This window comes from Paramacrobiotus metropolitanus, unplaced genomic scaffold, assembly GCF_019649055.1.
Source record: "Paramacrobiotus metropolitanus isolate TYO unplaced genomic scaffold, Prichtersi_v1.0 Parri_scaffold0000032, whole genome shotgun sequence".
Classification (NCBI taxonomy): domain Eukaryota; kingdom Metazoa; phylum Tardigrada; class Eutardigrada; order Parachela; family Macrobiotidae; genus Paramacrobiotus; species Paramacrobiotus metropolitanus.
The window spans coordinates 71,287-129,770 of NW_026570252.1; the positions used below are offsets into that span (position 1 = coordinate 71,287).

General features: G+C 42.4%; 3 protein-coding genes and 1 long non-coding RNA gene across 17 annotated transcripts; 3 read left to right on the top strand and 1 right to left on the bottom strand.

Moving 5' to 3' along the window:
- Nucleotides 1-468: 468 nt before the first annotated feature.
- On the bottom strand, nt 469-14,519 carry LOC129588866 (uncharacterized). 3 transcript variants are annotated; one of them, XM_055483270.1, is made up of 3 exons: nt 14,199-14,519; nt 1,351-1,577; nt 469-1,120 (listed from the first exon to the last, which is right to left on the bottom strand). In XM_055483270.1, exons 2-3 carry the CDS (start codon nt 1,545-1,547, stop codon nt 721-723), a joined length of 597 nt encoding a protein of 198 aa, XP_055339245.1. In that variant the 5' UTR covers nt 1,548-1,577; nt 14,199-14,519; the 3' UTR covers nt 469-720. The 3 variants fall into 3 exon arrangements, 2 of the variants coding, with proteins under 2 accessions (XP_055339245.1, XP_055339244.1); XM_055483269.1 differs by having other exon boundaries at nt 1,351-1,584; XR_008690544.1 differs by lacking the exons at nt 469-1,120; nt 1,351-1,577 and adding exons at nt 7,916-9,266; nt 9,506-9,744.
- A 1,064-nt stretch (nt 14,520-15,583) lies between these two features.
- Nucleotides 15,584-40,139, top strand: LOC129588865 (mucin-5AC-like). 11 transcript variants are annotated; one of them, XR_008690542.1, is made up of 11 exons: nt 15,584-15,844; nt 15,910-16,071; nt 16,201-16,322; nt 16,529-16,846; nt 17,592-17,702; nt 17,813-17,917; nt 18,057-18,172; nt 18,249-18,275; nt 18,357-19,546; nt 19,662-19,757; nt 19,843-20,182. XR_008690542.1 is itself a non-coding variant. In XM_055483268.1 (7 exons), exons 1-7 carry the CDS (start codon nt 16,480-16,482, stop codon nt 19,915-19,917), a joined length of 897 nt encoding a protein of 298 aa, XP_055339243.1. In that variant the 5' UTR covers nt 16,342-16,479; the 3' UTR covers nt 19,918-20,177. The 11 variants fall into 11 exon arrangements, 1 of the variants encoding a protein (XP_055339243.1); XR_008690539.1 differs by having other exon boundaries at nt 18,357-18,515; nt 18,907-19,757; nt 19,843-20,180; XR_008690543.1 differs by having other exon boundaries at nt 18,084-18,172; nt 18,357-19,757.
- A 60-nt stretch (nt 40,140-40,199) lies between these two features.
- Nucleotides 40,200-42,051, top strand: LOC129588867 (uncharacterized). 2 transcript variants are annotated; one of them, XR_008690545.1, is made up of 5 exons: nt 40,200-40,278; nt 40,405-40,519; nt 41,084-41,110; nt 41,314-41,414; nt 41,498-42,051. It is a non-coding gene; the product is annotated as an uncharacterized LOC129588867 (long non-coding RNA). The 2 variants fall into 2 exon arrangements; XR_008690546.1 differs by having other exon boundaries at nt 41,515-42,051.
- Nucleotides 42,052-43,471: 1,420 nt separating this feature from the next.
- LOC129588886 (uncharacterized) lies at nt 43,472-48,813 on the top strand. The gene is made up of 6 exons (XM_055483302.1): nt 43,472-43,742; nt 45,221-45,280; nt 45,392-45,562; nt 47,863-48,104; nt 48,385-48,552; nt 48,793-48,813. Exons 1-6 carry the CDS (start codon nt 43,610-43,612, stop codon nt 48,811-48,813), a joined length of 795 nt encoding a protein of 264 aa, XP_055339277.1. The 5' UTR covers nt 43,472-43,609.
- The last annotated feature ends 9,671 nt before the right edge of the window (nt 48,814-58,484 follow it).

The window sequence follows — 58,484 nt, forward strand, 5'->3', positions numbered from 1 at the left end:
TGAAAAAGTCCGTCTATCAGATAATTCCGTCCCAGTTGGCTCCACACCATATGGATGTTCTTCCAACGCCGTTATTTGCCTCGTTCTACCTGCAACACAATCAGAAGCAGAAGATTTCTCGCGAAATTTGAAAAACCTGCTTCCATAAGGAAGCAGACCAAATAACAGTTTGTACATCAGTACCAATGATTTTCGTATTCGGCAGAGCAACAGAGATTTATACCCGGCTTTCTTAAGCGTATCTGGGTATTCAAAAGTACACGGCCCGAGTCGAATGGTTTTCAAAAATCTGTATTGACAATCTTCTATCGCGTCTACCAACAACTTTTGCTGGTAAAATGTAACAGTGCTGCCATATTCGGCTATCGGTCTCACAACTGAATCGTACAGTCTCCTTCGTGCAGCACTATTCTGAAACGGGAAAAGCGCATTTAGATACCGTATCCGTTTTTTCATACGACTGGCTAAATTATAGCAATGACACTGCCAACTGAGATGGCGATCTATGTGGAGTCCTAAATATTTGGCTTCCTCTGCTACCGGTATACTTTCGTTGTGCAGAATATACAAACTGTTTAAGGTCAAACTGAATGGCGCTATCAACGAGAAATCTTTTATAGCTCTTTATTAGTTATTTTCGTGTTCCTTCCTAAGGCTTCCTTTACCTTATTCTACTGTGTACATCATAAAAAAAGCACAACACTGATTGCGACTCAAAAGTCAAAACTCCTCCTTGACAATCCGTTGAACGCGCAGCCCGGGGACTATCCAAGCAGAAATCAGAGCGCCGACGATGCACATTCCGAAAAGCATCATAAAACCGATGTAAATATGCTGCTGATCGTTGTTGTAATTGGGCCACAGCACAAAACGGAACAGCAACAGTACCACGACAATGGCGACCACAGCAGCTAAAGAAGCATTTGACATGTCCAGAATCCGCCCGATATTCCATGTGCTCGGCTTTTTCAGTTCATGGTCTGCCATGTCGGTGGCACGCGAAGACCCCTGTTTCATAACCATGAGGAAACGCTCTTCCAGGTGATTGGTGCGCTCTTCCATATGAATGACAAGCTGTTTGAGCTGGTGGAAATCCCTAATGTACGTTTCGAAAGTTTCCCTGCAAACTTTCACAAAGTTAACACGAGCTGAAATTCTGGATGAAAAGGAAAAATAATAATTACGCAAAAAAATTCGCTGCAGTACTTTCTGAGAATTACGCATGTATTCGGTTCTTTAGAGGAATGAAATAGAATGGGAATAAATTAAACGGTCGAAAAGGAGAAGTCATGATGGCATTGGAAACTAGTTGTCGTTAAACGTGGAATAACATAAGCTTTCCGACCGTACCGTAAAAGAGGGAAGCACTGCAGCACAGCCTGTATCTTCTCCACATCGGTCCACGTAGCCGCTTCGGCAAATTTGCCTTGCAGACACAACAATTCTTCCAGTGTTCGCGTGGCAGTTTTTTGGTCTTCTGCATGCAGCTGTCTGGCCACAAATGCTGCAAGCAGGAAGGCTCCGAACAGATACCATGTCACCGGCATTTTGCGTCCCACGGCGCTTCAATCACGGACCTGTATACTGGACAAGCATAAATTAGGAAAGTCTATTTGGGTGTTATTTTAAAACGTATTCCAAGGATTGGCGAATCACCGAAAAAACAGTGATGATGATTTTATGCTGTCTTAGACAAAACCCCGGTAATTGCAGGCCGTTTCGTGTAGAACTGGATCAATATTGCGCAGCTTCTATTGAAATATCACGCGCTGCCTCCTTTTGCCTGTTGTAAAATTGCGTGGTTATTAAGTAATTACTGTGTGCCGAGTATAATCCTTGACTTTACTTCGACGTTCCTCGGCTTTTGCTGCTACCGTATTAGATGCAAGCTAACACAAGCGATCGATTACAAGCTGACGGTATATTAATTTTTCACAGTTAATCACCCCGATAGTGCTGCCGCAATGGCACTATGACTATATGGCCTGCTTATTAAATATGCAGTAGAAAACGTTGCAGAATGTTTGAAATCTTTTTTATCGGTTTTGTCCATAAACGTAACTGTGAACGATCGATCTGAGGTGAGGGATCACTCGTTCTTACAGGAAAAATTCTGCAGGTGCATTGCTGTACTACATAACAAGACCGCTAGTTTTTGTCTGATTTACTCTATTCGTATTTTATTTGTATTCCACAATCCACCGTCACTCAGGATCACATGTAAATACCACCTACAATTACTCTGCGCAGCAATTTTTTGGCAGTCTTAAATATCTTTTTATTACTTAGAGCTACCGGCGATCACCTTCCCGCACTTCCGGCAACATCCACCGAAAAATATGGACAACCGCGACGCTGATCAGCAGAAGCATGCCGACGCTGAGCAGAGAATGCTGCCCGCTAAAGCGGCTACACATCAGAACGGCGAAGACCAGAAGACAGCAACCGGCGACACCGATACCAGTCAGTAGGCCGGTGTGCTGTGTCTGCTGATTATCTTTTTTGTCCTGCGTCCCATCCAGCGCTGGTTCCTCAAGGTCGACGGCATCGCCCACAATATCATCAGGATTAGGTATGACGCCTTCTGCTGTTTTTCTGTGGCCCGGCGGTTGTCGCTCGGCAAGATTGCGTTCCATTTGGGCGGCTGGTGCCGTAGAATCTGGTAAGGCGGCATACAGTTGTGCCGGCACGACTAGTATCACGGTCAGTAATGCTGCCAGAAACGTTACAAAGTCGTGCCGCGATGAAGCCATTCCGGAGAGGAAAACGTCCTTCAACATGCCTATCGCTGTAATACAAGTACTTTCATCAGGATCAGAGATAGGACGTCAACATGCTTTGTGTCTAAATGTGCAGCATCCGATTTAGATTGTGGCCAAACACAGCGCACGTTTATTACCAAGTTCTTATTCACAAATCATAATTTGACACAGCACGCTTCGGAACTGCAAGTAATCAGCCTGCTCAATGGCAACACTGAGAGAAGGAGCTATAAAATGGTTAAAATTGCGTGCAGTAACAGGTAACTGTATAAAGAAACCAATAGAGTAACAGACTTAATCACAGCAGACAGAGCGATGCGCCTCATTCGGTCGAATAAACATGTACTGCGTAAACAGCCATACAGCGCTGTGGCAGAACAACAACCGTTTCCCGGTAGAACTGCCGGTTCATCTCGTTGTGTGACATAGCTTGCAAGTATAGTCCATGAAAACAGGCGCCGTGTATTATCAGCGAGGTTTCCTGTCTAATTAGGGGATTCAATAGCGCCGCAAGGCAGAGTAGACCTGGTGTCTCCCTCGCTTGTTTTGCCGCTGCGTTGGCGTGTTAAGGTTTCCCAGAAACTACTTCGGAGTTGTTGTATTATGTGATTACGAGATGGAGTACCGGTCGTAATCGATATCGACCGGCTTGACTCTGAATGCGCTCACACAATTTTAAAGTACAATCATGTTGTTTTAATTTCCTGTCGTGGCAACCACAGCAATACGCTACACGGGTGGTGTTTCAGTTATCAAATCAGTCGTGATGGGGCGGCGAGCGAGCCGATTTGCTATAAACAGCCTTTCTGTCAGGAAACAAATTATGTTTTATGGGTTAATCAGATAATATGTGGAATTTTGACAACTGCGCTGAAAACTAATAACTCTATAGAAATAGTGAACTAACAAACAGCAGAAATGAGCGGTCTATTCTAATGGCTTTGCACCCTGTCTATCAAAATCTGCTGGAGAAAGCGTATAACAATACGGTTCAGCTCAAAGTTGATACTATTATTACGGCACAAGAGCAGACAACCCCAAAGGGACTTCAAGTCTGGTCGAACAAAAACATTGACCTGCGCACCAGCATAAACAGAGAACACTTAACATGTGCATATATAAGATAGAAAGCGAATATTCTCATCACAAGGAAATTCGTATCGTTGGACCCTGCAAACTATCGCACGGCTAAAATCAAATATAACAGTGCCTCTACCAGCTGTTGCACGGGGCACAAAATTCCAACTCGTTGTGTGTTATCCTTTAATACCGGAAGCCGATTCTGTGGATAGCGGCACACGTTTCCTGCCTAATTAGTTGAGAGGATAATGCCGCTAGGCAGAACAAAGACCGGTGACTCTCTCGCCAGCTATGCCGCTGGGTTTGGGGTTTAAGGTTTTAATAACCTCAGTCTTCAGACATGTTATGTCATACGATTAGGAGATAAAGTACTGTACTGACACCCTGAACTCGGAGAAAGTTTTAGCTGTGCAGCCACGCGTACGTTGTACGACTGCGTTCACTGCTCACATACACGGCTTGCAACTGCATGCAGACTGCTGGCTATTGGCTGAACGCAGTCGGCTTTAATTGACCTTTAAATCCACCTGTCTACAGTACCGTGCTGCTCATTTTGTACAAAATTTCTCCAAGTGCAGGGTGTCAGTACAGTACCGGTAGCAATCGATATGGACCGGCTGACTGGGACGTCTTTACACAATTACGACATTTTTTTTTTCTTTTTAATTATACGTTAATAAATTTCTATAAAATTTTTGTGTATCTGATTTTCTGTGGACTACATTCCTGTGTATTCTTTTGGGCTTTATTTCTGTGCCCCTGAATGGCAAATTTCCCGCCATTCAGTATGGAGGGTGGCCGCGGGACCATAGTCTGGTAGCAAGTCTCCAGAAGCTGTGTGGTGGCAGCTGTCCCGCGGACATCCAGCGACCACCAGCCATGCACTAGTAAGTTCCTTTGTACTTTACCCCTCAATCATTGTGCTGCCTCCTATCCTTTCTTTTATGGCTGCTGCTACTACATCGAATCTGCATTACAAGAAAGATGGCACGTTGGATTTGCGGTTTAAAACATCCAGGGCTGCACGGGGAGCCCAACAAGGTCCGCCAATGCCAACGGGTTCCTCCGCTGCGCCAGTCTTCCTTTCCCAATTGCAGACGCACCCGCCTATGCCTTCACGTCTTCCGAAGAATGCTCGGTTTGTCTGCGCACAAGCCTTTGGCCACGCCTTAAGAAAGTGCTGTTCGCAGAATGTGTTTGAGTCATGGAGAGAGCTCCTCCTGTTCCCTAAGAAAGCATTCGTCCTACCTGCTACACGCCAGCTGCGAAAAGAATCCCTTACGACAGTGATTAAGCGCAACGTTAGCAGCTTATCTGCTACCACCCCCCTCATGGCTCAACAGCAAAGACGAGGCAGTAGAAGCACATCACAGTTCGACGCGGAAAGAATGTGGAGACAAGTAGCTAGTGCTTTTCAGTGTGAAAATACAAAAGGGGCTATTCGGGCTGTCATCTCCCAAGACTCTGTAGCGCCACTAAACCAAGCCACCATTACTGCCCTACAAGAAAAGCACCCTCCTCGACCAGCAGCAGCTCAGCTACCTTTACCGCCCCATGCAGAAACCCCATTTCCCGTTTCGCCCAAAGAAGTAATGAACAGCGTTTACAGTTTCCCGGCAGGTTCAGCAGGAGGATACTCTGATCTGCGTCCCCAACATGTGAAGGATATGCTAGGCAGACGGGATGATGTGGAGAGTGATCTCTGCAGTACACTGATGCAGTTCATGGACTTGATTCTAAGCGGCGGTGTCCCCGATGACGTTTGTCCTTATTTTTACGGAGCGAAACTGATCGCACTCAGTAAGCCTGACGGTGGTATTCGTCCTATCGCAGTTGGGGACACACTGCGTCGGATGGCATCAAAAATTGTGGCGGCGAGATGTCAGGATGAAATTGGCCGTTTACTGAAACCTATTCAGCTCGGTTTTGGAACGAAAGGAGGAGCAGAAGCAATCGTACACGCGACCAGCCGCTTTTTGCAGTTTAATCACGGCGGAGTGCGGATACTGGTCAAACTTGATTTCCGCAATGCCTTTAATATGATCGGCAGAGATGTAGTATTACGCGCAGTAAGCAAGTACATCCCTGCATATTTTAACTACTTTATGAAGTCATATGGAGAATGGTCACATTTACTATGCGGAGATGAATTATTGATGTCACAGTGGGGAGTGCAGCAAGGAGATCCAGTTGGTCCACTGGCTTTTTGTCTCGCAGTTTTGGAGCTCCTGAGGAAGCTGAAAAGCATTTTGAAAGCTGCTTACCTGGATGATGTCACGTTAGGAGGCACTGAAGAACAAATCATAGAAGATATCGAAACGGTTATTCAAGAAGGTGCTGAGCTGGGACTGGTTTTGAATTTTTCGAAATGCGAAGTCTTTATTTTTGGTGGTGACGAGAACGAAAGATCGCAAGCAAAAGAAAATCTGCTTCGCAAGTGGCCGCAACTCATCATTCTGGAACAGGACAATTTCTCAGTTTTAGGAGCAGCTTTGAACGAAGTTTCGGTGCCCGTTTATTTGAAGACCAAAATCCAAGATTTGAAAGTTATGGTGGAACGTTTACAGTTTTTGCCATCACATCACGCACTTTATTTGTTGAGAAATTGTTTCGCGATTCCGAAGTTAATTTACCTGCTACGTACAAGTCCATGTTACGAATGTCCGGACATGTTACGAAGTTTTGATGAAATCCTACGTGGCGCAGTGCAAAGGATTACCAACGCAGACATATCTGATATTTTATGGCTACAGATGAATTTGCCAGTTGGACGGGCGGGTCTCGGAATTCGAAGCGCAGATATGCTAGCTCTTCCCGCTTTCATAGCGTCGGCATATTCTGTGCAAACCTTGGCTTCCGGGATTTTTCCAGCCTATGATGGTGATTTTATTGATGCTGTAGTTCAGAAGTGGGTTGATCGCTACGCGTGCACGCCACCGGACGAATTGGCTCGTAAGCATCAGTCGGCATGGGATGAACCTGGTATCGAACTGATGTATTCTTTTGCGCGTTTACATGCATACAGTGATAATGTGAAGCGAGCAGTTTTCCTGGCTGCATCTGAGCCGGAATCTGGCGCATGGTTAAACGCCTTACCCGTCCCATCACTCGGTAATTTTCTCAATGATGAGCAGCTGCGAATAGCTGTTGGCCTCCGATTTGGCATGGACATTGTTCGGGAGCATCAGTGTGTGAGCTGCGGAACCAGAGTGCAGCCAAATGGACATCATGGTCTTTCTTGCTTGTACAGTAAAGGAAGATGGAGTCGGCATTGTGAAATGAACAGGATTGTGGAAAAATCGTTCTCGGCAGCGGGTGTTCCGTGCCAATTGGAACCTCCGGGGATGTGCGGACTGAACGGCAAACGTCCGGATGGTGTTACTCTAGTTCCTGTGCGGGACGGCCAGTATGTGGTGTGGGATGCTACGTGCTCCTGTACGGTTGCGTCTTCTTATGTGGACCGTTCTGCAAGGCAGGCGGGTTCAGCGGCACGAGTAGCTGAATCTCATAAACGGAACCACTACCGCTTCTTACAGCCGCCGTATTCCTTTTATCCTGTTGTATGCGAAACCTTTGGAGTGCAGAGCGAGTCGACGAAGGAACTTTTTAAGTTTTTAGGTTGTAGAATTTTTGAAAAAACGGGTGAAGCGCGTTCGAGTTCGTTTTTGAAACAGCGCTTCAGCATTGCCGTTGTTCGTGGTAATGCGGCGGCAGTTTTGGGCACTTTGCCGCGTGTTAAACAGTTCAATAACGCTAATGATGGTATTGGATGTTTTGGTAGTACCTAATTTTGTAGCAGTAGTGTCTGGTTAATACTGTCATAATTATAAAAAGGTATTATATTTAAAAAAAAAAATTACGACGTACATGTTTTAATTTCCAGTCTTTACAAGAGCGATGAGTGAAGCGAGCAGGGCCTCCATAGCCATTGCCGCGCATAAACTTTTGCAGATGGCTCTAGGGACTTACTTGCACCTCTGTTCACTATTGGCGCCACCTCGTTTTTTAAAGGCACAACTTTTCGATAATTCAGTGAACGCACCCCGGAGTATGAAAAGCTGGATTCACCCGTTTTAGAAAGAGAAAAAACTATCTCGTTACTGTGGTATACCTCCATTTTTTCTCTTTCGAAAAATTTTTAGGATATTCCGATATTATGTACAAGCTTTGAGATTCATTTGCACTGTATTAAGGTAATGTAATGTGACTAATGTCTGTTGCCAAGTATCACCTGTAACTCTCCACCAAGTACTGCGTTCAAAGATAGATAACGCTCACTCTTTTGCGTGTGCGACTCTCTAGTAATCAGTCCGAACAGTATTCAACAGCACAAATATACAAAAAGACCACGAAATAAACAGGAGGCAAGGAGAACGGATCCGTAATCTTTCGAAAAATATGGCAAAGAGAACGGATCCGCGCGACGTCAAGGAAAACCGATTGATAGTAAGGTGGAAAACGTAATACACTAGGTTTCGAAAGTCAGAGTTAACAAAAACAGTTGTTCAGAAAATCTGCCTAAAATATCATAATGTATTAAAAATATTAATAAAAAATATTATTAAAATAAGTTATGTCGCAAGAAAGAGTTTGCGAGAAATCGATGTTGTGGTGAAAAACAAAAGGAAAACAAAAGTTGGCGCCTGTAGATACAACATGGTGCAAAAGGGCTGCCAGTAGTAAACAAGTGCCCATAATATCAACCCAATGTTTTGTGGAACGCGCCTATCGTTTTAGCGCAGTGATTTGACGCGAATAAGACGCGCATAGACTTATATATAAGCTATGTGATCATTGATCCATATTACATAAGACTGAAAAGAATGAGCGTTGATGTTCAATTTATTAATCACGTGACTTCAGCGGCACCGGTCGCCTGACTTTCAGGTTTCAAAACGTTAAAGGCTCACCTGAAAAAAATCATTTAGCTATTTCTTTCTTACCTTAATATTTTCTTCATTTTACCTTACCCTTTTCTGTACATTACAAGCAAAACAACGATGAAAGCAATTGCGGCTCAAACGTCAAAACTCCTCTTTAACAATTCGTTGAACGCACATCCCGGGGACTATCCAAGCCGAAACCAGAGCTCCGACGATGCACACTCCGAAAAGCATCATGAAACCGATGTAAATTCACTGATGACCGTTGTTGTAGTTGGGCCAGAACACGTAACGTAATAGCAACAGTACCATGACAATGGCGATCACAGTAGCAACAGAAGCATCTGACATGTCCAGAATCCGCCCGATATTCCATGTGTTCGAGTTTTTCAGTCCATGTTCTGCCATGTCTGTGGAACGCGAAGATTCCTGTTTCATATTCTTGAGAAAACTTTCTTCGAGGAGACTGGTGCGCTCTTCCATATAAATAACATGATGTTTTAGCAGTCGGAAATCCTTTTTGTACGTTTCAAATGTGCCCCTGCTAAAACGCAAACTCTTACAGAGTGAAATCTTCGCTGAACTTGTACGAGAAAAAAATGAAAAGTAATCAAGCAAAAAGAATCGCCGTTGTACTTTCTTAGAGACACGCTGGTATTTTCCTATTTTGAAAATTCAAATATATGTAGAATACGAGCAAATTAAACGGTCGAAAAGCAAAAGTCAGGATGAACAAATATTTGCCTTTAAGCGTGAATAACATAAGCATTGCGATAGTACCTTAAAAGAGCCAGACACTGCAGCACAGCCTGCATCTTTTCCTCATCGGTCCATGTCGCCGCCAGGACGAATTTATCCTGCAGACACAACAACTCTTTTTGTGTTGTTGTGGGAGTTTTTGCGTCTTCTTCATGCAATCCTCCTGCCACGAATGCTGCAGGCAAGAAGGTCCCGAACAAATGCAATGACACCGGCGTTTTGAGTAGCGCTGCGCTTAAATCGAAGATTTGTATTCTGGGCTAGAATAAATAAATCCAGTTAAGCTTATTTCCGGTAATCTGAAAATTTAATTTAAAGACTGGAGAATCGCCACAAGAGTAAATTAAACATTTTTTTGCTATCTGAGATGAGCAACGGTAATTGCGACCGTTTAATAAATAATTCTAATACAGCTTATTTCGGGTTATCTGAAAATTTAATCGAAAGGCTGACGAATCGCCAAAAGATTGAAGGAAACATTTTGTTCTATGCGAGATAAACTCTGTTAATTGCCGCCGATTTATGAAGAACTGGATCAATATTGCGAGGCATCTAAGGAACTATCACGTGCTTCCTCCCTTTGCCTGTGGTAAATTGACCAATTCACATATCAAACCACGTGGCAAGCTAGTCACGTGGTTTCCGTCTCGCATTTTCAGCAGGTGTAGATCGCTGTGTACAACATGCAGTTGCAGCTTAGCTTTAGACACAAAATGACTAGATGAAAATCGTAGGAATCTCAATATTATCTCAAAAAATGTTTCTTTTACTGCCTTTTATTTACTCCGTCGCTAGTTTCGACTAAAAAATTAATATGAGTGGTGGAGTCAGTCAAAGAGATCATTCGCGAGAAGAAGATTCAAGTGCGTCTAGCAGCACGGATCATGCTGGCTGGCTAAGCAGTCGTAAAACAAAAAGGTACGATTACAGCTGAACGCAAATATATTCACGAATCACAAAACATTACAGTTTAATAATTAAATGTAGAAGCTTAAGCAAAACTTGCTTTCATTTTTTGTTTTTTTCTTAAAAACCGTTGTGTATGGCTCGGTGTGCGACTGTGCGTGTGCAAGACCCAGAAAACTCCACTGTACAGACTACAGATATGCTGGGGTTTGACTTTCCCTACTCAGCCCTACTGTTCATAAAAATCGTCCGCGTACATTTTTGTAGATTTATCCTAGGGCTTTTTATCTCACAGATAACGATAGCACAGGCTCACAGCTGAATTGGCATCCTGCGTTTCGAAATCTGCTACAGCCAGAAAAACAAATCCACCATCATGCAAGCAAAACTGCGCGAGGAAACTCAGCTGTTGAAGAATCAGGCCTGTGTTTCTCTACATAGTCTGTACTGAAGAGAAAATTCCCTGGCGAAATTTCAAAAAATATGTAACTATCAGGCCACTTAGCCAATTAAAAAAATTTCGCAGCACTTTTTAAGATCAGAAAAAAAGTGAAAGCAGTGATATACCCAACAAATGCAGCAGCAGTCTCAGCCGACAGCCAGTCTGTACAATCTACACCTGCTGGACGATATTAGGCAAGCGACCACGTGACAATCGACCAATAGAATGCTAGTCCGTCCTTTATGTGAATTGGTCAATTGCGTGGACAATAATAAAGACGAGTATAATCCTTGACTTCAGACGCTCTTGCGCTTAATCTGCTTCCACCGTATCCAATGTAGGCTAAATAAGCTAATACAATCGATTACCACCCAAAGGTATTAAGTTTTCACAGTTAATCACCGCGACAGAGCTACTGCGATGAAACGGAGATTGTGTGCCGTGCTTAATAAATATGCAGCGGAAATGATTGTACTTTGTAGAACGATTAAAATTTGTCTTTTTCGGCTTTGTCAATATACTGTTTCCCTGTACACGATCAACCCGTTGTTTTTTTACGGACAAATTTTGTAGGTATATGGCAGTACTACATAGCGTCAGCGCTAATGTTTGTCTGATTTAGCCTGTTCGTTTTTTAATCGTATCCCAAAGTCATTCAGAATCACATGTAAATAACAGCTTCGAGATCCTGTGGGTAGCACATTCCAGTTTCTGTTGGCATTGAGCGGCGAGAAAATTAAAAATGTCGCAAAAGAATCGCATAAAAAATTTGGCAATCTTCAGTATTCTCATAGACCTCAGATTTGCCGGCCATCCCCATCCCCCACATCCGGCAACATCCACCGAAAAACATGGACAACCGCGACACTGATCACCAGAATAATACCGACACTGCTCAGTGAATGCTGACCGGTAAAGTGGCTACACAACACAACGGCGAAGACCAGCAGACAGCAACCGGCGATCCCGATACCAACCAGCAGGCCGGTGTGCCGTGTCCGCTTTTTATCCGTATCATCGACCGTCCCGTCCAGCGTTGCTTCCCCATTGTCGACGGTAAAGTAGACAATATCATCAGGAATAGGTGAGGTTGCACCTTTTCCTGATGATATTGTATGCCTTGGTGGTTGTCTCGTCGCGGAAGTGCTTTCCATGTTGACTGCTTGTGCCATATCATCGGGTTTGGCGGCGTACACGACTGTTATCACGGTGAACAGTGCTGCCAAAATAGCCGCGCTTTCGTACGACGCTAAAACGTTTCCCGGGAAGAAAGTCATCGGATATTGAACCTGGCCAGAGTCAGCACACGATCATCACGGAAATTTTTCAACTCGCATCATAATTTCAGTCTTCAGGTACTGGGATCCTGCGCAATGGCATAAAAACGCCCAGGCAGGGAGCCAAAAGTGATTACAAATACACTAACTTTAGAACCGAGCGAATAAACTAATCACAAGAGGCAACACGATTCCCATCATGCGGAAGAGGAACCATACAACGTAAATACATACATCGCCGTGTTAGAAACGGCATAAGAAGCCGTATAATCACGGTAGGATCCCGATCTACCTCGTTATGCGACATAGCTAACTCCGTGAAAGCAGACGCTGTGGATAGACTGTATGGCTTCCTGTCTAATTAGTGGACTGAATAGCGCCGCAAGGCAGAACCGACCTGCTCCCTGGCCTGTTATGCCGCTGTGTTTGCGTGTTTACGGCTTGACAATATCAGAGCACTTCAGCGTTGTTACGAGTATATTACATGATTACGAGATGAAGTACCCGTCGTAATCGATATCGATCGGCTTGACTGTGAATGCGTTTAGGAAGTAGGTGTTTGGATTTGCTGATGTAGTAACCAGCGCGATACGATGACTGGGTCACTGGATGGTGCCGGAATTATTAATTCAGCCATCAGGAGGCGGGAAAACAAGCCGATTTACAACTAGTGGCATTCCTGTTCAGGGAAAAATTGTGTTTCAAGGTCAAAGCATTAACAGGTCTTGGAGCGTAACGTGCACATGTGTACATGTCTTCGTTCTACAAAAAAAGCCACACGAATTTAAACAGTCTGGTCTGGCTGCTGCACTTGTTGACGATATTTTATCATTTTAATTTTGCCTGAACTGCCAATTCCACGATTAGAAATCGCACGCATGAATGATTTCCACGCCACGCTAAGCTAATTATTTAGATGCAGAATGTGGTAAACGTAGAACAGAGCAAAAATGTGGGTGGGCGAAACCGTGGAAGCCATGAAATACAAACATTTACACATGTTGGAATCCTCCTATTAGGATAACAGTAGTTTTTCACATGAATTTAAATTTCATTTACTTTTCCCAGATTTTTAATACAAGTTTAAATGCCTGTTCTGTATTTGTAAATTAAATGACTGTGGAAACTTACTTTGCGTCGAAACAGTCCACGCACTGACATTTCAGCATAGCGAAATATAGCGGACAGCAGCATACAAGTTGCGCGCGAAAGTGAGACTGGTTTTGTGCATTTGTTTACTCACAACAGAACGGCGAAGAGATCTTTCTTGCACGGAAAAAGGCAGAAGAAAAGGATACACAGAGCACATAAGTTGTTATTCTTAATACGAAAACCACGGCTAGAATAGTTTAGAATACACACTAAATTAAAAAAAGCGGCCACACTGAATTTGTGGCAGTTATGCAAGTTTTTGGGGCTTTTGATGTTGCTGTTGCGAAGTTTGTCGTAAAAATTATGATAAAATAATCAAACTTTGATAATGCACACAAATGCGAAGACAAAGTTATAAAATAAATAATGGTTTTGCACCATATCACCCGTATTACGTAGCCGCTATTTGGGTAATAGGCACCTACAGATCATCTCCAAAATTAAAAATAATAAACTGTCATCTACTAGCCCGTTTCAGAAACGGGAAGCCGAGAACACTCAGCGTACATAAGCCTCGTACGATACCACATGAAGGGGTTTGCATTAAATCGCAAATGTGCTTAAAGTACGAAGCAATGCATTGGCCATAGGCTAACATAGCAAATTTTTAACTTCTAAATTCTGTTTGGCCACGCCCTGCTGACCATGGCAGATGAAACTATTTTTTTGAGCATACCCTAGTGTCACTCTGCAATCCTGCAAAAAATGAAATTTTTCTGAGGGGGGGGCCCGGTGACGCTACCCTGGTTAGCCGCTGTTTAGATATCGAAAAACGCAGCTACAGTACACAGTTCGATCGGCACCCGGTATCTGTTCTATCTGGATTCCGGATCGATTTACATGTACATAGTAGCTATACGACGTTTCTTGGATATGAGAACATTTTTAATGAATTAACAGTCGATTGGGGAAACCTTTTTATTCTTTCGAAACTAACCTCGGCGTAAGCCGTAACCTGTCCAGCGCGATCCAGTGGATATATGTTCGCCGGCGCATTCAGAGTGAACGCTGGCCAGAATTTAGTGCAGCGCTGCGCTAACCAGACGTCAGTTTTCACTGCACACAAACGCCAGATCAGTGCGGTGATGCCCACCAAACGCCGACAGCCGATATCGTCCTAGCACAAAAGAGGGAAAATGGGGGAGATCTAAACGGGTCATGCTAAGGCGACATTCACCAGCACAATCCTCGAATCTAAAAACTACTGTTTAAGCGCGAATACAAATCCCTGCTTTTGTGGTCTTTAGAGTTGTATATTGTACTGGTGTCTGTTAGAAGCAAACGTCTTTATACAAGTACTGCTGACTCCAGCGCTTTATAACCTACAGCAGTTATTGGCCAAATTTCGAGCCGGCAGTAAACGCGTTAGTCACAATATCGAGAATTTATGGGAGTTCCATTAGTAACTATTTTGATTGATGGGCTACAGTTGTCGGAAATCATGATCAAAAATCAACGGAAAAGATAAAAAGTCGAAGAAATAATTATCGACTGCTTTTTAACGGTAGGCGCATTGACAGCACCGACTCGGTGGCGCAAATGGCTTCCCAAAACAGCCTTCAGGTTTAAATGGATCATGCCAGTCAAGAATCAAAGTTCGTTGCACTAGAAGAAGCTTTTCTTTTCCTTTCAGAAATAATAATAATAACAGAACTAGTAAGACAAACAAATATTTACTTTAGGAAGCACCAAGTACTTACTATAGTGTGAGGAGGACTGGTAACCAGGACTGGTAACCTACCGTTTGACGTCATCACTCTCGCATACACGGGAGGGCGGCTGCCATGGTGACAGATGCGCGTTTTTTACGGTTTTTGTCAGTTTTCTCAGCATATTTCTTTTCTCTTCTATTTCTAGCCCCTCATGTTTGGGTTTATAAATTCAATATGATCTGTTAAAATATCGGAAAGCTTTAGAGGAGAAAGGAACTGAGAATATCTTTAAAAAGGGACAATAAATCTGTGGGCCTATGGTAAGACAGCACACCAGTGCATTCTGTATGCGACAGTGATGACGTAGTCCACCGTTGCAGAGTCGCTTCCCAGTCCTCTACCTATAGTAAGTTCCTGGAAGTACGTATGCACGTTGCGCACGGTGAATTAATTGTTATTCATGAAGCTCGTAATTTTATCGACAGTATTAATTCTATACCCCCGAGTTACGCTAGCGAATCACGTGCTGTTAAATTGGTACGAGCGGCTTTCTTTAAAGCAAATCAGCGACTGCAGCGCTTTACAGCCCGCAGCCGTTGTTTAAGTTTCCAGCAAACAACCGATACCTATAAAAAATCTGTAACGTGTATGCCTTTCTGTGATTGTACAGCATGTATCGTAAATTATTTTCGTGGTTAGCCGACCAGAATGTGTTTACCACGATGCGCAGTAATCCACATTCTGCGTTAAAATCCAGTTTGCGCTGCAAAAGTGAATTATTGTCTCTTCGCTTAGTATATAGTTCTTTCATGACATATAATTTCGGCTGGTTATTATTATTTTAAATGTATGTAAAAGTATTCTAAATGGCTTCGTATGTTGCTGATGATATTTTATTTTGGATCTGCGCATGCAGCTAGCCACATGCGAAGTACGGCACGAATAAATCACCGGTCGTTGATTCGAAACAACCTGACAAAATTTTCTGTATTGTAGAATTATTATCTTTCTTTAACGACTTTGTCTTTCTGTCAACATCGTTCTGTCTGCCTGGAGGCTGGATGGTAATGGTTGGTGAGGAAGTATGAGTTACATGACACTGGAGAAAAGCCACGAAAAAATGAAAAAGCGCTAATCTTTTGCTATACTGACACAAAGGTACACACATAGTGAAATAAAAAAGGGGGAAAAGTTTTTTAATTTCTCTGTTGTACCGATGCAAAATATTTCAATATTTCTCGCTAGTTTTATGGCTTGAACTCATTAATCAAAAAAGTCCATTTTCAGGTAGCCAGATCACGTTTTAGAGCTGTCAGCAATCATCTGTACTCAGACAAAAGCAGCCGCAGGTCAAGCCACTTCAGCGATCACCGGTGCCCATATATATATTATACGCAAAGCAATCTGCGGTAAATCTGTACTCGTAGTTAGAACTTTCAAGTTGAAACCGATACAAGAAAACTTGCTCTGGAATTGACTTAATCACGCTCTTCCGTCGCAGCCCTGACCTCAAACTTGAGCTTCCCGAAACAGGCTTTTAGATATCTCTCCCTTGTTCTGGTTGTAATGTATTTGTGCGTCCCGGCAACGCTGTCTCAACTTGTTGCACCGCTAGGAAGATATACCTGGCTCGACCGTAATAGCCTTCCATCGGTGCTGCCCACCACCCAGGTGAGCGTTATTCACGACCAAGTGCAAGAACCGGCGCTGTCCCGGAAAAATGCCGATAATGGGAGCCCGGCTGACGTGGCTTTCGAAATGTCGTGTGCGGGTCTGACATCCGCAGCTGCTCTGCACTGCCCCTGCGCGGGGATTGGACAGCGCTGCGCTGACCAGACTTCAATCTGCAATGCAGATCACAAGTGTGTTTGTGATTCCGCTCTTGGTTACCAGGATGCCGCTGGGAAGCACTGCATCCGTTACCCAACCACCAGTAAGTTAAACTGTTTCTGTTTGTTCTTATAAAATGGAACATCCGTGAGCAGTGTTCCAGTTGTTTTAGTGAAGTAAAATGCAAAATGCAGGTAAAATTAAATTTCTTTGGTTGCTTGTTTGTATATTGAATTATTTAATTAATTAATGATTTTTTAAATAAATAATTTGTTAAATTATTTAATTTGTTTGTAAAATATTGAAACGTTTAAATCAACTAGAATATCTTAAACTGATTTAAAAAATTTTAAATTAAAATATTTCAAGATTTTAAATTGATTTTTAGTACATTGCCGGTGAGCAAAAAAAAGTTTTAGTACATTGCCGGTGAGCAAAAGGGTGTCAGCTAATCGCCGGTTACATTGCATGGCACCAGTCAATAGTAAATCATCGGTCAGCCGCTTGGTGCGAGGTACGAGCTACGAGTTAATACACTGCTTGCGAGTTAGCAGTCACTGAATCCAATAATCACCGGAAGCTGTCTGGTAATTCGGGTCGCTGGTAATATTTAGCACTGGCGCTGTTGTCCGATAATCTTATTATTGCTAACATACTTCGAAGTACTAAAACTTTTTATTATCCCATTAAATTTCTAGCTTAAGCTGACGCGTGCCGTAAAATGTGGTCTATAATCTACAACGCAATTGCAGGAATCCGAAAAACGTTAATACGAATGAAATTGTGTTTGCAACATAGCAGTTTAATAATGGGCACGGTTACTGGGGAAATAATGTATTTCTTCACAGCTCCTTTTACCTACCCCACCTGTCCAGTTTGTCCAGCTTGTCCAACTGTGACGTGCCCAACTTGTCCAACCACCACGACGGCAACGTGCCCAACAACCGCCACTACGACCAGTAAGTTCACTACCGTTGTCAGACATTACGCGTATTAGCTTTCGGCAGTATCAGAGCCCACTACTGCAAATTTATTTGGTACCTGACTTTGACCCGGGTTTTTATTAAAGCAACTACGATGACCACCACGACGAAACCAACAACGACTACAACAGCACCAGCATTCCCGGCTTGCTCGGCGGCAGGAGCCACCTACGACGGTATAAATACAGTTGGTAAGTTCTGGTCTAATATGCTAATATGGTCCACCTCCGTAGGCATCTCTTGTTGCTCAAGTAGCTCGTTACAGATCGCATGCTAATCATTCCGTAATCTTTCCTTCTGATAAGCTTAACCGATACAGTGCTGTTGCAGCTTGTGGAGACTGTTTCTTCATAACAGATGTGAAGACTATAACGATCATGGCCGATGGGAGTGGCGTTTCTGTGTGTACGTTCCTGTTGATTGGCTCTCCTGGTAGCACACTGCAGGTGAGGAAACCAAAAACTTTGATGTATTTCAAAATAAAGCAATAATTATTTAATAATTGTTGCTTACTGTTTCCAGATAAATCCTGTGACGGTTACCCTGCTGGTAAGCTAAAGGTGCTCGTAATGCACGTGTTGTCACGGTAAAGATGTATCGTATGTTTGACTTACCAACGGATTTCTACAGACAGCTGCTTTGCTGAGTTGGTGATCTGAACCGAACACCATTAGACCGTCGCACCGTATCCTCGGTTGACCGTTCAGTGAGAGAGAACACCAGCTCGTTGTCTCCTTAGACGCGTACACTTCTCTCTCGGCGTGTGTAACCGGCAAAAGGTGGACGGGTGTAAGGTTGAAATTCAATAACTTTTCGCCGTTTTTGATATGATTCAAAATTAACTGATTTGAAATGAAATGGAATTTAAAATTTAAAAATGAGTTGTTTACTTAATTTTTTGTTTGGTTATTTCGAAAAATTTTACCTTATTTTTTCAACTTATTGTAAGAACTTTTAAGCAGATTTCATGATTTCCTACACTCAAAACTAATTAAATATTAATTTAAAGAAATTGTTTTCCATTTCAGATCGTTTCAAACGCATTTCAAGTTTATAATTTCAACTTTTCACATTTCAAATCATTTCACATCACATTTCAAACTGGCCCTCGTTTGAATTTGAAATGATTCAATTCGAAGCTTGAAATGTGAAATGTTTTAAATTGTGATTTCAACCCTAGATGGGTGAATGGTGGATGTTCAATGAAATCGCGTCCTCGTTTCTGCCAAATCAACCCGTCGGCGTCGATTGATCTGACAACAACGCCCTTGAGTGCATTAAGGCCCATTGTAAAATTATATCAATGCAAGCGTGCACATCTCCAGCAGAATGGTGGATGCAGTCAGCCAAATATGTCTTTCAGTCTGGCTGACTATGTCGTCCTACTCGTTTTCATCTTCTGAGTGATTTTTATATTTTTATAATTAAAATATCACCCTACGGTAGAAGTTACGAGGAGGGCGGTAGTCACGTCGTCAATGGTGAAACTGCTTTATTATGCGTCACCAGCCACTAGCCAACCTCGATTATGCGTCACTAGCCACTACTGGCCCAGAGCCAGACAATACATAATTATGCGGGTTTCATACAGAGATCGTGTGTTTACTGTTTAGTCACCGATAGCGTTTAAAACGGCTCCAGATGAAACTTATCTAGCTGTAACCATCACAAAAATAGCAGCTTTATTATCGGTAGTAAAGACCATATTCCGCATATTTTTGTTTGAGGTGCTACATACCCAGAGTTGATTGGTTATACCCAGAACTCTGAGACTGGAAGACATTCGAGATTAATGTGCGAGACACCCGGCTGGTACAGTAGTAAGTTATTCCTCGGCCCGTCAGCGGGTTGGTTGATGTAATTGGCATCAGGTTCAGTTCCATAAAATTACACGCCAACGATGCAACTGAGCAGTATAAAGGTTTCTTGTTATAGAGTTGCGCCGTAACAACCCTGATAATCGAAAAAGTCGCTTACTGCATTGGTACAACGGGTTTTACTAATTCCATTTCCGTAGCGGCCAGCAGTATGGTGAGTAGAACGATCATCTCAGCCCAAAGGCAAAAATCATGTGCTAAAACTGGCAGGAATTCTTTATGTGTTTTGCTTTTTCTAGAGCATTGCCCTCTATTCCAATTTTGCACCGGCTTCCGTCACCTTCCAGGTTTCAGTCATTCCGCCAACTGGATGAACTTTCTCTCGGGAAATGTCCAGAGAGATTAGGGCGAAATGCACCGCAATCCCGATACAGGAAAAAAGCCAAAAGCAGGACGAACAACAGACTGGTATCTTCGCGGTTAAATTGTGCGCTAATTAAGACTGACTATCGAATTTATTATAAAAGAACTATTTCCATTGGCATGAGTGCCGAGAAAGTCTGTTTCATGGTTGATTGCTGTGTTATTAGTCTCTATTCGGGCACACACGAGTAGTGTACACGCTGATCTAACTGCGTTTGGCGCACATTTTAGCGCTGATCTGACTGACAATTTGATTGGTCAGACACGCCCCTTCCTGATTGGTCAGACTCCACCCCCTTCTCTGATTGGTCGGAACCGAACTGTTCAGAACCGAACCGCCCATATTCAAACCGGTCAGAACCGAGCCGAACCGTTCAGGACCGAACCAAGACCGGCCGAACCGTACTTTACCCCCTTTCTTTTGTTTATTTTTCCCCACCCTCTTTTATTTTGTTTTCACCGAATAACAACGAACAAAGTAAAATAAATCAGACCGCATGAACATACGCAGGAGTAGCAGTACAATCTTTGACAAAAATACAATTTCGGTTAAATTTCTGATGGTCATTGTATGGATCTCCTGGTGTCCAGTTGCTCATTGTAAACCGACAGAAATGACATTTAACTGTATCATCAGATCCGGTGTAGTACAGTCCGATCCTCGCCATGGCGCCGGCAGAAGGCAGGAGGTGTGGCCAATTTTCAAAAGTACTGAGTGGTCCGTTGGGGTCGTGCAGTGTGGAAACGTACTTGTACAGTTCTTCGGCTAAGGTATACACCTGCTCCTGGCCGTCCCAGATGCCCACCATTTCGTCAGGTATACCTGAGAATCCGGACCAGGCTCCTGCAATGGCACAAGCCATGGTCCCAATGGCATCGGTGCATCCTCCGGTTAACATTGCCGCATGAAGGGTGGCTTCAAAAGGGCAATCGCTGCGTCGACCAATAGCAGCACAGTAAATGGCAACGGGAACTGCGTCCAATGGGCTGGTGCCATTGCCAATGGCTTTGAACAATTTTTCTTTCGGTTCAGCGCGTTGCGCGTAGTCCAGCACCATCATCATACGTGCATAAAATTTCTGACGTACAGAATCGGGGAGGGATTTATTGCTGTATTCAACAAGTGCGGAGAGAAACTCAAGCTCCTTCATCTTTTTATTCTTTAGAACCAGACTGATGGCGTAGGCCTGCAACTGTGCCCCAGCGGCGGCATCATTGGAAGAGTGGGTGAGTCGGGCTACACGGTCTACAGAGAAACTCATCTGCTCCGTACGATTGTAAAAGTACAAGGGAAACGCTGTTATCCAAGTGGCAGCGTTACACTCTGTGCCTCGGTTACGGACTGTCGTAGCCGCAGCGGTCCAGTCTTTTGGGGGAGAATGTTTCCAACTGGCAATAATGGTGGTCAGTTCACCAAAAGCTCGGCGTTTAGTGTAGTTGTGGTAAAAAATTTGGCTACATTGCCTTGCGGCATTCTCCAAAGAAAAGAAGCCGGTATCCAGTAGAGACTTGGCGTAAGCGTGCGTTATTAAGAATTTCTCCCAGTAAGTCGAGACCTTGCTCCGCACTCCCGCCAAGTTCATGTGGCAGGAGGTAGGGCGTCTCAAGGGTGTTCCGATGCATTCTCCGATCAGAGCGCCTAATAAACAACCTTTGTACTGATCCATGGCGTTCAGAATTGCGAATGAATTCCCATTCCAGACAGCTAAGATAGACCAGCTAAGATAGACGTCGTTTTCAGAAATCAAACTGGCGCTGACCTAGATTCTTTGTTCCTTACCTAATCCAAACTGGCGCTGACCCGCATTCTGTCTTATTCTCTCTGATTTGACAATGAGCAATCCAAACTGGCGCTGACCTAGATTCTTTGTTCCTTAGCTAATCCAAACTGGACCTGACCTAGATTCTTTGTTCCTTAGCTAATCCAAACTGGCGCTGACCCGCATTCTGTCTTATTCTCTCTGATTTGACAATGAGTAATCCAAACTGGCGCTGACCTAGATTCTTTGTTCCTTAGCTAATCCAAACTGGACCTGACCTAGATTCTTTGTTCCTTAGCTAATCCAAACTGGCGCTGACCCACATTCTGTCTCGTTCTCTCATTTGACAATGACTAATCCAAACTGGCGATGACCCACATTCTGTCTTATTCTCTCTGATTTGACAATGGTTGATCCACACTGGCGATGACCACGTTTTCTTCAGTTACTACGAATTCTCCACAGTTAGTGTTTCGGCACTGGGCTTTCAGAATGGATTTTGACCTTTCGGAATTAACTTTTACTCCAGCGCAACGGGAATACTGTTTTGGATCGTTCCATTTAAATTCTTTAGATCTGGGGAAATTCAAATCATCGGCTTTCCCCCCTTTCTTTTGTTTCATTTTTTTCCCACCCTCTTTTATTTCGTCTTCAGTAACAATTATTACAAAAACAGTTCAGGCTGCATAAACATACGCAGGAGTATCAGTACAGTCTTTGAAAGAAATACGATTTCGGTTAAATTTCTGATGGTCATCGAAAGGATCTTCCGGCGCCCAGTTGCTCATTTTAATGTATTATACTGCCACTACTAAGAAACAATATAAACTGTACGAGTACTGTACCTTGCACTCGTATAGATAGAGCGCGTAAACAGCATGCTTTCTGAATAAAATCAGAAAGAATCCGGCAGCGCGTGGTGATGTGACTTTTCTCTGAAAGTGCCAAAAGAAAACAATTCTTGCACTTAGAGACTGCACCGCACCGCACCGGCTCCAAGCACCGCACCGCACCGGCTCCAAGCACCGCCCACCAACGTTCAGATAGGGTAGACAAACCAGCCATGTACTGTATGTATTTTACTGCTACTACGCACAAACAAATGTACGAGTTCTATACTTTGCACTCGTATGGTCAGGACCCGGCAGCAGCCTGCTTTCTGATTAAAATTAGATAGCATTCGGCTGCAAGCATGCATCTTGTCTATTCAGTCATCGAACTTTGGGGCAGAAGTAACTTATTTTTTTGATTAAAACTACAGATAAGTTTACTTGTACCTAACGAAATTCAATACTAGGTGTGACAAAATGAGTCAGCATCTGTCATAACCTGTGAGCGTGCAGCCTGTCTGTACAGTCATCAAATGTTGGAATAAAATTAACTTATGAGGTGATTAACTTTATAGATAAGTTTACTTGTGCCTATGAGCATTGAATACCAGAAGTACATACTGGTCGGCACAAACAAAATAAACGTACATGCGTGACGTAGTTGCACATCCACCGGGAACAGCCGCGCGCCATCGTCTTGAAGCATACGTTGTTCACATATTGATTAACGGATATTATTAGTATGTATTATAAAATAATGACGTACAAAACCAAGCTCCAACCACGAAATAGAGGAACATCATATTTTCTTATGAAATATGTCAAATTCCACGCATATATTCCTTCCCGAAATAGCACGTAAAGCGCAACTACACAGGCTGCTGCTCAGGTACCGAAGTGGTTCAGACCGGTGAAGTGATGTGGTTACCTACAATGAATAGTACTTGTTACAACTCCACTGCACCAAGGAACAGATATATACATAGATCTCTACAATTACCGTGTATAATGTACCGCACCACACCGGACCCCACACAACACCGCACCATACCGGCTTCGGCACAACGATACACTGCGCGGTACCGTATAGGTATTGTATGTATTGTACTGTCACTACCCGCAGACAAAATAAATTGTACGAGTACTGTACTTTGCACTCATATTGACAGAACGCAGCAACCGCCTGCTTTCTGATTGAAAGCAGTTAGCATCCGGCTGCGAGCATGCATTTTGTCTATTCAGTCATCGAACTTTGGGTCAGAAGCAACTTATTTTTATGATTAAAACTACAGATAAGTTTACTTGTAAAAACAGGAAGGCAATACTAGATGTACATGCTGCAAACAATGAAAGATTTACACTGGTCGGAGCAAACTTGGTAGTCGTACCGTGCTGACATCCACCGAAGATAGCTGCGCGTAAGTGTCTTAAAGCATATGTTTTTTGTATATTTAAAAACACATAATAAAAATCAATACGATTATAATGACATACAGACACATGCTTCAACTAAAAAAAGCGGTATTTAACCTTTTTTCAATGTGAAATGTGGAATTCCACACGTCGACACCATGAAACGGCTAGAAAAAAACAATACTTTTACCTTCACAGCACTGGACCACACCGGACCCAGCACCACGGCGTACCGCAGCCCCGGACGCCGCACAGAACCGGACCCGAACCTCATGACAACGCCCAGGCAGAGTAGCCATCATGTACTGTATATACTGTACTTATACTGTATACTGTAATACTGTATACTGTACCACTACTCACAAAGAAAGATATATTGTACGAGTACTGTACTGTTTACTCAGATGGTCAGAGACGCACACAGGAAGCTGTTTGATTGCAATCAGATAGCGTCCAGTAGCGACAAGGCTGCCTAGGCCTGTCTGTTCAGACATCAAACTTTTAGGCAGAAGCAGCTTATTTTTCTGATTGAGACTACAGATAAGTTATACTTATACCTATGAAAATCTGTAATAGATGTACATAGAAAAAACAACACCGTGTATATACTGTACGGCACAAGCATTTCAGTTGTACATTTACCGTGACGCATGTATCCACTGGGATGGAAACTGTCTTTAAACATAAGGTGTTTGCATATTTACGAACAGATATTAGTAATATTTTAATGGGTAATAGCCGCCAAGATAATGATTGCATGCGCCGGTACACTACCAGAAAGTCAATATTTAATCAATCAAAAACAACCGAAATCAAAAGCAGTAGAACGCGCTTCTCTAGTTAAGGCTCGAATTCTACGGTCCATGAAATGCAACAGTTTACGCAGAGCCAGAGCGAAATACCCCCCAGTCTCAATCACTAAAAGATGAAAAAGTATCCGTTATCCAAAAACTGATATGTTCGGCGCTTGGAATTTTTGCAAGCTGAGCAACATGTCCTGGTTTCTTACAGCTGCCGGTGACATGCGGCTGTACACCAACTAGTTGCTTCACACAGCAGCAGTTTATTGGTAATTAATATAATCAATTAACTACAGATACTGTGCTTCAACCACAAAGGAGCGGCAATAAATATTATATTTTGTGATATGTAGAATTCTACACATTGATTCCATTTCCATTAATCTGCACAGCACAATGCTGCCGCTCAGTCTCATGTTCAGGTTACGCGTATGAGTTGTGAAGATTTTGTACAATTCCATTCTCAAATACGTACACCTTTTTTCTCATAAAATATATTACAGTTTTTGGACACCATAATTTCCAAAACAAATAGACATTTACCGTGTACAGTATGGAAGTTTTGATTTGCAAAATTGCATACCCAATACATAGAATACAACGTTAAAACATGGAGTTTTTCTCATCAGAAATTTGTAAGATTTTATTCAGTGACAATACTACATAAAACTACGTTAACTTCCTCCCAAATTGGCACCGTTAAATTAGTTTTTAAATACATTTTTCTTGATATTTTCAAAATTTTTCGCTTAAAACGCAAATCAGTGGAGCCGCCGGGGACTAGTAAGTACTTTATTATTACACAGACTGCATGACTGGGGCCAGCATATTCATTTGACCACGACCAGTGGTCAATCATCAGCTCATGGCGCTATAAGAATACATACCCTGTTCCAATAACAAAACTCGAACCAAAACAGCATCAATATAAGTGATAATAAGATCCAAATTAAAACAATAAGAACAAGCACAATACCAAGTAAAAATTCATGTTAAACGTTAGCCATCAACGTAAACTGCAACTTCTGCACTAATGCACAGTATGTTCGCAGTCCGTGTTTCGATTTATCGATGCGCAGTGTTTCATAGTAATAATCAAGTATTGAACACATGTAAGGGTTTAGTAAGTGTTGCAACTATGACGATTTGCAAGCAAACGGAAGCAACCGGCTGCCTGAAACGGTGTCAATGCACTGACTTTGTAGGTATTTACTCCCCTACAATTTTACACTGCAGTTGCAATTTAAAAAAAAAACCAATATTTTACTGGTTTTGGTGTACTATTTTTCTAATAAATATCCCAGGGGTTTTAATATTTGTTCATGTAAGTGCAGAAAATTATTTTTGTTAAGACTGGCTCGGAGAAAGTTGAGTTGCGGGTAAATAATTATCAAGTTTTACAACGGAACTCGTTAAAATAATGAGGATGTCGAAGTACCGCGTATGCCTCCGACCGCGGTATGCTCTGTGTTTTGCACTACCCTCTTGGGTGGATGTTGAATATTGCAACACCCACAATTTGTTTGTTACTTCCTGTGTTCACTGGGTATTTCTTTGTTAAAATCAAATTTATATTTTTTGACGTATATAACTTAGGACTATATACGCTCCAAATGCAACCCTTTTTGATGCCGCGCAAAGAAACGGTTTTTAGCCCTACGTATACGAATTATGTGCTAACAAAATGTCATTACACAAAGCAAAAATTTTTTTACTTTAAATTTGATATTTTAATCAAATTTATGAGGACGTACTAAAGCAAGTGCTAGAAATGCGCGAAACTAAAATTTTTTCTGCATGTTGACAAATTTGTCTTTATGTGCAATTGTGCATAACACTGTAATCAATTACACTTTAAAGAAAAACAATCAGTACCGTGTTGGCCGGGTTACTTACCATAAATACACAAGCATCGAGTTGTGTCTGTGTATACCAAGTGCGTAGCATACTTGTACCGTAAGTAATCGCAATTGATACCGCAAATACAGTACTAATTACCACTAAAGTACTAAAACCGAGTTCGAAAGTCCGCGCAAGTGAAGGTTTTGGTTCGTGTTCACAAATTTGTTCAGATGGTGTACCGGGTCACTGCCCTGAAGTACAGAACGATCGAGTTGCTGAAGACTCATGCGTATATCCATGTGTGCAGCACGCTGGCGCCATACGTATTTAATATCAAAATAGCAACTTCCGACACCGTTGGCCTGGTTGAAGGTTTTCGGACAAAAACACAAAAGTGTCGTACTTATCTGGGTGCACAAGTATGACTTTATCCGTCAATTGCATTTCTGCGTTCATTGTACTGCAGTAGCCGGCATACTATAATATAATATCAGCCATTTTCTAAGAAGTTGCGAAAAGTGTAGCGAAGCCGTGTATCAACTCTCACCGAGTACATACACATCAGTTTACCAGTGACAGCTGGAGTGGTGACGTAATTGGTGATTGGTCACAGTAACTTTTCTAAAGAAGCGCTAAGAGAAGATATACTTGTACTTACACATACGCCGCGTAAACACCACACCGTCGGGACGCGCAGATTGTCCACAGGCCGATAGCGCAGAATATAATTTATATATACTGTATAATTATTAAACACTTCTGTAATAATGTATTGTAAAACTAACTGAAAAGAGTTAGATAGTTATTGTACTGTCACGGCAAACAAAGAGATATGTTTTGTACTATACTTCACGGTGACATGTTTATATGGTTACACACGTTCTTACCAATTTTTCGCAAGTTTTCAGAACAAGTGCAAGGAGTTTTGTATTTTGATTGAAAAACTCCTAAAAATGTTACGCAGAAACTCAAAAATACATCGAAAACATGCATTTTCAAAACCAAAAACGAAGTTTTTTAAAACGTTCCATAGGAAAAGCACACAAAGTGGTAACAAAACAGGAGATTTTAAAACAGAAAGACGGAGTTTTCCGTATGACTTTGAAACTCTAAGTTTGTAAAACTATTCATCCATATAACGCATAAAATTGCCATTTCCCGGAGTTTTTTGAAAATTATTATTCGGGTGAATAGCAGCAAGAAACCTGAATCAGCACATGCAAGCATTTCCAGTCAGGAGTATGTTAGAAATATTAAGAGCAAAGCGACCCGGGTCGCTACGTTCGGTTTAAACAAAACATATAACCTCTGTTGGTAATTCCGTTGGCTTCCATGCTTAACGGTTTGAGTCTAAATATGTGGGATTCGGATCAGTTGTATGCGAACAACGACTTTGCCCTATTTTCTAACATACTCATGACTGGAAATGCTTGCATGTGCTGTTTCAGGTTTCTTGCTGCTATTCACCCGAATAATAATTTTCAAAAAACTCCGGGAAATGGCAATTTTTATGCGTAATATGGATGAATAGTTTTTACAAACTAAGAGTTTCAAAGTCATACGGAAAACTCCGTCTTTCTGTTTTAAAAATCTCCTGTTTTGTTACCACTTCGTGTGCTTTTCCTATGGCGGCAACGTTTTAAAAAACTTCGTTTTTTGGTTTTGAAAATGTATGTTTTTCGATGTATTTTTGGAGTTTCTGCGTAACATTTTTAGGAGTTTTTCAATCAAAATACAAAACTCCTTGCACTTGTTCTGAAAACTTGCGAAAAATTGGTAAGAACGTGTGTAACCATATAAACATGTCACCGTGAAGTATAGTACAAAACATATCTCTTTGTTTGCCGTGACAGTACAATAACTATCTAACTCTTTTCAGTTAGTTTTACAATACATTATTACAGAAGTGTTTAATAATTATACAGTATATATAAATTATATTCTGCGCTATCGGCCTGTGGACAATCTGCGCGTCCCGACGGTGTGGTGTTTACGCGGCGTATGTGTAAGTACAAGTATATCTTCTCTTAGCGCTTCTTTAGAAAAGTTACTGTGACCAATCACCAATTACGTCACCACTCCAGCTGTCACTGGTAAACTGATGTGTATGTACTCGGTGAGAGTTGATACACGGCTTCGCTACACTTTTCGCAACTTCTTAGAAAATGGCTGATATTATATTATAGTATGCCGGCTACTGCAGTACAATGAACGCAGAAATGCAATTGACGGATAAAGTCATACTTGTGCACCCAGATAAGTACGACACTTTTGTGTTTTTGTCCGAAAACCTTCAACCAGGCCAACGGTGTCGGAAGTTGCTATTTTTGATATTAAATACGTATGGCGCCAGCGTGCTGCACACATGGATATACGCATGAGTCTTCAGCAACTCGATCGTTCTGTACTTCAGGGCAGTGACCCGGTACACCATCTGAACAAATTTGTGAACACGAACCAAAACCTTCACTTGCGCGGACTTTCGAACTCGGTTTTAGTACTTTAGTGGTAATTAGTACTGTATTTGCGGTATCAATTGCGATTACTTACGGTACAAGTATGCTACGCACTTGGTATACACAGACACAACTCGATGCTTGTGTATTTATGGTAAGTAACCCGGCCAACACGGTACTGATTGTTTTTCTTTAAAGTGTAATTGATTACAGTGTTATGCACAATTGCACATAAAGACAAATTTGTCAACATGCAGAAAAAATTTTTAGTTTCGCGCATTTCCTAGCACTTGCTTTAGTACGTCCTCATAAATTTGATTAAAATATCAAATTTAAAGTAAAAAATTTTTGCTTTGTGTAATGACATTTTGTTAGCACATAATTCGTATACGTAGGGCTAAAAACCGTTTCTTTGCGCGGCATCAAAAAGGGTTGCATTTGGAGCGTATATAGTCCTAAGTTATATACGTCAAAAAATATAAATTTGATTTTAACAAAGAAATACCCAGTGAACACAGGAAGTAACAAACAAATTGTGGGTGTTGCAATATTCAACATCCACCCAAGAGGGTAGTGCAAAACACAGAGCATACCGCGGTCGGAGGCATACGCGGTACTTCGACATCCTCATTATTTTAACGAGTTCCGTTGTAAAACTTGATAATTATTTACCCGCAACTCAACTTTCTCCGAGCCAGTCTTAACAAAAATAATTTTCTGCACTTACATGAACAAATATTAAAACCCCTGGGATATTTATTAGAAAAATAGTACACCAAAACCAGTAAAATATTGGTTTTTTTTTAAATTGCAACTGCAGTGTAAAATTGTAGGGGAGTAAATACCTACAAAGTCAGTGCATTGACACCGTTTCAGGCAGCCGGTTGCTTCCGTTTGCTTGCAAATCGTCATAGCAAACCCTTACATGTGTTCAATACTTGATTATTACTATGAAACACTGCGCATCGATAAATCGAAACACGGACTGCGAACATACTGTGCATTAGTGCAGAAGTTGCAGTTTACGTTGATGGCTAACGTTTAACATGAATTTTTACTTGGTATTGTGCTTGTTCTTATTGTTTTAATTTGGATCTTATTATCACTTATATTGATGCTGTTTTGGTTCGAGTTTTGTTATTGGAACAGGGTATGTATTCTTATAGCGCCATGGCTGATGATTGACCACTGGTCGTGGTCAAATGAATATGCTGGCCCCAGTCATGCAGTCTGTGTAATAATAAAGTACTTACTAGTCCCCGGCGGCTCCACTGATTTGCGTTTTAAGCGAAAAATTTTGAAAATATCAAGAAAAATGTATTTAAAAACTAATTTAACGGTGCCAATTTGGGAGGAAGTTAACGTAGTTTTATGTAGTATTGTCACTGAATAAAATCTTACAAATTTCTGATGAGAAAAACTCCATGTTTTAACGTTGTATTCTATGTATTGGGTATGCAATTTTGCAAATCAAAAACTTCCATACTGTACACGGTAAATGTCTATTTGTTTTGGAAATTATGGTGTCCAAAAACTGTAATATATTTTATGAGAAAAAAGGTGTACGTATTTGAGAATGGAATTGTACAAAATCTTCACAACTCATACGCGTAACCTGAACATGAGACTGAGCGGCAGCATTGTGCTGTGCAGATTAATGGAAATGGAATCAATGTGTAGAATTCTACATATCACAAAATATAATATTTATTGCCGCTCCTTTGTGGTTGAAGCACAGTATCTGTAGTTAATTGATTATATTAATTACCAATAAACTGCTGCTGTGTGAAGCAACTAGTTGGTGTACAGCCGCATGTCACCGGCAGCTGTAAGAAACCAGGACATGTTGCTCAGCTTGCAAAAATTCCAAGCGCCGAACATATCAGTTTTTGGATAACGGATACTTTTTTATCTTTTAGTGACTGAGACTGGGGTATTTGGCTCCCGCTATGGGTGACCTGTTGCATTTCATGGGCCGTCGAATTCGAGACTTAACTGAAAAAGTGCGTTCTACTGCTTTCGATTTTGGTTTGTTTTTGATTGATAAAAAATTAACTTTCTGGTAGTGTACAAGCGCATGCAATCGTTATCTTGGCGGCTATTACCCATTAAAATATTACTAATAAATGTTCGTAAATATGCAAACACCTTATGTTTAAAGACAGTTTCCATCCCAGTGGATACATGCGTCACGGTAAATGTACAACTGAAATGCTTGTGCCGTACAGTATATACACGGTGTTGTTTTTTCTATGTACATCTATTACAGATTTTCATAGGTATAAGTATAACTTATCTGTAGTCTCAATCAGAAAAATAAGCTGCTTCTGCCTAAAAGTTTGATGTCTGAGCAGACAGGCCTAGGCAGCCTTGTCGCTACTGGCCGCTATCTGATTGCAATCAACCAGCTTCCTGTCTGCGTCGCTGGCCATCTGAGTAAACAGTACAGTATTCGTACAATATATCTTTCTTTGCGAGTAGCGGAAGTACAGTATATACAGTACATGGCTACTCTGCCTGGGCGTTGTCATGAGGTTCGGGTCCGGTTCTGTGCGGCGTCAGGGGCTGCGGTGCGCCGTGGTGCTGGGTCCGGTGTGGTCCAGTGCGGTGAAGGTAAAAGTATTGCTTTTTTTCTAGCCGTTTCATGGTGTCGACGTGTGGAATTCCACATTTCACATTGAAAAAGGTTAAATACCGCTTTTTTAGTTGAAGCATGTGTCTGTATGTCATTATAATCGTATTAATTTGTAATATGTGTTTTTAAAAATGCGAAAAACATATGCTTTAAAACACTTAAGCGCGACTGACCCCGGTGGATGTCAGCACGGTACGACTACCAGGTTTGCTCCGACCAGTCTAAATCTTGCATTGTTTGCAGCATGTACATCTAGTATTGCATTCCTATTTTTACAAGTAAACTTATCTGTAGTTTTAATCATAAAAATAAGTTGCTTCTGACCCAAAGTTCGATGACTGAATAGACAAAATGCATGCTCGCAGCCGGATGCTAACTGCTTTCAATCAGAAAGCAGGCGGTTGCTGCGTTCTGTCAATATGAGTGCAAAGTACAGTACTCGTACAATTTATTTTGTCTGCGGGTAGTGACAGTACAATACATACAATACCTATACGGTACCGCGCAGTGTATCGTTGTGCCGAAGCCGGTATGGTGCGGTGTTGTGTGGGGTCCGGTGTGGTGCGGTACATTATACACGGTAATTGTAGAGATCTATGTATATATCTGTTCCTTGGTGCAGTGGAGTTGTAACAAGTACTATTCATTGTAGGTAACCACATCACTTCACCGGTCTGAACCACTTCGGTACCTGAGCAGCAGCCTGTGTAGTTGCGCTTTACGTGCTATTTCGGGAAGGAATATATGCGTGGAATTTGACATATTTCATAAGAAAATATGATGTTCCTCTATTTCGTGGTTGGAGCTTGGTTTTTGTACGTCATTATTTTATAATACATACTAATAATATCCGTTAATCAATATGTGAACAACGTATGCTTCAAGACGATGGCGCGCGGCTGTTCCCGGTGGATGTGCAACTACGTCACGCATGTACGTTTATTTTGTTTGTGCCGACCAGTATGTACTTCTGGTATTCAATGCTCATAGGCACAAGTAAACTTATCTATAAAGTTAATCACCTCATAAGTTAATTTTATTCCAACATTTGATGACTGTACAGACAGGCTGCACGCTCACAGGTTATGACAGATGCTGACTCATTTTGTCACACCTAGTATTGAATTTCGTTAGGTACAAGTAAACTTATCTGTAGTTTTAATCAAAAAAATAAGTTACTTCTGCCCCAAAGTTCGATGACTGAATAGACAAGATGCATGCTTGCAGCCGAATGCTATCTAATTTTAATCAGAAAGCAGGCTGCTGCCGGGTCCTGACCATACGAGTGCAAAGTATAGAACTCGTACATTTGTTTGTGCGTAGTAGCAGTAAAATACATACAGTACATGGCTGGTTTGTCTACCCTATCTGAACGTTGGTGGGCGGTGCTTGGAGCCGGTGCGGTGCGGTGCTTGGAGCCGGTGCGGTGCGGTGCAGTCTCTAAGTGCAAGAATTGTTTTCTTTTGGCACTTTCAGAGAAAAGTCACATCACCACGCGCTGCCGGATTCTTTCTGATTTTATTCAGAAAGCATGCTGTTTACGCGCTCTATCTATACGAGTGCAAGGTACAGTACTCGTACAGTTTATATTGTTTCTTAGTAGTGGCAGTATAATACATTAAAATGAGCAACTGGGCGCCGGAAGATCCTTTCGATGACCATCAGAAATTTAACCGAAATCGTATTTCTTTCAAAGACTGTACTGATACTCCTGCGTATGTTCATGCGGCCTGAACTGTTTTGGTAATAATTGTTACTGAAGACGAAATAAAAGAGGGTGGGAAAAAAATGAAACAAAAGAAAGGGGGGAAAGCCGATGATTTGAATTTCCCCAGATCTAAAGAATTTAAATGGAACGATCCAAAACAGTATTCCCGTTGCGCTGGAGTAAAAGTTAATTCCGAAAGGTCAAAATCCATTCTGAAAGCGCAGTGCCGAAACACTAACTGTGGAGAATTCGTAGTAACTGAAGAAAACGTGGTCATCGCCAGTGTGGATCAACCATTGTCAAATCAGAGAGAATAAGACAGAATGTGGGTCATCGCCAGTTTGGATTAGTCATTGTCAAATGAGAGAGAACGAGACAGAATGTGGGTCAGCGCCAGTTTGGATTAGCTAAGGAACAAAGAATCTAGGTCAGGTCCAGTTTGGATTAGCTAAGGAACAAAGAATCTAGGTCAGCGCCAGTTTGGATTACTCATTGTCAAATCAGAGAGAATAAGACAGAATGCGGGTCAGCGCCAGTTTGGATTAGCTAAGGAACAAAGAATCTAGGTCAGGTCCAGTTTGGATTAGCTAAGGAACAAAGAATCTAGGTCAGCGCCAGTTTGGATTGCTCATTGTCAAATCAGAGAGAATAAGACAGAATGCGGGTCAGCGCCAGTTTGGATTAGGTAAGGAACAAAGAATCTAGGTCAGCGCCAGTTTGATTTCTGAAAACGACGTCTATCTTAGCTGGTCTATCTTAGCTGTCTGGAATGGGAATTCATTCGCAATTCTGAACGCCATGGATCAGTACAAAGGTTGTTTATTAGGCGCTCTGATCGGAGAATGCATCGGAACACCCTTGAGACGCCCTACCTCCTGCCACATGAACTTGGCGGGAGTGCGGAGCAAGGTCTCGACTTACTGGGAGAAATTCTTAATAACGCACGCTTACGCCAAGTCTCTACTGGATACCGGCTTCTTTTCTTTGGAGAATGCCGCAAGGCAATGTAGCCAAATTTTTTACCACAACTACACTAAACGCCGAGCTTTTGGTGAACTGACCACCATTATTGCCAGTTGGAAACATTCTCCCCAAAAGACTGGACCGCTGCGGCTACGACAGTCCGTAACCGAGGCACAGAGTGTAACGCTGCCACTTGGATAACAGCGTTTCCTTGTACTTTTACAATCGTACGGAGCAGATGAGTTTCTCTGTAGACCGTGTAGCCCGACTCACCCACTCTTCCAATGATGCCGCCGCTGGGGCACAGTTGCAGGCCTACGCCATCAGTCTGGTTCTAAAGAATAAAAAGATGAAGGAGCTTGAGTTTCTCTCCGCACTTGTTGAATACAGCAATAAATCCCTCCCCGATTCTGTACGTCAGAAATTTTATGCACGTATGATGATGGTGCTGGACTACGCGCAACGCGCTGAACCGAAAGAAAAATTGTTCAAAGCCATTGGCAATGGCACCAGCCCATTGGACGCAGTTCCCGTTGCCATTTACTGTGCTGCTATTGGTCGACGCAGCGATTGCCCTTTTGAAGTCACCCTTCATGCGGCAATGTTAACCGGAGGATGCACCGATGCCATTGGGACCATGGCTTGTGCCATTGCAGGAGCCTGGTCCGGATTCTCAGGTATACCTGACGAAATGGTGGGCATCTGGGACGGCCAGGAGCAGGTGTATACCTTAGCCGAAGAACTGTACAAGTACGTTTCCACACTGCACGACCCCAACGGACCACTCAGTACTTTTGAAAATTGGCCACACCTCCTGCCTTCTGCCGGCGCCATGGCGAGGATCGGACTGTACTACACCGGATCTGATGATACAGTTAAATGTCATTTCTGTCGGTTTACAATGAGCAACTGGACACCAGGAGATCCATACAATGACCATCAGAAATTTAACCGAAATTGTATTTTTGTCAAAGATTGTACTGCTACTCCTGCGTATGTTCATGCGGTCTGATTTGTTTTACTTTGTTCGTTGTTATTCGGTGAAAACAAAATAAAAGAGGGTGGGGAAAAATAAACAAAAGAAAGGGGGTAAAGTACGGTTCGGCCGGTCTTGGTTCGGTCCTGAACGGTTCGGCTCGGTTCTGACCGGTTTGAATATGGGCGGTTCGGTTCTGAACAGTTCGGTTCCGACCAATCAGAGAAGGGGGTGGAGTCTGACCAATCAGGAAGGGGCGTGTCTGACCAATCAAATTGTCAGTCAGATCAGCGCTAAAATGTGCGCCAAACGCAGTTAGATCAGCGTGTACACTACTCACACGGTTTGTTTTCCGGTAACAATAACGGTATGTCTCACTCAAATTTACCGTTTTTCTGCCTGTACCGTATCGTAGAAAACGATAGAAAACCGTATACATATACAACTTTAAGAAATACAAAAAAAACCAGATTTTTTGTACCGCAAAGTTGGTACTAACAAAGTTATTCTTGATGGCGAAATAATTCGTGGAGGCAACCATACAATACCAACTCATATTCTGGTTTTCTTGCGGAACGGCTCCTGCTGAATCAGGGCCGTCTAGCTGAACAAAACAAATATAGCCCTGCCAAATATCTCCGCTTCAAACCGAACTAGATAGAGAAGAATTAGAGAGAGATTTCTCCGGGACAAAAAAAAATGCTTCTATCGAAAGGTGCGAAATGGAACCATAGACTGAGCCAGTGAAGCACAGCATTTTTGTTATCCTGGTTGGTTAATTACATTTCGGCGTTTGCAATAATCAGAAACCAGAAATATTATTAGTGTAATAAATATACTGGTTTTTGCATTGTTTTCTTCTCATTTTCTCAGAACTCTGGTTCGGTACGGTGTCCACAAGCTAGTGGGTCCATAAGCAAAGCTTTTCAGAGAACTGATCGTATCACGAAAACTGGTACATTTTTTCACCATCTATTCTTTTTTCGCTATAATTACACAACCGGAAACTGCGCCAACGAATTTTAAAGCCCAAAGTGAACTAATCGTTTGGCTACAGAATATAGCAAAACAACGCAAATAAAAATGTAGGGAAGCGGGCGAAGGTGAGTATGTTGTAGTACAAGAACGTGTACTTAGTGCCGGATACTTCCTTTATTCCTTAAGGAAAGAGTACATGGTACCAAATTCTTGTACATCTACAAAACAATTCGCTTGGAGCACTCCCAGTTACTCTTTATGGCATTTGATAGCCGCATGATTTGCATACATGCATGGGTGTGAAAACCGTTGGTTAGCGCAACATCCGGTTGCTTGATTACGGGTGAAATAAAATTCCAAATGTTTTACCGCAGGGAGGCGTACGAAAAGTCTCATTATCAATTTCATCCATTCTAGGATGAAGCGCGCATGAGGACGAGGATCCGTTTCACATCAAACCCGGTTCCAAGTTTCTTTCAAAGGTAAAATAAATATTTAACATTTTCGGAATTCAATTGAACGTTCCGGAAACATGGAAATTAGGTCCGGAATAAGAGCTTTTAGCGCTTTTCTTGCCACGTTTTCATGCCAGATTTGGAGAAGGTCGGTTATCAACGAAAATTTTGGTACGCATCTGTTTGTCTAAACTTTTGGAATTTTATCTCCCCTACCGGATGTTAAATGCGCAAACGATTTCACGCAGTATTATTTGTTTTTTCGAATGCCATAAAACAATGCAAAAAGGCCTTTGGTGTGCACCAAAGGAAAGGGTTATGTAAATGTGTGCCCTAATTCGGTATACCAACTACCATGTAATTTACCGGCACATCTTCTGTATTACCAGCGAAAAACAGCCAGTGAGTTTAAAATGCAATCTGGTTAATTGCAAATCTTAGCAGAATGCCGCAGCTTTGATTGCGTCAAAACGCTTGCCGCACTGAATTTCCAACAAGGCCTGAATGGTGGAAAATACGAGTATCATCTAAAACTGCATGCGGCAGACTCAGCATAGGGAGAGGTATCTTTTACAACGCAGTACGTATACCACTTTCAGAATGCAACGGGATCAAACACTTGCACGGAAAGGCAGCTGGGCGAGAAAGGGACTTAAGTTGTTATTCACAATGAAAGCGCTAAAAGAACGTTAACAATTTACAGATACTTTGTACTTTTTGCATTATTCGACCGAAGCGTAGCGTTCTCTATGTTTAGCGTTTATGAAAGTTGTGGATGTCTGTCGACCACCTCCACCTTACGCACATATGCTCGCCCCAAAGGAACGAACTAATAATGTTTATTTTAATACCATATTATTTACTTACTTTTTAATTTATTTTAATATTTTTCTTATACCTTTGTTAACCACAGTCCACAGGTAAGCATTCGAAAAATAAATTATATTTCTTTCTAACTTTGTATAATATGTTTCATTTTGTTTTAAATTGATTTCATTTCGAATCGTTTCGTCTAACAAATTCCGTAGTTCGTTTCACGATAATTTTTCCATTAAGAATTATCATTTTTTGCACGTAAAGATCACGCAGATCGCTTCGGTAGAAGCCGTTCGATTTTATATATGCACCGTTTTTCCAACCTCCTACAAGTTGTGAAAAGAAAATAATGCAGGTAGCACTCTATGCACAACCGGTTGGTAAACCGTGAACTGGCACACCTTGTTATGTATTAATTATCAGCAGGAGTGATTGACAGCAGGAGCTCTGTCAAGTCCGTTCTGTTTTCCGGGAAGTTAATGGATTAAAACATAACAAGAATGTTTTTTTTAACTGCTGCGCTGCACGAATGCAGAACATGCCCATTAACTCGCCGGTGCACCCAGCCCGTTTATTTTTATGCAACATAGGCCGAGCAATACCGAAAATGTTCTTTTTTTAAGGAAGATTTTTAATGGTGGTCGCTTACCCGATAACATGACTTAATCAATCAGTGTGATTCTTTTACCCTACGATAGCTATACCGTAATTACAACGTTACTGTAGTTTTCGGCTATCACCCGTCAAAACCTTGGGCAAATCGGTCAGCGTTGAGCAGTGTCAATTTTTATTACGTACTCGTAGCATGTAATCTTGCTGCATTTGCAGCCATTTATTACAAGAAAACCGGCACCGGAAGTTGGAGCAACGATTCGTACTCTCACAGTGCCAAAATTAATTTTATTCCGATGCGTCCACCGATGCCGAATGATGACCTTCACCACGAGCTTTCCGAGGCGGACTTTCAATGCAGTCTCTTTGGTTCAGCTCATAATGCTGTGCTGCGTCCCAGCGACGCTCTCGTAACTGATTGCACCGTTGGGAAAATATACCTGGTTGAATCCGCCAGTCTTCCGTCTGCCATACCAACGCCCGCGAGTGTCACCAATGACCAGGTGCAGGTCCCGGCGATTTCCCGAAAAAAACGCCGACGACGGAAGCCCAGCGGATTTCGCATTCAAAAATTCGGGCGCCGGTATGACCTCAGCCGCTGCTCTGCGGGACCCTTTCCCAGTGATCGGCCGGCGCTGCGCTGGCCAGGCGTCGTTCGGCAATGCCAATCACAAATGCGTTCGCGATGCCGCTCTTGGATGCCGGGATTGCACGGGCACCCACTGCATTTGATACACAACTACCAGTACGTAAGTTCAACTGCTCTGATGTGTTTGTAGCCTGTATTAAAAATAATGTGAATATCCTAATCAATTTTTCCGGGGTTCAGGTTAAGAAAATCATTGTTTTCCGAAAATTTAAGTGAACTCTGAAATGAATCTGCAAATTTTGTATTTCGCTAATCATGTTACCGGAAGCAGGTTTTCCCCAAGCTTATCCCGATTCCCACTGCGCTACGCCCCATAAAATCATAGATGATTATTACTAGACTGATAAATCAAAGTAATTATGCAGGGTACAACTTAGTATTTCAGAATTTTCATCAATAGCCGACCGAAGCGAAAGCCTTTTATGTTATAAATAACCGGATTTTAGGCGTTCATATCGCTCACGTCGGTCACCCAGGATTTCAAAAAACGATTTATTTAGAACTATTTGTATTTACGGAACTTATGTAATTTAAATATAGATTTCAACTAGATTATTGAATATTTTTTAAAAGAAAAAATTTTGAGTTGCGAAAATCGAAATTAATAAATGACAATTTAATAGTAAAATTGCCGACCGTTACTGCACTCTTCCGGCGCTTCAGTTCGGTTTCTTAATACCAAAGAAATAACGGTGCCCTTTGCCAGTATAACTCAGACGATAAGGCCTTGCACCACCCGTGCCTGACGACTGTAGAGTTTAAATATTGTGGCCTGCCGGGCCGTAGTATGGAGTTGGATGTAGCCCGTGACTTTGTGTTTGTCGCTGTCTTGAAGAGCTAAAAGTCACTCGACTGCTTGTACATTGTAACCTGCCTCTACATACGATGAGCAGTGCAAGTAATTGCACACGAAAAATATATATACAGCACATACCAACACGCTCTAAGGTCCGCCGCATCTTGTAGACTGCAACATTGAGCGATCGTGTACAGTTAGTACACCTGCTCGGTAGCCTTTACCGGCCTTACAGAGACTTTTCATCTTAACTAACCAAAATAAAAGTTTTGCAAACTGACCCTTTCACTTACATACGTACACCATACAACAGGCGACTTCCGGTGGTTGTGCATTGTTGAAATTTTTTTGGTAATTTCAGTTTTTTTAGCCGTTGTTACGGAAACATCTTTCTCGATTCCGTTGATTCCGAGAAAATTATTAGCGATGACACCGCATCCGCTGGCTTTTACCCACAGCGAGGTTGTCTACTCATCCCTAAGGGGCAAGTTCACCGCCAATAATAATTGTCGTCATTACTGGTACAGCGGTTTAATTTTTGACAGCGCTCTTCCTTCCCTGCCCGGTAGCTACTTGTCCAACGGTGACGTGCCCAACCTGTCCAACAACTGCCGCTACGACCAGTAAGTTTGTTAACGTAGCCATAAGCCGTAGGAGCGTTCGACGTCCGTCAATGATACGAGCAAAATTCCTGACATTAGCAAATTACATAATTCAGTAACTGAGTTTTAACCGGAGTTTTACTAAAGCAACTACGACGACCACCACGACAACACCAACAACGACTACAACAACAGCAGCATCTGAGACTTGCTTGGCGTCCGGATCCCGTTTGTGGCTGGAATACATTGGCTGGCCCTATATGTAAGTTCACATTATTCTGGTCGTTAATACGGTTCGCCACCTTAGGTTTCTGTTGTTCGTTTAAAATTTTAATAATCTTTTCTATATTTCTGGCAACCTACAGCAGTAAGGGTGGGTGTATGTGTGCAGTACTTGCTGTACTACCGCTGCCTACAGATAAAATCAGTAAAATTTTTACAACTGTAAAAGTATACGTATGTGAACGCAAGAAGCCGAAGCCACTCATTTTCTGTAAGGCTGTAAGGCTTATTTTCGCCGCTGTTTTTGACTCGGCGGAAATAGACTGTCAGCTCGTTACAGTAAGCACGACTACGCATCATACAGTGAAGTGCTGCAGCTTGCTCGCTGAATAGGTAGAAGCGTAACCGATTCAGTGTGGTAGTGGTTTGTGGACAGTGTCATTTCCTAACAACCGCGAAAAAGACTGTCCACAATCATAAGCGATACTGGTCACGTGTTCGTTCATGCTGATTGCACCGCCTGGTAGCACACTGATAGTGGGGACAGTCAACAACTTCCATGGATTTCCAAATAATTATTACCACAACACTGTTTATTTTGCAGATAACTCCTGTGGTGGATAACCTAATGGTAAGCCTTTTTTTGACACACAGTCCACTCCGGCTTAATGAATCGATATTCACGTACTGAATTTGCCAGCGGATTTGTATGACAGGCGTTTAGTTCAGCCGGTAACGCGAAAGTTTTGAACTATTTCACTACGTTTAACTCGATAGAATTTCGCGTCAACGACGCAGCTAACCATTCATCCATAATAAAGCTCCTTCCTGCAGACATGCGACCTAACGGCTTTGATAATCGAAAATGTCCCTACTGCCAAGACACCGGCGGAACCCCTTTTACAACTGCCATCACCACAGCGACCAGCACTGCGGTGAGAAAAAAGTACCAAGTCAGTCCAGTTGCCAGAACGAAGTGCAGAACCTGGCAATAATCCTGGATGTGTTCTTATTCTAGAGTGTTGTGTTGTATAGCTATTATCAAACCGTTGCCGTCTCATTCGATGCCATGGTCATTGCACCACCTGGATGAGTGTTCTCTCTCGGGAATAATCGGAAGGAATCAGTGCGATAAAAATGTCCCCGATATTGAAATACGCCACAAAGCGATCATCAAGTTGATTTCATCTCGGTCAAATAGAGCGATAACAATAGAGAAGCATAGCATTAAGGACTTTTTGTCAAAATATTTCAAAGGCTGTTTGTCGCTACGGAGTCCCGGGAGGGCTGTTTCAAAGTTGTTTGCTGTGTTATGAATACTGAGGTGCTACCTGAGCCCAGTACGTCCTTTAGTACTCTTCTAGTTTTCATACTTGGGTCACTTTTAATGTATGTCTTCATATTTGGGCCCGCGGTCGCTGGTACGACCGCACATGTGACGCACTACATGGCTGCCCGACAATCGTGTACACCTCCGCGTCTGCCGTCTGGTCATTGGTGCACTAGTTTCGATTCGAAAGTTGTATGAGCAGGCGTTTAGTTCAGCCGGTAACGGGAAAGTTTTGAACTATTTTACTGCGTTAAACTCGATAGAATTTCGCGTCAACGACGCAACTAACCATTCATCCATAATAAAGCTCCTTCTGGCAGATATGCGACCTAACGGCTTTGATAATCGAAAATGTCCCTACAGCCAAGACATTGTTTCGATTGTTTCCATAAAAATTGTATTCGAAACTTTCGAATACAATTTTTATGGAAACAAATTCAACACTGTATTCTCTACCGGTCACAAAGACTTATGCAAGTGCAATTTGTTGGTGCCTGGTAAGTTATCGCGCGCGTAAGTTTGCATGCGTTATTGCGGCATACAGCTTGAGTACCATTTTTTTAACCGCCGGATTAACGCAATTCCAACTGGCATATTGCTGAACAGGCTTCGCATGCCGCGCTGTGCGTACAGCTGTTAATCAATCGCTTCCTTGCGGCAGTCTGTTAAAAGGACTAGATTCTCGGTCCGGACGCAGCCGCTCTGTGTAATTCTGGAGCGGAAAAAATCAGTGAATAATTAAGAGTGTTATTAGTATGCCATACAGCCAATACAGAGTATGAATTATGCACACCAAGCAGACATCATCAGTCATAAAACGCAGGGAACGTTAAATATCGTTATATCATAGCCGTCCGCCTAACTTGTAAGTTAAACAGAGATCGTGGAGTGCGTGTACATGCACTGCCACGCACCCACATTGCTCGGTGTTGCATGTAGCCTATGCGGTGCTCAGCAGGGGAAAAAAATGGCAGGACCAGACAATATGCGGACAGACGGACCAATCGGTACAGTTTAGCTTCATATCATGGCTGCACACAGCGTCTCTGCTACCTGGGTGACGCTCCGAGCGGATTGAAAGAATTTAAGGTGACCATAAATTCCCGATATACTGTTCTAGAGCGACAAATCCACTCTTTTCTAAACAACCCGATGATCAACCAATTCGATTTCTCGAAGCGAAAATTTTAGTAACGAAACTCTTATTATTCATTTTAACTGTAAACATAAATTTTCTTTTTTCTAAACAATCCCGAGAATTACGGTTGCGGGATTTCAGACCCGCAACTAACTAGATAGGTTGCGCTTCTCTACAGTAGAAGAGGTTTTCGGGCGTTGTGTATTACGGCCGCGTATTTAACTGAATGTAACCCGTAATCAAGGTGATGAAATCTTAAAGTGCTTATTAATAACTCTCACGTGCGTGGCTGGGAGATGAATACACAGTACGGCAGTTTCTTACTGAATGGCTGACTGCTTATAAATATTACATACTCGGCACTGCAACGATGCAATTATCCCAGCACACCCTTTCCTCAATATTTGCTGTGCTGCAACACAGTCGCGGAAAATCGATAACGCTCGTGCATTGTAAAATGCGTTTACACAGACAGCAGTAAATAAAAGACCACGTCCAGCAATTATTTTCGGCTTTCAGTTTCTTGGCAACGTCAGACGTCTTTCTTAAATTTGTATGCATCGCCATTCCATCGATAACTTCTGTTTCCCTGCGAGTTTTCCTGATTCAAAAGCTGCGTCGCGTTGTGATCTTGTTCGGGTCTGTCGTTTTGGTTAAATAATATGAGTTTGGGAAAGCTGCCTGTACAAGCGTATCCGGCGAAGGAGCGAACATCAGGACGACGCATATCAGTCAACGACCTGTCGCACCCTAGGTCATTGGGATCGGGCCTTCCGGGGCATCGCGTACAGTCTGGTAAGGGCGTCGTGAACTGGAATTATGCTGTTAGGCAAGTCCACCCTCGAAAGGGGTAGGGTGGTCCCAAAGGAAGCAAACGAGACACTGGCTAAGAAAACGCAAACGAGACACTGGCTAAGAAAACGAGCTGACGTCGGACGCAAAAAAACGTAGGCCGCACAGAAATAGTGTTACTGACGCGGGTGAATGTTTCTAAGCGGTTCACCGTGCATGTTTTCTAAGCGGTTCTCTGTCCTGACTAGCTTACCATGAGCGCAGCATGGCTGCCAGCATGACTGTGCGCATTTCTCGGAAGCTGTGCGGTCTGATAGCAGCCCTATTTACTGGAACGTTTCGTACGAATGGAAGAACGGAACGACAGAAGAACGTAAACTTAACTCATGATAAGAAGCTTCTTGGCCTGGTGATCTGGTGTTTCTCGATTTCGGTAATCGTAATCATAGTGGTGCTTTCGTGACCTCGCATCCTTTTCAACGTGAACAGCTATCTGATCCCTGGAAGCGCTGTACATATAAGCAGTTTCAGTTGAGGTCAGTTAAAAGCGAGCGGAAAATCTCATAAGAAAGTGTAGCGAAGTGTTTTTTTGAGCTACTCGTATGTGTTTTTCTTAGAATTCTGTTCATTGTTCAAAATGGTGCGCGTCCGGGTGCCCTCCCTAATTCAGGCATGCTGACGGTAGGCGAGACTGGAAAGTGTCTTTTGCTGCAGAAGAGTTTCTGATTAATGGTTGCTGGCCGAAAGCGCCACATCAATCATGTTATCGGAATCCAGCAGAAGGGCGGATGCCACGTAACCGTTTCTTCAAATCGTCATCAGCGTTACTGCCTGCGGCACTTTAGAAGCTTCTACCTTTCCGCGCCAGCCGTTCGGTCGGATCCCGTAGCGGCAGTCCTTAACCTTGCAATAACTATAATTAAGTATTCCTAGCAATTTTGCTGTTAGTGAGCAGAGGGTGTTTAATCGCATACGGCCAAAACACTTATTTGTGACTTCAATAGTTTTGTGCAAAAATTGACATTAAAACAGCCAGGCGTATTAAAAATTACGAAAAATGCGCTTAAGAGTTGAACGGGCGTTAATTTAGGAACAAAATTCGTAAGCGCTTGACGATAGTAAAGAAAGTAAGAAACCATAGGACACAATAATTTTTTTTGAACTTACAACCCTAGAGGCATAAGACATCCTTATTTTGGGATAACGTGTAGACATTGTGGAATCAATGGATTGCCGCACCTGGTCAGACAGAACTGTTAGCGCAGTTTTGCTGAAAGGTTGATGCGGATCCGTAACCATCAACTCGTTTACCTTTCTGCCGGTGACGAGTGCCTTCTCAATCGCGCCTGCGCGAACAGTTACAACAGCCAAAAGTTACCATTGTTCTGCCAAAGGCGTCATTTGCACGAACTTGGCAGAATATCGTGTACTATCATATTCTGAATGTTAATGACAGTCCGCGTAACGCGTTTGCTTTCTAGTAATATGCTTCGCATCCGCCCAAGCCGAATCACAGCGTCCATATCCGTACTCACCTTCAGGTAACTGACCGAAGATCAATTTTGTTCGGTTAAGATGTTATCCTTGCAATAACACAGCAACAACATAGCAGCATTGATTACTGGCAATAGCTGCTGCTGTTTTGGCTCCAGTCACTGCTGCAGCTGCGCGACCACTGACGTCGGGGAGTATCGCTTCACGCCGTGCCGGGTTTCCTTTGGTGCGTTCCCGCGAAATAACCAGTGAGGGTGATCATTTGGAGACGGGGCGATTCACAACGAGCAAGGTGTTGCAGCGCTCCAAACAGCTCATGCGTCCGTGTGGTACGAATGTGAAAAATCGATTGTACAAGCTTGTCCGGTAATTTCTGTCGTAAAGGTACAGAAAGCACATATTTAGCGCAAAGTCTGCGCTATAGCGATTGCCACTACACTACGTTTGGCGTAACACGCAAATTTGTGTATTTCGCAGTTTTGAACCGGCAGAAATTACCGGACAAGCTTGTACAAAGACGGAGACGTGGAATAAGCACTAATCAGTATTTGCAAAATACATGAACGAGTTACATCGACGGAGTGGACCGTTAAGTGTATTTGCTGGCAGTAACAGTAAGTTAACCGGCACACCGACGATTTGCTGACGGTCATCTTGCTGACCGACAACTTGCTGACGACTATTTGCTGACTGACAAAAATGTTGACCCGACAGTTAGTTGAAACAACAAATCGCTGAACGACATTTTGCTGAACGACAGTTCGCTGACACAGACGATTTGCTGACGACATTTTGCTGACTGACAGAATGTTTACCCGACCATTTGCTTACTTAACTAAATTGTTGACCGACATTTTACTGACGGACGTTTTATAAAAATACCGAAAACTCGCTGACCACAAATTTATTCTGTTACCCATCAAATCCTTGTGAAACACAATTCTTTATCACGCGTTTTTTTTTCAAAACTTCACCTAAACACGTTTTGAGAACATTTAAAGAAACAAAAGTTCATTAAAAATTCCGCTCTTTCAACGGAACCCTCAATTTGGGGGATTATGATCGGATAACACAACCACTTCTCCTGCTCTTCACAGCTACCGGCTTATGCAGCAATCTGATAATTCCAGTCGTCCATTTCTCCTTTTTTCTACTAGCGCGCACGAGTGAATTTCATAAGACATCTTTGAAACCAACGAAAACTAAGAAACCTAAGAAATCTAAGAAGCCTAAGAAACCTAAGAAACATAAGAAACCTAAGAAACCTGAACAACCTAAGAAACCTAAAAATAACCTAAGAGTAACCTCAGAAACATAAGAAACTTAAAAACCTAAGAAACCTAAAAAAATTGAAAACCTAAAAATAACCTAAGAGTAACCTAAGAAACCTAAGAAACCTAAATAAACCAAGAAACCTAAAAAAAACCTAAGAAACCAAAGAAAATTAAAAACTTAAGAAACCTTAGAAACCTTAGAAACCTAAGAAACCGGTTATTATTATTAAAACATTTTTAACAGTTATTAATAAATAATTTATATTTGCTGAGACAATAACATACTCGTGAACTTAATACGGGGTAAAAAAAAGGCAAAACGTTATATTTCAATCATAATTGTCACAGTATTGCTCCCTTTTTATGAAACCAACGAAGATTCTAGTTTTCGCGTAAATATCGCTATGTGCGTTGAACTAGTCAGCAAATCATCGGTCAGCAAGTTTTCGTCTTCTACAAGGGGTCGGTCAGCGAATTGTCGATTACCGAACTTTCGCTGACCGACAAGTAAGCTGTCGTTCAGCAAATTAATTTCAGCAAAATGTCGGTCAGCCAGTTTGTAAAAAAACGAACTGTCGGTCAGCGATTTGTCAGTCAGCAAGTTGTGGCAGTCAGCAACAAGTCGGTCATCAAATTGTCGGTCAGCGAAATGAAGGTCATAGAGTTGTCGTGCTACCAAATTAACCACGTTGGCAAAAATTAATAGAAAAAAAAATAAAACAGAGCATGAACAAATATCAGGTAATTTGCTTTGTACATGCTAATTTTTATTAAAGGTAGGTTTATACAATGTACGACAAAAAGAGGTTGAACCGATCAGTCGGTCCGCGCCACTCCGCGGTTCAAAATAACCTCGCAACGACATGCCACCACTAAACCTTGGACGCTTACTCACTACTTTCAGACGCTCGCGCTCCGTGAATATCAAAGTGCAGCTATACTAGTTGCATATCAAAAGGTGTAGAAAAAAATTTTAAACTTTTTGATACTAAACCTGTGGCTGTTTATGGCGAACAGCACAAATTCTAGCCATTTTGCTTTCTCGTAGACTTAAGCATAGATTGCAAGCCAAACGGTTATGCGCGTTGCGAGGTTGTTCTGAACCGCGGACCGACTGATCGGTTCAACCTCTTTTTGTCGTACATTGTACTTGATTATAAATACTTGTTACTTTACATACTTGTTACTTGATACACACTTGTTACTTGATACATACTTGTTACCTGATACATACTTGTTACTGAATATTTCTCAATGTTAAATTTAAGTGATTTTGAAGTCTTATAACGGAAGTTTATGCTTTCCGTTGCGTTCAGGGTTTTCACACCGTTTTTTAATAATCCCACGTGTCGTAGCTCTCTTCGGTACCCGTCGGGATGCCGTGGAGATTCTAGAGTCAAAGCTGCCCAGCCGTTTCGTCCATTCTCTGCACTGTCCATCTACCACTGACACATATTGGAAGGTGGTTGAAGCGAGGAATAGCGCGCTGGAGAAGGTGATTGCTGGGGTAACGACGGCGTACGAAGCCGCCTACGGCGACCAAATTGCGGCTTTCTCCATGTTCATGATTTCGGCGCTGCGGGACGGTCTCGTGCCGGTTAGTTTCTTTCCAAATGTGCAAATAGGTCTCATCAAACATTACCAATTGAATTTACTAGGATTAAATTAACACTGGAGGTACTCTGCGTATTATTCACAGTGCTCTTTATAATGCCGCCGCGCCGGTATTCAAATCCACTAAGCGTGCGCGTACTAACGCAAGCGACTGCTTGGTGTAAAACATCGTTGAGAAAAACTGAAAATAGTTTGAGAATATGTTTTATACCGCGTGCAATGTGCTTTTTTCATCTGTTTACTAAGCATGTCAAATGATACAGCATCAGCCGCAAGCCACACCGTCGCACTGGATCAAGCTGCTCGCAATTTATATGCAACAGACAGTTCAACGTTTCTACATGTTCGCATCGCTACTGTTTGGTTTTGACGAGCTATCGCCGGACGATCAGCGGACCTTATTGGTGGAAAAGCACTTAATAAGCTGCTTGGTTGGCAATTCACCGGTGTTGCCGGTTCTTCGCTCACTTATTGCATGCCGCATGGATTTTATGTTTTGCAGGTGCACAGTGCAAATTACTTTCACAAGGGAGAATATTATAGTTTGCTTCCTGGTACCGACCAGCTGCATTTTTCCAAATACGTTCTGGAATCGCTGGAGTTCGATCCGGATTTCTTGCGTTTCGGGGATTCGTTCTATGCGTCATTTAACAGCATTGGTTTGACCTTAGTGGAGATTTACCTGCTGTTAGCCGCGGCTGTTTTCTATCCTGGTAAATTAAAGCGCCGAGCAGCATCTTTTAGTTGATAGATGGTATTAATATTAGAATAAGTTATTTCGCGCTATACATAATATTATTTACGAAACCGAAAGTGCAACCATAAAATTAGTTTTCAACATCGCGTTGTGTAATTTAAAATTTTTCAAAAACTGGTAAATAATTAATTTTTGACATTTTCTCAACATTTTGTGGCTTCGCTTGTTCGATTTGCAGTAATCACGAAAGCGACAAATAAAACATTGATGGGACAGCTCCACGCGCTGTACATGGACGCGTTGTATTATTCCATCGGAAAACGCTTGAATGTCGCCGACCGCGGTCAGATATACGCGAAAGTGCAGAAGATTATCAACCGATTCCCGCTGATCGACATCATCTCTGTCAACTACCTTCAAAGCGTCAATATGAATATTTCACCGGTGCGATCGCGTTCACTAGGCTTTAAAGATTGCTGTTTAAGGTAAGCTGCTGCCAGAAACGTAGAACGTGTTTTCGGTAAACTACCATGATGCTGATAAATCACGATAACTTAGGCAGTGACATTAATGTTCTATGTTTGATAAGGAATAGTAACTTCAGCACTCTCGCGTCAACACTTATTACAAATGTATGCATGCTGTACATTACGCCAGACATTACCAACAAGTTTTTTCAGGTATTAACTCTTACGTCATTCTACAAATACGCTGTAGAGAGAGATCTCTATGCCGGAATTCTTCCCTACCTCGCTGTTTTTTAAGAGCTGTTCATACCGTTTGGTTGTAACATTTTTGCATTGATCCCTCGTTTGCACAGTTCTAGAGTAAGCACCGTGGGAGTCCACACTGGAGCACGAAGTACACGGTCACCTGCGAAATCTACCACTCGTGCAAGTGGGAAAGGTTCAAACGCTTGAGACTGTAAACCTACATCGGCCCGCTGCACCGCGGTGGTCACCTTAAAGATGTCCGCGGGAGGAAAATGGACATTCGTAGGCCGTATACATCAGTGCATCTGTGCAGTCGAACAGCGCTCATTACACCCGGCAATCCAACCTGCTGCATTCTGTTACTTTTCTGCATTTTTTCGAAGATAGCACATAGATTTCTTTTGTCTTGCGTTATTTTTAAGCATTTTACTTAGAAGTGCTGCTCCCGCTTTTGGATTTATTGAATTTTCGATTGCTTATGCCCACTGCCTAGAGAAAAGATTTTCTTCATTACTGCACGTTTGTTTTAATGGGTCTGTCGTGTTTAGAATGTGTGTAGCAAATTTATTATCTTAAAAATCTTTTACCGTTAAGTTTAAGTTTACTCATTGAACAGACAAACCCTTAAGACACTTTCAGTGTGGCCATAGTTAGTAGACGAAGAATTAAAAAACGACAAGGCAATTATATTGCACAAGTTAAACAACAAAAATCGTTATATTTTACAGGAATTCTTAATTTTAAGCAAAAGCAGCCAATATAGACAGGTGAATTTTAGCAAAACCACAGCTAAAAATATTACCTGCTGGAACTATCTGCATATATTTTCTGCAGCCGGTGAGCTGGACCTGGATTTATATATTTTCTGTTGGACTATATATCTTCTGGTGGATATGCAGAGTATATGGCAGCATATATTTTCTGCTTGACCCTGCTCGTGAGCGGTGATGAGGAAGTTACACTTAGAAAAATCTAGGATCCACACAGCTGGGGAATAATACGTAATATTATTACTAATATATACGTGTGCAGAGTTGCAATGAACACTATTGTGATTGCGAAGTTAATACTGATTTCCATAATCGGTATTTCACGATCGGCGGTTTGTATTGTTTCTTTTTTTCCGGTAAATTTCCGGACTCTGTCCGGCATCAGATTTATTAACCTGTTAAGAGCCCCTTCAGGCCCAGTAATCGATGCGTCTGACAACGGAAAGGGCATCGTGGCTTGCTTGCCATGAATGTGTCCGCGGAAAATGTCGTTTGGATGAAGTTTCCATCATTTGTGCCTGCATGCCTGCGTCGGCGGTGTCTTGCATATTCGCCTCTTCAGGGAGTGTTTGATTGAAGTGCAGTGATGCGATGCGCGCAAAATGATTGTAAGGGAATTGACTGATGATCCTCAAAGCCGGTAGCATACCAGTTCGACGAGGTTAATCATTACCATGCAGAATGTGCAGAAATTGTCGAGGTGTCACCGGCAACTGTGGAGAAAAATAGCAATTTTGTCCTGTATAAAAACCCCACTGCGTTAATTTCACCCTCATCATCTTTCTTTGGATTTTGTATTCGGCTCACAAATCTGCTCAATTTTCTTTGACTTAAATCATGTGAGAATTCTGTGAAGCGCCTTTTTAGCACCTTTGAAACAGCTTAGTATCGGCGAAAACCAGCAGATCGCCTTTCAGAAGAGTTGTATAAGAAACATCCAGAGCAGTTTTCCTTGATGTTATTAACATTTCTACATCTGTCGGTTGGAGGAGAACACCTAGCTATCACGATACGTTACCGCAGTTAAACTTTACAGGTACAGTGTACATACAAATATTACCGATCGTAAGTATCTCCGGCATTTAGCATTTGCAAATAGTTGCATTACTTAAATTATGAAAATGCCAGGCAGCGTGTTCTCATGTGGAGTTAACGCAAATTTTATTATTCAAATTAGCAAGAACTAAATATAATGTGTTGGTCACGTTATATATACTAGAGTAGCTGGATGATAACCTTGGTAATGATTCGTGATGGTTATAAATCCCGGGATTAGATACGCAGTTTTGTACAAGTCAGTCTTGTATAATTTCCTACGTAAAATTGCGGGTGCTGCAATGTTTTCGCTTAAAACATTAGCTGTTACACTTCATTCAATGCGCTCTGCAGTTTCATAATCCCTCGCTACACTGGCTTCTTTCCTGCCACCACGATCTGGCGGTAAGGGTTACTTTTCAGTTTTTTTACATCGCAGATTTTTCCGGTTACATAGATCTGCATTTCCTGCGCACCAGAAATGCTAATGCATTTAGGCACGCAGACAATACGGGGCGTGGCGCGTCGAATGCCCGCAGTATGAAAACTGGATTAGCTGGTGAAACTTGTACGGCTCGATCGAGGGGCACTACACAGTTTGCGTACGCTGCGTGGTGATGCTTTCTCGTACACAAACTCGGTGGTGAAACTTGATCGAGCCGAATCAGAATCCATTCTTGCATTAAAAGGGAATTACGGCACAGGATTGTGGTTAGTGGCTAATCTCAGGTTACAAAATCAGTACTATAACGAGCGACTTACCATATCACCCACGCACCATTTCGCAACGTCGTAACGGGATTTACCAAAAACGAAGTAAATTGCCTAACCACGCTCTCACGAGTCACGGCATTTGGAAACGTGCGGCTGCTTTTCAAGAAAGCAAGCATTAAAGGTAGTGGCCCGGTACATGGCATCCAAACTGGGATACATACACTAAAACTTGCGCTTTCTCGCACTCCAAATCACTTTAGAATGACATAAAGTATAACAAAAAGTTAAATGATTTGAATACATTGTTCTGAAAACCGTTTAACTGCGCAACATCCGGTTGCCGAGATGTAGTGCAACAAAACGGGCGATAAGTTTAAATGCATTGTCGTGCACCAAAAGCCTGGTTATTACCCGATCTTCTTGAAACTTTGCTGTAAAAGACACATGACCATAAAGTCGAAAGTGAACCAACTTCAGATTCATAGCATTTTCCCATAATTTAAAATTAATTTTAAAAATTTTGAAATTCATTTTAAAATCGGAAAATAATGCTGTGAGACTTGGCCCATTTTCGCTTTTCCCACTTTCACCCCACCCCCACCTTCACAGTTTAATTCCCAACCCAGCCCAACTCCGGCTACTCAAATTTTCAGCCCATCTCACCTTTTGGACCTCATCTTCATCCCCATTTTTTACAGGCTCAGCGCCGTTAATTTTGCAAGTTTTCCGTATAGCATAGAGTTGCCGGGCGAAACAAATGTTGGTTCCCAAGAAAATATGTTCACTTATTGATAAAATCCGCGCGGAGCGCGGAAAATTTTTTGTTTTTGGAGCTCGAATGGCGCATTTTTACATGCTCCTAGCCTGAAAAACAGATGAAAATATCAACATTTTTTATTTTTATTTGTTTTCTGGATCCCACCCCATCTTCTAACAATCCCAGCCCATCTCACCTCGTCTGCGGCTCTTTCCCACCTCATCCTCATTTCCACCTAAAAGGTGAGATGGGCTGGGAAAAATGGGGAAAATTTTCACCTCACCCAAAAGATGGGCCAAGTCTGCAGTGAGTGTGAACCGGAAATTAGTTCACTTTCGACTTTATGGCCATGTGTCTTTTATAGGAAATTTTTAAGAAGATCATGTAATAGCCAGACTTGTGGTACACAACAATGCATTTAAACTTTTCACCCATTTGTTGCGCCATGTCTCCGCAACCAAATGTTGCGCGCGCAAATGGTTTTCAGAACAATGTATACAGATCTTTTAGCATTAAAATGACTTAAAGCATTACAAAAAAGTGATTTGGAGTGCGCGACCTTGCGCGACCGTACTTCCTACCTTGCAGTAATAATGAAATTCATCCTTAGAGATATTGAAGTTTTGTTTAACTGTCATTTTGCAGGTATTCAAAGTACTGAAGGTACTCAAAATTGAGAAAATACAATTCCTGATGTCCGAGACTTTTCAGCCTGTAAATTTCCGATTTTCTTGGTGTTTGAGCCTGGCAGTGTACCTTTCACATTCGAAGCAGCAAAACGTGTCAAGCTGACGTGCCTTCGGAGATGTCGCGCTTAAACAGTGGCTTCCGGTGCATTGAGCGTAATTCAGTTTTGTCTAAATATATATTGCACGAAAGGAAGCGATGTGCTACCATTTTCCTTTCACATTCATTAGAGGTTTGCGCTGTGCTCGTTCGTTCTTCCGTCTGGGAGAACCACCGTAATTTGCCAAAATCCTTATAGCTGACATTTAATATATTTCTAATAAAGCTGGTAGGCTGACTGTTCAGAGAAGCAGTGCTTCCATTTCCTGAGCGAAGCTGCAATCTCTTTACATTGCACTGATTGCAGCACTCAGGGTTTTCTCGTGTGGCTACTCGTTGTGATGTACCCGGTGTGCGTTAGCTTATCTAGACGGTATCGCTTATCTTTATTGTTCGATTATTTTTTAACAGGTTCGCTTTTAACAGAATTCCTGCCGCTGCTTTCGTGCCTGGGCCAACGTAATCCACTGAAAAATAAAAGTCACCACGAGGTTGAGTTCTCTATCATGAGAACTTTGGAGGATGTTAAAAATGTCTCGGCTAACAGTACAACCCGAACGGGCACCGATGTAATAAGCCTTTCGGAATTAATTAAATTTTCCTCTCCAACACTTAGCGCGGTTCTCGGAATTCGGATAACTGTTGCTGTGCTGTCGTTTCTACTCAATGTTGCCCTGTTGAGTATACACATTATCAAGCCAGCGTATATCAATAATTTCACGATGTACCTCCTATTCCTGTACGTCTCCAACACCGTGTATTTGGCCGGTGCGTCGCCGATTATGTTTCTGGGTGATGCCTACGGCATTTCCATCCGTTCCTTTGGCGTGCCCATCTGCGTGTGTTTTGCAAATTTTCACTGGGTGATCAGTGTCCTTCCGGTTATGGGGCACGTGTGGATTGCCTTGAATCGGCTATGGGCTCTAGAATTTCCCATTAATTACCATCGGTATCATTCAAAAAAAGTGGCCGGTTTAATTTGCCTGGCTACAACGCTGGTCGTACACTTGTACAAGCTGCCTCTACTGCTCCTGTTTAAACCGCTGCCCTATCAGCTCGCGCCGGATGCATCCCCATGGTGCGGCAATCCCCAACTCCCGTTTTTACGGTGGGCCCCTGTCGATACCTGCTTAACGCGTTTCGGACCGCCGCTGCTGATCACGGCAGCGTACGCCAGGCTGCTGGTTAAACGGTTCGCGAAGCGACGGCGATCCAGATTGAATCCTGCGGAAATTAACATGAAAGCTTGTAGTCGCGCCGGCTCCGATAGCGACGTTACGCAGGGCATACCACGGACGGCCGAGCGGAGCGTCGTTAGGCCTTTCTGGATTCTGAACCTTACCATTTTTAGCGTCGTTATTTGCTGGTTACCATTGGATATTATCTCCATCTGCCACATGGTGCTGCATCGGAAGCCGCCGATGGGTTTTTTCACAGCGGCACAATACTGTCATACACTGTACACGCTGCAGATGTTGTTCGATCCTCTTATGTGGGCTATTAGTTTGCGGCCAGCAAGGCAAAGGCGATGAATGGCGGTCTAGTTTCTAGATTCGCAAATGGAATTTGCTTCGATTTTGCTTTCCGGAATTTTGGTACCATTGGTACTTCAAGTATCCATGTTAACCTACCCGCATTGGATATGTGTTTTTTGCTGTCATCAGTAAAAGCGGTGCTGCACTGGCATTTCAACCTCTGTGAATGGAGATTTGAAAAGGCAGAGCTGGTTGTCTGTAGTTAACTACAGTGCACAGTGTAAAGATGACAAGATCCGAAATGATACCCTTCAAATTCAACATTTCGCTGCAAATCAAATCAGAAAAGTGCACCGCTGTTGGCTTGAACTAAAAGACCGAAGCGAAGGTGGAAAACAAGTATAATAAGCTGTTTTGCTGAGTTTAATTTAAAACTGCTACAAAAATACATTTTTTATGTAGAAATGATTTTTTTGTTGTTTCTGGGTTTTAGTCTTCCGTATTTTATTTAAAATTATTTTGGCGTGACCGACTTGGCCGGCGTGAACGAAAGAATTCCTGTTTTCTTGAACAAAGAGGACCTTCGCTTCACTTCGGTCGATTAAGTCTATTTGCGTAATTTAATTATTTATCTAGTTCACAGCTTAAACTGAAGATGGTTTTGGCAAACAGTAGTGTGCGCAATGCTATCATGGTTTCCTGATTATCTAAACCACAGAAGAGCAATATTGCCGTACTGCTCGAGAAGGGCTATCAATCTGCTAAAGCCTCAGGCACAGTTCTCCAGGGTCGTTCCCGGACTTGCCCTTTCACCTTAATCTACTTGTGGAACATTCGCTACCGGACAGCCGCGCACTTCCGGCATACAAGTGCACGCAGACCGACCTTGAACGTGTTACAAGAAATTACTGTAGAGCCTTTTGTCGGGAACTGTTTCAGGTTTAAACGTAGGAAACGGTGGCGCCCGGCCTCCGTAATCGGCAGGCACAAGGGTGGCAAAGACGTAAGCAAGATAAGAGATGAAAGTAACTGCCGGCCCAATGGTCGTTGACACATCCGTCATCCCACAAATTACATAAGAAATTATAGTTAATAAAGTGCGCGGAATAATATCCGCCGGTAGCCTAGTTATTGATTTGTATTAATACGCTATGGGGATACAGATTATCTAAATTGGTAGCGTAACCGTTAAATATCGAGGGACCGTGTCAATTAGCAGATTAAAGGCTCATAGCAGGAACGGCGTAAAAGTATAGCGTAATTTCAGAAGATGCTCCTGTCAGAAACCCTAACAAAATCTTCCATTTTGACGGAGTAGTTACACCATTGTGTAACTACTCCGTCAGAATGGCAGATTTTGTTAGGGTTTCTGACAGGTTTCTGACGGTTTCTGACATTTTGCTAGGGTTTCTTTAATGTCGCATTTTTTTTGCTAGCCGTTTGTTTTATTGAAACCCCATTTTTGTTCTTCATCTGCAAATATTTTTGTTCTGCCAGTTACAAAAGGGTTTTGTTGACTCACGTGCTGGATCTGTCTAAATATGTCAGACTGCTTGACACCATTCTAATGTTTACAGAGTGCCTCCTTTAATTTGTAAAGTATACGATGTATACTTATAGAATAAATTATAATGCTGAAGTGTTTTGGTTTTGGCACATATTCGGAGCCACATACAGTGCATCAACATATGAAGTCCTCATCACTTTGGAGCGCCGTACCTTATTTTATCTGTACGAGTATTAACGCTGCTTGGGTTAACGCTACTTCGTCGGTACCTTGCGTGTGGTGGCCCTGGGTTGACAACCAGGTAATCAGGCTGGCGCTTAATATGGAGGGAGATGATGATTACGGTATATCGCAGTAAAGCGCATATACAGAGTATGGCGCGCAGAACTCAGATTTCTGCAAAACGATAAACTTTTTTCCCATACCACCATACAAAACGATAATGATACAAACCATACAAAACGATAATGATTTTCGCCATACATGCAAAATCTGTACATGCATTGTTCCAACCCCTCGATTCGCTGGCATGGTAATTTCTGGCAAACTGCATGACTGTATGCAATAAACGGTATCGTGTCAGCCAGTACATTTTGCATCCATTCCTCCAAAGTACCAAGGGGTAGACTTGCTAGACGGCAGTCCGCTAATGAGCGGGTTGCCATCCAGCGAGTCCACAAATTGGCGCCATAGCCGGTAGTAATGGCTGCAGATAAGCTCTTGGGGCCCTCGTACGTCATACGAAATAATCGATGTGTGGATTGGCCAAAACAAGGAAATTTGACCGCAACAGAGTATGTACGATGTTACTCTTGGTTTGGCCAAACTACATAACTACGTACGGAGCAACTCCACTGTGGTATAACGCTCTCCAGCTCCGTAAAAGTAGATGGAGAAATCTCAACGACGCTATTCGGTATAGGCTCTGCCTTGACGTTGCATCCGGTCACGAATAGCAACTGAACAGTAATTCTACCAGAAGAGAATGAAACAAAAGCACATGAGTTTCAACTTCAACTGATGTTCTAAGTATCTGAGGTTTGTTATATAAACAGCAGTGGTGATGTCAAAACGAAAAAGTGTTTCTAATTACCTCTGCGCGATCCGGCGATTTAACCATCAAAGGTCCGGTTGCCTTTAAGTAATGAAATCCCCCAAATGACATAGGACTTCCTAAAATGACATGTAAAATCCGTCTGTGGAGAGGTATCCTGACAAGAGGAAGGAAACTCATAAGGACAAAGCGCGGTAAAGATATCGGCTATTACAGGGTGGGCATGGCGCGCGTGGGCAAATCTAAGCAAGCAGCACGCCACCTTAAGGGTCATTAGGGAGTGTCATGACAATTATGTGCCAGTCGAATCGAACTAATTGTCGTCAATCGCGGTGTGATGACGTGCAACGAGAACCTTTTACGGTTCTCGTTCATGGAGAAGAGAGGTGAAGAGCTGAAAAATGTGTTAATCAAGTTGCATACAAAGGACACTCCCAAAGTTGGTTTCTCTGATTCAGATCCCTGAGTTTACAGTGATCTGAAAGTGGTCTGTTTTCCTTAGCATCGGTCACCTTGAAAATTATTTAAGCAGAAAACAATTAAAGAATCGGTGACGAGCTGCAGCAATGAAAAATAGGACCACATGTGCTACTTTTGCGCGCTTTTTACGGCCTTGTTTTAGAATTATTCTTTTTGTTGTCATTCCTGTATCCTGAATTTTTTTTATGAAAACGCCTAAACGCAGCTGTAAAATCTTTCTTTTAAGTCTTAACGTTACGGTGACGCTGTTCTACGGTAGTATATTTTGTGAAGATAAGGAGACCGAATTAGCTTTTTCTGTCTCTCTGCATGACATATTAAATTTTTCCACTTTCTCGCTTTTATCAATTCAAGATTGTTCTCGGACCAATAAAA

Coding starts and splice junctions, on each gene's coding strand:
- LOC129588866 (XM_055483270.1), bottom strand. CDS start 1,547: ATGCCGGTGACATGGTATCTGTTCGGAGCCTTCCTGCTTGCAGCATTT. Junction 1,121..1,350: donor CAGTGCTTCCCTCTTTTACG/GTACGGTCGGAA, acceptor GAAAGTTTGCAG/GGAAACTTTCGAAACGTACA.
- LOC129588865 (XM_055483268.1), top strand. CDS start 16,480: ATGTATTTGTGCGTCCCGGCAACGCTGTCTCAACTTGTTGCACCGCTA. Junction 17,703..17,812: donor AACAACCGCCACTACGACCA/GTAAGTTCACTA, acceptor TTTTTATTAAAG/CAACTACGATGACCACCACG. Junction 17,918..18,056: donor CGACGGTATAAATACAGTTG/GTAAGTTCTGGT, acceptor GTGCTGTTGCAG/CTTGTGGAGACTGTTTCTTC.
- LOC129588886 (XM_055483302.1), top strand. CDS start 43,610: ATGAGTTTGGGAAAGCTGCCTGTACAAGCGTATCCGGCGAAGGAGCGA. Junction 43,743..45,220: donor GGGGCATCGCGTACAGTCTG/GTAAGGGCGTCG, acceptor TTTGCTTTCTAG/TAATATGCTTCGCATCCGCC. Junction 48,553..48,792: donor AGCACTTAATAAGCTGCTTG/GTTGGCAATTCA, acceptor GTTTGACCTTAG/TGGAGATTTACCTGCTGTTA.